This window comes from Clarias gariepinus, chromosome 13 (assembly GCF_024256425.1).
Source record: "Clarias gariepinus isolate MV-2021 ecotype Netherlands chromosome 13, CGAR_prim_01v2, whole genome shotgun sequence".
NCBI lineage: Eukaryota > Metazoa > Chordata > Actinopteri > Siluriformes > Clariidae > Clarias > Clarias gariepinus.
Genome location: NC_071112.1, coordinates 17,680,343 through 17,752,431, shown reverse-complemented (window position 1 = coordinate 17,752,431; position 72,089 = coordinate 17,680,343). Strand labels below are relative to the sequence as shown.

The 72,089-nt window shown below is 35.8% G+C and overlaps 2 protein-coding genes across 6 annotated transcripts; one reads left to right on the top strand and one right to left on the bottom strand.

The window, feature by feature from the left end:
- Positions 1-11,834: 11,834 nt before the first annotated feature.
- nkx2.4a (NK2 homeobox 4a) lies at positions 11,835-13,835 on the top strand. Its single transcript, XM_053509964.1, has 2 exons — positions 11,835-12,233; positions 12,599-13,835. The coding sequence occupies exons 1-2, from the start codon at positions 11,864-11,866 to the stop codon at positions 13,273-13,275; spliced, it is 1,047 nt and encodes a 348-aa protein (XP_053365939.1). The 5' UTR covers positions 11,835-11,863; the 3' UTR covers positions 13,276-13,835.
- Positions 13,836-35,768: 21,933 nt separating this feature from the next.
- Positions 35,769-66,751, bottom strand: kiz (kizuna centrosomal protein). 5 transcript variants are annotated; one of them, XM_053510598.1, is made up of 15 exons: positions 66,598-66,751; positions 65,944-66,006; positions 64,085-64,247; positions 61,737-61,817; positions 59,170-59,689; positions 58,505-58,724; positions 55,991-56,110; positions 55,379-55,546; positions 54,749-54,899; positions 51,395-51,551; positions 47,629-47,691; positions 44,794-44,892; positions 44,155-44,209; positions 37,970-38,019; positions 35,769-36,017 (listed from the first exon to the last, which is right to left on the bottom strand). In XM_053510598.1, exons 1-15 carry the CDS (start codon positions 66,660-66,662, stop codon positions 35,941-35,943), a joined length of 2,052 nt encoding a protein of 683 aa, XP_053366573.1. In that variant the 5' UTR covers positions 66,663-66,751; the 3' UTR covers positions 35,769-35,940. The 5 variants fall into 5 exon arrangements, with proteins under 5 accessions (XP_053366573.1, XP_053366571.1, XP_053366572.1 ...); XM_053510596.1 differs by lacking the exon at positions 35,769-36,017 and adding an exon at positions 36,216-36,426; XM_053510597.1 differs by lacking the exon at positions 35,769-36,017 and adding an exon at positions 36,216-36,426 and having other exon boundaries at positions 61,737-61,814.
- Positions 66,752-72,089: the final 5,338 nt, after the last annotated feature.

The following is a 72,089-nucleotide window of genomic DNA, read 5'->3' as shown; positions in this document are numbered from 1 at the left end:
TGGGCAAATATTCTGTATACTGATAAGACAAAACTTTTTGGAAGGTGTTATATCTAGCATAAAACTAACCAAGCGTTTCATAAAAAGACTACCATACCTCTGTCAGGGTCTACTTTGCAGCTTCAAGACCTGGACAATTTGCCATAATTGATGGAACTATGTGTTCTGTGCTCTACAATAAAATCTTGAAGTAAAATGTCTGGCCATCAATTCGCGATTTTCAAAACCACACCAGTAAGTCCACCGCTAAAAGTCTTGAAATAAATTAGGTTTTGGAGTGGCCTAGTCAATGTCTGGCATTAAATCTTATTGAGCTGCTATGGTACAACCATAAACAAACAGGTTAAACCCTCCAATGTAGCTTTTTTATGGCACTGTATATAGGTATAGTAGCTATATATACACCATCTACACCAATCAACCATATCATTATGGCCCTTGGAAATGACCGGTTTGGCCCTTGACGATGTTGTTTGCCCACCTTTTTTTTGCTTCTAACACATTGACTGCAGGAAAAAAGATTCACTTGCTGCCTTATAATGTTGTAAAAGTCCAAAAAACTTTACACATCTTCATTGTAAAGGGTTTAAACAATGTTTTCCATGCATGTTCAATTAACCATAATCAATTAATTACCATGCACCTGTGGAATGGTCGTTAAGACCTTGACAGCTTACAGAAAGTAGGCATTTAAGGTCACAGTTCTAAAAACGCAGAACACTAAAGAGACTTGTCTACCGACTGTGAAAAACACCCAAAGAAAGATGCCCAGGGCCCCTGCTCATCTGCGTGAACGTGCATTAGGCATGCTGCAGGGAGGCATGAGGACTGCTGATGTGGCTAGGGCAATAAATTGCCATGTCCGCACTGTGAGACTCCTAAGACTACAGCGCTACAGGGAGACAGGAAGGACAGCTGATCATCCTCGCAGTGGAAGACCACGTGTAACAACACCTGCACAGGATCGGTACATCCGAATATCACATCTGCGTGACAGGTACAGGATGGCCACAACAACTGCCCGAGTCACACCAGAAACACACAATCCCTCCGTCAGTGCTCAGACTGTCCGCAATAGGCAGTCCATGAGGAGGAAGTGCACTGCAGTACTTCAAGCAGCTGGTGGCCACACCAGATACTGACTGGTACTTTTGATTTTGAGCCTCCCTTCATTCAGGGACACATTGAGAAACATTTTTAGTTTATGTCTTATGTGTTGACTCTTTTCGTGTTCATACGAATATTTACACATTAAGTTTACTGAAAGTAAAAACAGTTGAAAGTCAGAGGACGTTTCTTTTTTTGCTGAGTATATATCCCAAACTATACATAAACATATACATATGTTGTTTGTGTCATATTGTAGTTGCTTAATACTAAGACCTGCCATGATTAGATTGTTTTTATTAAGTTTTTACAAAAAAAAAAAAAAAAAACAGAATTAAAAGTGAGTGTGTGTGTGTGTGTGTGTGTGTGTGTGTGTGTGTGTGTGTGTGTGTGTGTGTGTGTGTGTGTGTGTGATGGATTGGCACCTTGTCCAGTGCGTACCCCACCTTGTGCAAAAAGGTCTCCTGGGATAGGCTGCAGGCCCCCGTGACCCTGTACAGGATAAGTAACATAGAAGATAAATAAATATATATATAATACTAAGTACCACCATAATTCAAAAGCTTGTAGATCCATCCTTCAGCAGCAATAACTTGCAGTATTTTGTATGACTATCATTTCTGCTCTTTTTCTTTTACAAGATTTCTTCAGTTCATTGACAGCCCTGTTAAGGTTTTACCACCATTTCAGTTAGGGTAAGGCTTGGGCTAGGCCATTCCAAAACCATGATTGTTTAATTTTTCAGACATTCTGATGTAGATTTACTGGTGTGCTTTGGGTCATTGTTCTGTTTCATGACCTAATTTTGATTAAGTTTTAGCTGTTGGACAAATGTCCTCACATTTGTCTCTGGTATACTCTGGTATACAGAGGTGTTCATAGTTGACTCAAAGACTCCAAGGTGCCCAGGTCCTACCTGAATGCTCCAGACCACCAAACTGCAAAAACTGTGGCTTTTATAGTGGTCTGCACACCTGCTGATGATCAATTAATCAAGGGCTGATTATTAGCAGCACCTGACTGTAACTTATCATCTTTAATCCGGTATAGGCAGTAAGGCATACTTAATATTGCTTGCATGTTTGTTTGTTTTTTGCTTAGTTTTTGTTAAATAATTAATGAAAATGAAAAAAGTTATATGTTGTTTTGCATATGAGGTTATTTTTGTCTAATATTAAGAGCTGGTTTGATCACTCATCATTTATACTACTTTATGCTTTATGCACGGTCGGTATCAATCGCAGGACAAACACACATTAATTTACACACTACACATACTGAGTAGTTTGGGAATGATAGCCTAATCAGGAAGTTTTTGGACTGTTGGAGGAAACCATAGTATCGGGCGGAAGCCCCACGTAGCATGGGGAGCTCATGTAGACTAATTGCACAAAAAGCCAAGGCAGGAATCGGACCCGGACCGTGGAGGTGAAAGGCGAAAGTGCTAACCTCCAAACCACCATGCCACTCTGCTACGACCAGATGATTTTTATTATGTTTTACACACACAAAAAAAAATAGAATTAAAAGTTGGGGCTTTATCTTTTACACGTTTACATGACGTTATGAGGTGTTGTGGCCTCATAGTTTAAGGGTACAAGATTTGTCCTGTCTGTTTACATTCCTCAAGGTTTTTTGGTTTTCTACCACCCCGCAAAATTGGTTCAGAAATGTGTGTGCATGGCAAACTGCGTGCATTATTGCCTCTTGCCAGTGTTCCTGGGATGGACATCAAATCTACAGTGCACATCAAATCTACAGTGACCATGGGCTAAACTGGTCACTAAAGGAAATTAGCTATTTGATTATAAACTTAATTTATTGCATAATGTAATTTATGTTTATTTTATATTATGTTTGCTCATTTGTAGAAATTGTGCAGTTCTTCATGATTCCTATAAATTAAGTGCATAACTATGAACTTTCATAAAACAACAGTAATAAAACATATCCACCAAGAAAGGAATCCAATTAGTTTTCCTCTTTTTTATTCAGATTTATTGTACCATTACAATAACATTACAACATATGGTAAAAAAAAATTTAATCATGACCTAGACACGCTCTCTCTCTCTCTCTCCTACACACACTACAACAACAGCATACATAAATATAAAAGTTATGAAACAAATATGTTTCATAAGTACATATTACAGCTTTTAATATATATTCAATTTAATTGAATTTTATTTATATAGGACTTTTAAAATTGTCACATTGATTTTGCTTTACAAAATCAAAGCAGCTTCTTTGAGGGAAATATTTAAATATTTCCCCCATAATATATGATAAGGTAATATTACATAAATGAAAGGAACAAAGTAAATGCAAAGAAATAAAATACATTTATTAAGTTTTATGTAACAGTATTAAAATATTTACCTGTATGTAAACATTACATTTTATGTAAACAGTACACAGACAAGTACATTTTTTAATGCCTAGAATAGAGGTTTCGATAAGCAGTTTAAAATGTTACTTATAGCTCTTGGTCACTAAATGCTTGGTAGTTATTTCTTTGTGAGAATTTGGCCCATGAAATTTCTGTGAAACTGACTAAAATATGCATTACAAAACCATGAAATTAGCTATTTGGGTTTGGCGGCAAAATAATATAGAGTATCAAACCTAACTTACAGTTGTAAAATAAATGCAAATTATATTATTTTTAATTAAAAGTTCTCCTTCAGATTAAATACACAGAGGATTCAGTAATGGTTAACATAAAAAAGTTAACATAACTTTTGTTATTAAATTGCATAGTGACAAGTTACATTTCTACTGTATGTATTATAATTGATAGAGCAGCAGGTGAGCATCACTTTATTATATAAAAATCTTACTGATATTTTTCTGTCCTCTTCCATCACCTTCACACATACCACCTTACAACCTAGAAGATACCATTATGTACTATGTCTCAATTATATTATATTATTAAGTATTAATTCTAGAAAAATGCTCTCTAATATATGGAATGTTTTTTTTTTCATGATTCACTTATTTATAAAATGTTAAAATAAAAATGAAATAATTCAAACATTTTCACTAAATTTGCATTATATTTGATTACTTTGTGGGGACTAAATATTTGTTACACTAAATAAAATGCCTTCATTAATCCCTTTCAAGTTGCAGTTTATTAAGTTATTCATGTTAAAGCATATTTTTTTCAGTTACTTCTGTAAATTCTTTTGTTCACTTCAGTAAATCTTGGGGAAAAGATGTTGTTTGGAGAGTGAAGAATGTCAGTCTACTCAAGAGTCCCGGAAGTTTAAGGAGCTGACAGCATTATCCATGACTTGTTTGCATTACCTGGCATTTGTAATGCATGTAATATTGGTTGTTATTATTAATATGGTCCTGCAAATACCTCTAATTACTACCGACAACTATTAATTCTACTTATATATCACTTACAGATTTGGGGAAATTTATACAATCACCATTGCTAATATAGCTTCTACTTTTTTTTTTATATTATTATATAATATTAATATAACATATATGGCTTATACAGTGGTAGCGCTTATGCATTCTCTGGACTGATATAAAGGGAAATGTCCATTATCTCAAAAATATATCCTAAACCATAACATTGTTAAACCTAAAGTAAAACTTTAATGCTTTTTACTCTTTTTATTTACTTATTTATTTATTTTTCAATCTGACTGTGTTCAAATCACATTTTATAACTATATCTATTATTAAGCAAATAATAATAATGCATTGAGTAATGCATTAGTTTGGGGAATGCCACCCGCATTTTAAACAGTAACATTACAATTGCAACAACTAACTTTTATATCCAATGCTGGGGAAGATAGGGTAATTTTGCAGGAGTTATTCACAAGTTCTTGTCTTGTAAAAAACAAACAACGACTTCCATTAGTTTTGCATTCATATTTAACACAAAATATTATATAGAGAACCATAAAATGATCAAACAATTGAAGAAAATTACAGGGTCAATAGAGCTGATTTCAGAGCTCATTTCTTTTGAACATCATCAGTTATTAGGAAGAACCTGTATTAAATGTAAAAGAGGCCAAATGGAATGAGTTTGACTATAAAGCACTGAAAAGGGTGGTGTAGAATGAATGGCCAGAATAATAACATTTTGTCAAATGGCTTGGTTATATTGCTCTTTTCATCTCCATTATTCTCTTTATGTCAATACAAGTGCACATAATCATATTCTTCCACAACCTTCAAGTTTATATATATATATATATATTTATATATATATATATATATATATATATATATATATATATATATATATATATATATATATATACACACACACACACACACACACACACACACACACACACCTTATAGAATCTATTATGTGGAGTCAATGTTTTGATATCTATTAGATCTATTATCTATTTGATATCGTCTAGTGTCTTTTGTTATGATGACGATATCATATGCTTATATGCTTACGTGTATAAGATTGGCATAAATAATTGTTAAATTGACAGTATAATTTTTATATAGTTTCAATTTTTGGTAACATATCCTATACCCTATAGGACTTAATATATTGTGTTTTATATGATGCATAAAGGTTAAATGTGTCACATTTGGCGCCCAAAGTGAAAATTTTACTTTAACTTCCATATATTGAAGGTTACATTTTACTTGTCACAGTATAATAAAATAGTCATGCTCATATTAGGTTAAAATATTAATATATTTTATTATATATTTTTTTAATCTAGCATGAACAAACAAAACTTATTTTAGATACATTGAAAATTGTGTAATTGCTTTTTGGCCCTACTTTTAATGCTAATGTAAGTCAAATCCTGATCCTCGCATTTTCTTTGGTTTCTGAAGGAGAAACCTCTGTCCAGCAGAGGCAGCAGGCTAGCCATAGCAACTGATCATTTTCTTGTTTGGTTGCCCAAAAGGTCCAACTTGATCATCTTACTGAGTGAATTAAGCAATGTTTTTTTTTGTTTTGTTTTGTTTTGTTTTCATCAGACACAATACCCAACAATTCTATTTTGGGCCAAACATCATTTGTTAGTTTGTTTTTACTTTACTTTTCTATATTTCTTGAAAATAGTGAATGTAGGACAATAATACTAAAATGTTTCTGAGTTTCTTTTAAGAAACTAATACATTTAACACATTTAGCTTTTATCAAACTGATGTAAACATGATAATGAACAAGAAAGACATGAAGTAAGAAAGTCAGACATACACACGAAAAGAAAGAAAGCTATGCACTGTGATAATGTGTTAAAATATAGCAATTACACTGTAATAAAAGTTATTAACAAGATTAAATGAGTTTAAGATAAATTAGTAAGTTATTATAAAGAATTTGTCTTTAACTCTCTTTACAATTATAGTCTGCTTTCAGATAATAAGGATAAATAGTAACAAACTGATTTGTTCTGATTGTTGAATTATTTCAGTGGAGAGTTTTGTATACAGTCCCATTATGTTTAATTTGCTTGTCATATTTTTTAATACATGGTGGATTATTTATAATAATAAAAATTATAATTTATATTTTAAAATAAATATATTATATTATAAAATAATAATAATAATAATAATAATAATAATAATAATAATAATAATATCAACATCAACAACAACAATAAAGAGCTCTCTGTGGTTTTACTGAACCAGGCTAAAGAAATACATTATTAGATATCGTTCAAAAATATATCATTCAAATACCATATGTTAAATATCATTAAAGATTTATACTACTAATGTAGTATGTTTCCTAATTAACATACACACCTCAAATAAATGACATATACGCTGAGATATAGCTGTGCTTTGATGAAAGATATCTAATATTATCAGATTAGCATATAGTTATGCCTGCTGTGTTTCCCCCTTGTTATAGCCTGTTTGGATGTTTTTATGCCTGTAAATTATTTTTTTTTGCATTCACATACCTGCACAACAACCGAGTAAAAAGTCATACAAATTCCTCTCAAATTTGAAACCGGGATACGCTTTCCTCATCGCAAAAAGGTCCCAGATTCTTTTGCTTAACATTTCACCAAAAGCTATCATACATTAAGATGTATAAAACAGATAAAATTTGGATGCTTCTCGAGATGCTCCTGCCCAGATCACTGTGGTTTTTGCTTCCTATTAGCATCATTTCGTCTATCGAGTTCCATTAATTGCATGTGAATGAAAACTTGGGCTGAAGAATACGGTTTTGGAGAGGCCTGTCAGATACTTAGTGCTCTTGGGAGGACCTTTAACCTTCTTCACAGCGGGGAGGTATTGCTTAAGGGGCTGCGACAAGCACCTGCAGACTCTGGCCCAAAATGGGTCACAAATAATCCGTGAACATTGCTTCATATAAAATATTCTCTGACGACAGGTCAGTTTAAAACATTTTTAAACGTCAAAAAAGGGAAATATTTTTAATACCAGAGAGTCTAATCCAATGAATTTAGCCTTAGGGGCAATTAGAAATCCTTTCAGTGCATGGAACACTCATCATTTTGATTTTAAATATGTGTTACAAACGTGAAGTAAAAATGATGGGCGATAAGAAATGCGAGTTGTAGGAAGAAAAAAATAACTACTAAACCATAATGACTCTGACCAGTACAGAACTCTAAGCATACCAGAAAGCTAAATGTAATTGCGCTACACTAAGTCACTATAAAACATGTAAATGCATATAAAAATGAATGTTCATCTATATATAAATCCTGTTTAGGCATAATATATCATGTTGCGCTTAATTTTTGGTATGGTATTTGGTTTTTGGTATGTCACTAACCCATTTATTTAGCTAAAAAAACATATACAACTAACAGTCTGCTTTCAAAACAGATTTCAATTTAATGCGTATTATTTGGAATTTGCGTATTTGTTGCTATAAGAAATTTAATAAAATGAATATATTTAAAAACAAAAACAACCTGCAAACACCAAAATGTATATTATCTATTATTTTAAACAACAACAAAAAAACTATATTAAGATGTACTGTACGCAAATGTTTTGTGTTTTGTTATAATGCTTTACCAGGAAAGTTAAACATTTAGCGTAAATGGCCACGTTGTTAAACAATATGCATTTACGAGCAAAATACTATATAATTTTAATGTCGTGTTTACAGTTTTTATCAACAGAGAAGCATTTGAACGTGAACGTTAAACGTGAATGTCTCCAAAGCTTTCAGCTACATTGCACCATTTAACCTGATCTGTGAGCAAATTTTGCTCGAGCTATTTACATTAAGGCGCTTAATAAGATAAATGCGTTTTTTTCCTCCCCAAGTAGGCAACTTTAGCCTTCCACCCAACGGGACCTGGCGTCCTACGGCTTTCTTGCAATTACAAAGGTAACAGATTTCATATGATGATCTTAATTTATGTAAATTGTCCTCTAAATTAACAGAACAAAGAGGCCGTGTGTTGGCCGTGGATCTTTGGTTCCGCGTCCTCGTTGCGCTTGGCACAAATTGCAGGCTACCCCTTGAACGTGCGCCTTAGTGGTTCAGTACACAGGTTGTGTAATTAAAATCGAAGAAGTAGGTCTTGAAAAGTTATTGTATGTCGTGGGTGTTCTGTTTAAGCGAGAAGGAAGAATTAATCATCACTTTTAGAGTTAAGGATTACGCACTATTAAGCGACCCGTTGTGCGCCTTGGAGAGATCAAGCTTTTTAAAAGTTTCATTTTTCCGCACGTTCTTTACAATGAAACAGACATCACACCGCAGTTGCATCTATTCCTTGCCACCCGTTCTGTGCCATCTGTTTGCTCACCGATCTTTACACAATATATGCGACTATGGTTGATGCTGCTCTGGCAGTAACCCGTTTCCCTGTATCCGGCCACTTTGTTCCGCTGTGTGAGATGATGGCTGGGGAGCTGCATTCTCACTCAGGTACCTCTCAGTGCTTCATCCGCCTGTTAAAGCCACATCAGTCACTCCAGAACACGCGCGATTATGCCCTTTCTCTCTGCCGACTTTTCTTAAAATAAGACTTTTTTTTTAAACGTGAATGTATTACATCTTGATCTTTCAGACATCAGCTATCAAAGACTAAGAGCCCTCTGAGAAATAAAATAGTATGCTTGACGAGTAAAACACCAACAACTATTTTGTGATTGACCAATGGCGCTTAACATTTCTGTCGCCTTTGTGAGCCATGGAAGGGTAGGGAGCTTGGGTAGATCAAACAATATCTCGATAACATCGTCAAGGTCAAGCCAAACAGCTCTCTCAGAAAATATACAGATATCTTTTTATAGCGCCTCTATAGTAAACATGATGTTAATAGTCTTTTGGCTAGCGTTTATTTACTAGCTTTAACTTATGGCCAGATTAATAAAGTCAGACTTAACGGTTTTACACAGTCACCCAGTCCTGCCAGATGAGGCACTGAAATAGTTATGTACACATAACTTCAATTTAACTGCATATGACTACCAAGGTATAAGCTTTAGGTAAAGAAGCAGGCCTATTACGTGGATTATTAATCATGTACTACTGTCACCCAGGACTATCCCTATTTAATTTTCACCAAACCACCATACATCTTACAATACCAAAGTCAGGTTCCGCGCACTATAATCAATTTTACTGCATAAAGTTGCAGTCCTTCGTTAAATACTAATATATGGAGGTTTCTGTTCTGGGTTTGTGTTTCAACTACAACTATCTTTACGCATCCATGCTAGCACGCTCGCACACACCCCCACACACATACACCCACACATAGGCAAGGTCATACAGAGGAATCCATGAGCCAAGAAGAAACCTGTGCTTGAATAAAAAATAGTTTATTTCCTACAGATTAGTTATCGTTCATTTCTTTCCTAAAAATTATCCATTATAGTCTACCGAAGAACAGGGACAATATGACAAAACAATTCGGTTGAATACCTCCAAAAACGTGGTCCTCTACATTCCAGTCCTTTTTGCATTTCTTTATTTGGGCGATCTGGTCCTGAATAAAGTAGGAACTTTTTCCTAAGCAAAGTCGAAATCCTGATCGGTCACAAGTGTCGTGTTTCTGGTGAGCTGCAGTGAGGCGCGCGCTTGGCCCGCGGTCGCGCTCTCTGTCTTAATATTGCACAAGGTTGAGTGGCCGGCCTCATTTACCTAATGGCGGAGGCGCACACATGCCAGCCAAGTTTCTGCGAGCGACTACGCAACATCAATGTAGTCTAACAAGACTAGTTGGTGTCTTAAATTACGACCCAACAAAACGCATAGGATATTCGGCAAATTTATTTATTTATTTTTCCAAAATGTCTTTGAAAGCTGTGACATTATGAATCCTAGGTGCTTAAAGTTTCACAAGTCGAATATATAAGTATGAAGCACTGATGTTAAATTATTTCAGTGGAACCATATGTTAGGATTAAGCTTTAGATTTTTCGTTCTTTCGATTTTCTTTTGCACAGCGTGTGTCAAAATTTTTAGTTTTTACCAAAACATGCGTGTCCGTACGTTCAGCGCGTTGCATTGTTAAGGTATCCATCTCGAGTCTTAATATTGTAATCAAATTGCGCAGCTATTGTGCATGCACTACTTATCCCTTTTAAATCTTTGCTCTATTTTATCCCAAATTTTTAACTTTAAAAATCTATTATAATTATTTGGTTTAAATACTTGTTTGAGAACATTTTCTGGCTTTCACAAACATTAGCGTCTTGATTAAAAGACTGGTTTTGTATATAAAAAAACCCCACAATCCCTATTAAACATCGAGCTTGTTTTACTTTTTATATAAATTGTCTTTCGGTTCATCTGCAAAACAGATAGATTAATATAGATTTTAAAAGAACAGTGGAATTAACATAGATCCATAAAATAGCGCGAAATGTTCTAAACAGTGGCAGCTGTTTTTCACTCAAAGTTGAATGCGACAACAGACAACATAAATAAAACAATATAGTCATTATACTTACCATGCAAAGTAACTGAAAAAGAAATACAGTTTCCTAAAGCAGCCACATATTGCACTGAAGAACATAACATTAACTTATGAACCTAGAAAAATCTAAAGTCAACGTTCAGAGTGCTTAGCTAGTATGTATATGGGAAGTAGTGGTACATATAATTTTAAAGTGTCACTTTTTGTGGTCAGCTTTTTTTTTTTTTTTTTTTTACCTTGAGCTAATTTGGAAGAGCCCCTCTCTGGTGGTGCAAAATGATGCTCAAGGCGCATAAATTAGGTCATACAATGGAGAGGCCTTCATTGTGCCTCTTTGCTAGTGCTCGGTGGCGCTTATGTCTCGTCAAAGTGCTCTCAAACTTGGGGGAAAAGTATGGAATTCCCTATTGACGCCGAGCAACAGAGCGTCGGGGAAAAATGGTTCTGATTCGCCCGGTGGAATGAAAACAGAGGCTCAGAAAAGGGAACACTCGTTTAAATGATGTTACCGCTACGGTATGGCCAAAAAATAGGAATTGTGGGAAGGGGAGACATTGTAACCAACGCAGGAGGCTTAACTTAATATGAAACTAAAAGCATTTTTTTCCTTCAATTATCTAGCCGAGATGTCAATGACTATTGTTTGCTGGTGCGGGCCATCGCTCCGCCCCTCGTGTTTGTCGTAAACCTGGCGCCTGGCTACAATAAACCCAAGATGAGAGTGGCCAGGGCTCGCCTCCTCCTCGAAGGCGATCAATCGGATCTCAGGCAACTACTGCGAGCGCTCTCTTACGTCGACGCGCGCGAGAACGACGCGGCCGAGCGGCTCCACCACGCGCATCCCCGCCTCGCTTTTCTGAACCATGTCGCTGAGCCCAAAACACACGACACCTTTCTCAGTGACAGACATTCTCAGCCCCATAGAAGAGACCTACAAGAAGTTTAGTGGCATGGAGGGCTCCGGGAACCTGGCGTCTCCGTTGGGAGCCTACCGTCAGCCTCAGGTGTCCCAGACGGGCATGCAGCAACATTCAATGGGCCACAACGCCACGGTGGCCAGTACCTACCACATGCCCCATACCGTCTCCCAGTTCTCCCACAGCGCTATGAGCGGCTACTGCAACGGAAGCATTGCCAACATGGGCGATCTGCCCTCTTACCAAGAAACTATGAGAAGCAGTGCGGCGGCAACGGGGTGGTACGGAGCCAACCCCGATCCAAGATATTCAACAAGTAAGTAGCACTGTTTTAAAGTTCTTTCCTTGAGAAATCCGTTATTAAACTAAACGTTATGAACAACGCACACGTTGAACAATGCAGCGCATTTGGACTAGTAATGAGTTTTACGCAATACCGTAATTTAGTTTTATGTTGTGATATATAGTCCAACTGACAGTTATTTAAGATATTACACGCTATTTCTATATTTGCATGTATTGCACATGTTTGGGTACTTATTAAATATAAATGTCCACTTCTTTATTTACTCTGTGTTTATATTGCATTTGTAACAGCGATATGCAGCGATTTCTAAAATGACATTTAGCCTGCTTGCATTAGTTACTGAACAGAAATACATGTTTATGTATATTTTTAAGTTTCTAGATTCATGGGACCTTCCACAGGTATGAACATGGGCGGAATGGGAACTTTGGGCGGCATGGCCGACGCTACTAAAGCCATGACCCCGCTGCACGCAGCACCCAGGCGAAAGCGACGTGTCCTCTTCTCCCAAGCCCAGGTTTTCGAGCTCGAGCGAAGGTTTAAGCAGCAGAAGTACCTATCAGCACCCGAACGGGAGCACCTGGCCAGTATGATCCACCTGACTCCCACTCAAGTGAAGATCTGGTTTCAAAACCACCGGTACAAGATGAAGCGACAGGCCAAGGACAAGGCAGCGCAGCAGATGCAGCAGGAGAGCAACCTGTGCCAGCAGCAGCAATCGCCCAGGCGGGTGGCTGTGCCCGTGCTGGTCAAGGATGGCAAGCCGTGCCAGAACGGCTCCAACACTCCGACACCCAGTCAACAGCAAATACAGCAGCAACATCAGCAACAAAACAGCTCTGGAGTCGTGCTTCCAGCCACGAGTAACTCTATAAATCAACACCAGAGCCAGCAGGTGGGAGCCCTGGTACAGGCCCAAGACCTGGAGGAAATGTCACCCAGTCCTCCATCTCTCCACTCCTCACTAAACAACATGGGACAGATAGACACGTCTGTAGATTACACTAGCAACATGGTCACATCAAACCTGCTTTATGGCAGGACGTGGTAGGACAGATTCATCATTTTAAACTTTTTTTTAAAAATACAAACTTTAACTTTGAAATGAAAAGGAGGCCATAATTAGACAACGGTGTGAGAATAAGGAGTGTGTACGGATAAAACAAGGCGCTGGGTCAAGCCACATTTTCTTTTACCCAGGGCATGATTTTTTTCTACTTTAAACACTTCTACCAATGAAGGACAAGATGTCAATTCTAGCCCTATTCTGTGTGTTTGGACTCCCCTTTATTGTGGTAGTAGAAGGGTATCCGTTGTTGAACAAGGTCGCCGCTCTCAGCAGTGGTATACATGCAGAACACGGGATGCTAGGGCGTCAGGTACGAACTTAAGATCCACAGAAGTTTCGCGACTGACCTGATCTTACAACAAACCTCACGCGATGAACAAGTGAATTTATTCTGATATGATTATTGTAAGCTAATGTATCCTTTTAGATTAATAAAAAGTAGGGACTGTATATTTGGCTAACGATTAATTTTCTGTTTTACATGTAATATAAATGACATTTTTGGTTGTTTCTTTTCTTTTCTTTTTGTAAGTTAAGACAAACACATACACTATGGCTGCTGTATATGTTTCAAACCAATTGAACGTTGACAATAAATCGATTGAAGTAAAAGTCATTTGCCGGGAATTAATTTGGAGTGAGTTTTCATTAGGCTCGTGTTAAAACTAAGGATCAGGAAAATAGGAATGTTAAATCGAAGAATGTAAAGTTAACTGTGTCAAATGAATGACAATAATAATATTTTATGGTAAAAGCTAGGCTGCAAAATACCCTCTAAGCATTTTAATTTTAAACACGATAAGTCATAATGTACATCGAAGTATTGTTTTTACAAACCAGTTGGAAATTAAACCGTTTCTAAAATTCTTCATTTAAAAAATAAATTTGTAAAAAATAGAAAAATTAATAAGTTGTAAAGTTATTCATACATTTATGCGTCCTACATTTTTTAAGTTCAAATCTTACTATTGCTTAGGCTGTTGAATTATCTTTAAATATGTCACACACACACACACACACACACACATATATATATATATATATATATATATATATATATATATATATATATATATACACACACACACACACACACAGGGAAAGAGAGAGAGAGAGAGAGAGAGAGAAAGAGATGGTTGCCGTTTTTTTTTTTTTTTTTTTGGAAACAAATGAATTCTCAGGAACCACAATCGGGACAATCATTTTACTTTTTTGGCTAGCATAAACACACAATATGGTAGACTCATTAGATTTTTGTTAATAACAAAAATATTCTACAGCATTTTTTCCTTTTACCTACGAAAAGATAGTTCATGCTGTTCATTTTTTTAAACTGTGATGTTATAGAGCTTTATGAACAGAATTGAGAAAAAATACTTTGCTTAGTCTATTTTTATGTTTTATCTCACCATCTCAGCTACTTCATCTTTCCTATTTTCATTATCTGTTCTCGTTAATTATAAAATGATTTTGTCATATAGAGCGAAGCAAGAGCTAATTTACAGTTACTGATGAATTAATATATAAGGCTGTTTGCACGCAGGCAATGCTATAACGGTTTTTTTAAGAGTAGCAAACTGTCTTTAATTTAGACTATCGAACTTGCATGGTCACTACTATAACTGCTGAACAGATATTGTAAACGAATAGTATAAATAAGTCGAAGGGCCCACACTATATATAAAAAAAGACAGGTATTATTTACAATAATAGTGTTCCTGTCCAGTTGGATTTGTATAAACACTGTAGGAGTTAATTTCAGCAGTTCAAGTGTTTATTCAACTCAGCACCTTTACTGTATTGTAATGTTTTAAACCTTTTACAGCTACTCTATCGGGACTCACTTATTATGAATTAAAATGGAACATAATTATAAATATTATTAATAGAGAAGTCAAACAACACTTCTGTTCATTATTATTATTATTGTTATTATTATTATTATTATTATTATTACTACTACTACTTGTTTTTTTTTTTAAATAATGTTAAAAAATTATGAACAGTTCTAGTAGGTCACCTTTCAGGTTTTTTTTTACTTCTGAAGCCTCTCACCAGAGTGATAAAGAAATCCAACAAAAAATGGACAGAAATCTAATGACTTTTAAGGTGTATTATGAAGAGAAAGCTTCACTGAAGCTCAGTTGTTGTTGAGAATGCTTTTGTAGAATGATTATCACCCATTAGGAAATTGTTATAGGACATCCATCTTTATCTGGATAAAAAACTATTGCTGTCACAAGGTTATGTAGTCATTATCAGTAACAGGTTAGCAAAGGTTATATGGGCAGTGTTAGATGGCTACTTTGTGATAATGGTTCTGTTGTCCAGCATATCTGAAAAGCATGCTTTAACCTGTTGCCACCTGATTATGATATTGCTTTAAGTGGGCTTTGGAAGATTGAATGCATGTGCAAATTACATACAAATAATATGGTGCTTAGGACAGTGGCTGGATTTAAATGACCGATTATGACCTTGTTTTGGCCTCATTATTCTGAATCTTTAGTGGTATACTATAAGGACTCTCAAAAATCTCTAAATAGTGACAAACCTTTCAACATCAACATATAACACTACTGTTGTGATATTTGTAACAAAACACTGATTTCTCTGGCCCATTTTCATAGCATTGTCATTTTTGTTTTACAAATCACACTATTGTGATTGCTACTGGGAAATTATGGCAAGGATAATAACATAATTATAAGAAATAAAGTTTTATTTCTGTTAAAATTATTTCTGAATTTGCAACTATGTAATACAGTCTTTTGCTACTTATATTCTATATAAATACATATAAATAAATCCTATTCATGATAAACATTAATTCTATTTAATTAAGTTTAGTATTACAATATATTGTGCATTCTGAGTTAACAGTAACAGCTTACGGCCTTGTTTATAACCTGCAGAATTGCTTAGACACCTTATAGAAGGAGTGTAAAAATTACATACCTCAGTTTTACTATTACACAGTGAAGATGCATACTTAATTATTGCTAGTTTTTCAACTATTTATTCAACACTTGCACAATACAAATAATATAAAGGTTCAAAGAGAGAATTTCTACTCTCTATTTCTACTCTGGCCTAGATTTTTTTGCAGCACCATTCTTTGCTGCTAATTGCAAGACCCAAACGAATTCTTAACAGCAAGTAATTTGAATCCAGCCTGGAGGCCTTGTCTGTATTTTTTCCTGCCATTATTCTACTTAATATGTCAGAAGGTCTGATCGCAGAGAAACCTTTTCAAGTTCTATTGATGTGTCTTTCAATTGACCATGGTGACCTAGCAACCTGGCCAGCACTAATTGGAGTAGACTGCCTGATGTCAGCATTACAGTTTTTGTGGGAACAAATGCAGAGTTCATAAAATAATTTTCAAAATTATAGAAACAATGACTCCAGATTCTTTATAGGCACAACAACAGAATGATCTAAAGAATAAAGCTGGATCTGTATCCATCTATTAAATATAGTTTGTGGATAATTAATGCTGTAGGTGTCTTTGGAGCATGAACTATAATATGTCTCATATATAAACTATAATATATTCTGATAAAAACGTAAAAAAAAATGAGTGGCAGAAATGGGTATTAATTTTACAAAATTATTTATTATGTTTTCAAATGGGTAATGTCCTTTTTTCTGTTAGAAGTGAATTAATCAAACTAAAGTACTGAATAATTTCTTAGCAGGTGTTTTATATAATTAAATACATCTGAGCCATTTTGTTGACATGTCCACAATTACTTTTTTATAAAATTACTGACTGGAATCCTTTGTCATAATTGGAATTTTTTCTAAGCAAGAATGAGCGAGCATAAAGCTCCCCACCCCCACCAACTCATTGAGGCAGGCTGGAGGCTGTACATCACCAACATAAGAGCCACTTCTGTTACCACCAATTGAGAATGTCTGAAGATATTTATAGCTAAATAATATTAAAATTCTCATCATAAAATTCTCACATCAGCATAGGCAACATTTAAACTATAATATATAATAATGCTTTTATAATTTATAAATATCTATTAATATTGTTACAATGTTAATTGTTTTGGAAGTTGCTTTAAAGTAAAATTTGTTTACATTTTTAACCAAAAGAGATCCTATTGTCATCTTATTACTTCAGATCCTTTGACAAGAGTAATTGTACTAAAATGCCATCGCCTCCACAGATTTTTTAAACGGCGCAGCCAAAATTGTCTCAGCAAGGTATAAAAAATTAGGCAATTTAATGCTAAACCATGTAAGCCATGTAAAATATTTTTGGTCTTTTGGCTTTGTTTCTGAAAATTGTATGTAAAGCCATTTTTTTGGTGGTTATGAGAAGCCATCAGATGATATTGTGTGTAAAACACAAACTTTCCTAATTCTAGTTATTTAAAAGAGGCAAAATAGGCAGTAAATAATCATCCTCCAGCAGAATGAAAACATTTGAAAAATGTCAGAGGACTCAAAAAACAATCTACACTCTTTCCATGAGTAGATAAATAAAAACATGTCACTGCAGAACACTATAGTTATCCACATACATTCAAGCAAACACATTTCTGGAACTCTACCTATATAATTCTGCAATATTGTAAAGGCCGTTCAAACCTCCTTAGTTTGCACTCTTTCACATCTACAATGTGTGTATGTATGTGTGTGTTTGGTGTGCGTGTGAGTGTGTGAGAGAAAGAGAGAGAGAGAGGCATCCCTTATTACCGAACCATGTCACATTCTTCTCAGTGCTTGCCTGCACTGCACTGACCAGCCTGTAATCCCCCCTCCAAGTTCCCCATGCATCTTATTCAGGCATCCAGTAAGTAGTTAAAGAAACTGTTTTCAGTCGCCACTAATAACTACTGACCTAGAGTGACACAGGCACACAATGGCTTTGCAGGGTCTGAGTTGCTGAACCAAAGAAGCTGATTAGTACTTGAAGAGGTCTGAATCAAGAATCAATGGCTGGTCTGTCCCTACCTGCTGAGTTTTGGCTAGCTGTAATTATGGCTGTACACTATTACTTATGCCTCATTGAGTTTAGCAAACATCCTTTAAGAGAATTTTGTTTATGTTTAAACAAATAATAAAGTCTATATTAGGGGCCATATTGGACCTTCTCCAAAGAGGCACAGTTGATGTATAGCTTAGTAACAACTTTGAATGTTTTGTGAAGTGCTATGCTGAAATTAAACGTTTCTTTGGTCTGTTTATTACTATACTACAACAGTTTGTGTGGTTTGCCATCATGTTTGCACAGCATCCTTTCCCTCTTCTTTCTTTTCCTGCTTGTGTGGTAATGAAGGAAAACATCTTGCATTAATAAATAAACAATTGAAATACAACCAACATTAGCTGCAAACCCACCATGGGTTTAGTTAAATTATTATTTTCATCACATATTAGAAACATTTCAGGCAATGAAAATGATAAACAAATAGTGTGCAGAACATTTTTTTTTTACAAATCATATTAAAAAATGAAAACAAAATCAATTTAAAGTGATTTTAAGTAAAAAAAAAAGACTTTAACAATTGAAGCTATTTTTAATTCCTTGTCATTTAAAAAAATAAAAAGTATAGCCCAAAATATATAATGTAATTTTCAAAAGTAGGACTAAACTAAATAAAGTGATGTCCAAAATCATCACTACCTGCTCACTTTTCTAAAGGAAGATATAACATTAAGTAGTGGCTACAGCTGGATTTTTAAAGATGGTGAGAAAATCCAATTAGAAATTGAATAAACATTTTTCTGGCTTAATGCAGTGATTGGTTATATTCATAATAATAATAGGCTTCATGTAAGCAGAGTTAAACGATGGCAATAAACATTCAATTATTTTCTACTTGGTTTTCAACTAAAGAGTAAAACATTTTATTTGTCATTTACCTTTGATATCTATGCACAGGGTTTGCATTAAGTTTTCATAAAACGACCAGGAACATTTGTCCACCTTGACAAAATGCTCCAGATAACAATAGCATTCTCAAGAGACACAAGTGTCTAAGTTGTATTCACTCCCCAAAATTGAAATCGGCCTTGAATGGGCTGCATTGTAAAGTGCTCAAGTATTTCAGGTCTCTGCTATGCCTTCACAATGCTACACTTTCTAACTAGTCTACAGCTTCATCCCAATCCCATGTTGCCAAGGCAATGGCCAGCTGCAAGGCTGGGCCTTGTTTGTTTATAGGAGCCAGGCTGGATGGTGGTTCAAATGGATCTGGCCAATAGCACGGATTGTTTGTGTGTGACCACTTCAGACATGTGAGAGGAGTGAATGAAGTTGCATATGTTCAGGTTCTGCTTCATTATTTGCACCTATTATATGTCCACACTTAGGTGCTTACAGGAACATGCTCACAGATGTATGCTTTCACATGCACAAACACACATACATATATGCACACATGAATAATTATAAATCATTTTATTAACAATGCCATGAATGCCATGTGTATTTAAACACAAATAATTGATACAGAAGCCTTTACAAAAATAAGAAATAACTGCATTGACATTAATACCATAATGAAGGAATACGGAGAGGATAGCAAATAAAATTATCAGTTTTCCCCGCTAATTATATCACTTTGGTTTGTGAACATACATATAATAGCCTAGACATAAACAGGTTAACATAAGTTGTTAACACCACAGTAATGTCCTTACATTTACCCAAGGGCTCAGCCCACTAATATGTTTAATCAGCCTAATTAAGCCTGAAGAAATTAAGTGACAAACAGTTGCTTCATTTAGGGCAGATGAACCTAAGCATTGCATTTGTGTTTGTCATTGTGATATTCCTGTATACAAACTGGACAGAGCAAACCTAATACACAAACTACACAAACCCAAAGAACATAGACAGACCACCCACTTTCTTTCCAATTATCATCTTGTGGCAACCTGTCTCCTCTTCAACATTCATCAATAGACATGGCACTTCAAGCAAGGCATTTACAATTAGATGCCTGTTGTTCATCTTAATAAATTTCTAGACTGTTGCTTAGAATCAATAGCCTGCAGTCCATGTCCCCCCGAAGACAAACAGGATTACACCCAAAATCCCACGTTCCTGCTCCTGCTCCCCCTCCTGTGTTACCAGGGGGTGAGACACTCAGAGCTAGTATGTGTGCAATAGACATGAAGTGTGATCTATGGTACATTCTGTCTTACTATTTATCTATTTTTGCTTGTAGAATTGTCTGTCTCTTTGTGTGTCAAGACACACAATCTGTGCATTTATTATGGACAGTATACACAGTTTTAAGTTTCTGACTTTCCATGTTTGCCTGAATCTCAAGTCTGGGCACTTGATCCCTCATATCATATTTTGTGCCTGTTCCCCAAAGCATTACACATAGCCTGATTAAAATGTTGCATGTGCATTATGCAAATGTAACCAATTAGGCCAGGAAGCACATGGGACAAAGGTGTGTTACAGCTGGCTGGCCTCTTGGTCACAGCAGACGCTGGAGTGTTTGTTTGGCCTGATTTAAGCAGCTGGTCACAGAGGTTACTTCTGGCAAGAGGGAGAAAAAAACATATTCATTCTGCCCCACGGGGGGTACTGATACACTGAAAGAGAAAGTTAACTTAGTTTTAGTTCCCTGTTCATAACATGCCTCCTGGAACCTTTTGTAGTGTCAGTGGAAAATACAGAGAAACAGGGACAAGATACATTGCAACCAGTTCCTCATGCTTTCCCAAAAGTCCTCAGTCCAGCCACACTTCATGATTAATTAGTATCCTTTAGGCAGCAGCATAATCACAACAGCACATTAAAGCTGCCCTAATCAGCCAGGCCTAATCCTGGATCTGCTCTCTTGCTCACTCGCCCTTACTTCCACTAGCCGCACAGTCCCTAACAGTATTGATTAGAATCAATCAGCAGCAGCTGTTGGGAATTCTATAACAAGCATCAATATGTTACCTAATCAAATGGTGTTCAGAGTATCATTATTAGTTACCATTTTAGTTGTTCTTGAGGAGATACTTTATGTGATTTTATTTGAAAATTAGCATAACTGTTATATTTAAGAAAACCATTGCCTGAATGAATTTTAAGCAGATCCCAGTCTTTTTTAACAATCATTTGTTATTATTTTAAGTTTAGGTCCTGTTAGCAATTCGCTTTTATTTCCTTTTTTGACATTGTTTATGGAATGGCTATTCTGCTTTGTGTATTAAATCTACTTTTAAGAAATGTATTAAAACTTACCTAATGTATACTGCATGTACTGTATGTATGTCAAACAAATGCTGCAGTTGGCTGTGTTATATTTTACGTAACTAATAACTAGACCATTAAAAAGACCATTAATATTAATATTTTGTGTTTTTTATAATCCCATGAAGATATTTTAAATGCATCCTTACTGCAGCCTCTTCCTCCTAAGTTTTTTTCTAGCTAATCGGAGCTGCAGAATACACATAAGGTAATTACTGTACTTTTCAAGACTATAAGGCCATAAATTAAAATCTCCAGCAACTTCTCAAGTGACAACTCATCTAATCACAAGGACAATCACAGAGACACTATGCTGTTTACTGATTGCACTAATCAAAAATGGCTTCTTCAAACAGCTCTAATTGTTAAGTTTATCCACAGAATCACATGGCAGATATATGGAGGACACTGTAGTGATTCTCCTAACCCAAAAATCCCATTTGCATTGAGTGCCACCAGAATGCTCTTGACTCCCACAAGTTATCAGCAAACCAGACAATTATTCATCAGGCACAAATTGGCACATCAAAGTCAAATCAGGGAATTATGGAGAGAAACACCCAGTGTCGGCGCTGAGAGATGTAAGGTAGCCTTTGATTGACCGCATTGCCCTTCCAGAGCCATCGCCCACATTACCATGCTTAATTCCCCGCTGAGCCTGATCTGACCTCTGGACAAGTGTTAAACTCATATAATGGCCATTTAGGTAGATAAATAGAATTTGTTTTTTTTCAACTGGTTTCATGAAATTAAGCATAATGGAACAGTGAGGATTTGGACATCTCAATGAATTTATAACCCATGAAAATAGTTTATTATTTCTTTTCCTGGGGTGTACAATTGTTACTTCTGTATTCAATGTAAAATCATGTAAAAACAATAGTTTATAAGCAGTAACATTAAATAGACACAAAAACATGCTTGGTACTTACAGTATGTAGATTCCATAGTATTCTATTTAAGAGGTTATGTAGTGCATGACTTTTACATTTCACAAGAAGACAAAATGTGATTTCAGGTTGGTCAGACTGCTGCACTTGGAACAGTAAAAGTATTGTGTCAATTAACCACAGATTGGGAATGTGGAAGATTTAGTTCACAATTTTCATTAAAAAGAAATTGTGGCTTTACCTTTAGAGAACTTGGGAGACCAGGGCAGAATTTCATTGATTACACCCCCCCCACACGCACACACCCCGCTTCTCTCTTATAGGTTGTTTCCTCAGTTAAAGCATCTAAGGTAATACGAGAGTCTCTGTTAACACTGATTAAGCTCATCAAGGGTGGAAGGGAAAATGTATTTTGCTAAGTTTAAAACAAAGTGTAAGGGCAGCGGGTTAGAATTTCACAAAAAAAAGATAAAAGAAAGGATAAAGAAAATATTAATTTTTTTACCCCCAACACACACATTCACACACAACACTGAAAGGGATAAATCCTATAATATGTAGAGATTTGAACAGCAGGTTGTCAGAGCAGCAACTAAATGAATGTGGTTTGGCCTTCCTTTGCTTCAACACTGCTTGATGGTCTTTTGAATCAGCTGAATAGCACATATTGCTGCACTTGTAAATGTGTCCTACATTAATAAAAGGTGGAGATTCTTGCATGAACAGACAGACATTCACACTCGAGGACCAAGCTATTCCCAATTTTTTTTCTCACTGCCAAGTAAAACAAACCATACAAGTCCCTATTCAGCACCGGTCATAAAGGAAACGCTTCAAAACACTGCACTCTAGGACACCCAGCATAATATATACATGCATCACAGATCAGAATGAGTGGCCTTGAAGCAGTTTTATGTAGATGGCGTTTAAGATGAAGATGAAGCAATTTGTCTCAAATTAAAGTGATTTTTGGTCTTTTTCCTCTCTTTTTCCACTTTTTCCTCACAGTCACCTGCAGCACTGATGAAATTAACTGAATATTAAATTCATATTTTACAATAATACAATTTGGTGAGATAAAAAAATACTTAATTATATGATTTTCCTAAATTTGAATTTAAAGAAAGATTTGACTAATCTTAACAACACTCAAAGCTAACAGAATATGCCTTCCATCTTACTTTGTGTCCTTGATCTTTTTTATTTTTATCAAATGCAACTAGATTTGTATCTCCACTACTACTGCATGTTCATCATTGCACAACAGTGTCTCAAGAGTAAACAACAGCGTTACATTTATCTTATTACACATATGAGCAGGTGAGGGTAAAGGGCCTTCCTCAAGGGCCTAACAGGAGCAGCTTGCTTCTGTACCTGGAACTTTCTGATTAATACTTCAATGTCTTAATCATTAACTTATTAAAACAAAACCATAGGCTTGGGTTTTGTTTTGATTTTTGAAAAATTAGTTCTCTCAAGTGGTCCGATATCAAATGAGTCTTTTTTTACCAGGTAAGCATTGATCAACAACCACTGCAATATCTTATAGGAAAAGTACAATCACTAGGCTTTTTTAGCCCAAAATTAATTGTTTTACTTTATGAATAAAACATCTTTGGTTCATGTCATTTTAACTAGCACAGATTAGTTGACTAATTAAAAAATTTTATTACTAATATCTGTTAATTTTATACAGAATCAGATTCATGTTTCTGTTGTCCACATGGACACATGTATAAAAATGCACATGGAAGCAAAATGTAACAGGACAAAACATTTGCATACAGTAAATGTAAGCACATGGCATATTGAGCATGTTCTCTGGGTAGAAATAGATTAACAAATCAAAGGTGTCTCATACATATGCATGCATAAGCGTGAAGATGTGATTGGCTAGCTTCACATGTCTTGGAGGAAGCATACCCCATGGTTGGCAGATGCTGTATAAGGCAAGACCTGTTGCAAGTCTATTTCCATGGTTGAAACAGGTTATAAATGAAACTTTCATAAATAATTTGTAACTTTTATAGCATAAATTCTGTGACTTTTCAACATCATACAAAATTCACTAGTGTACAACAACATCGTTGTTTACATACTTACATACTATTCTGCTTTTAAGTAAGGAGCTAAACAAGAAAAACAAAGGCTTTATTTTTAGCCCACATTAGGAGAAAAAATGATATTGTATAAACATTCTGTATGTGATAAGGAGCTTTTTGTAAAAATGAGAATGATAGTAACATATCAGATTATGACCAATCAATCAATCAATCAATAAATAAAGTCTGTTAGTTTTTTCTAGCTCCTTCTCTTTTTCTATCCTTGTACATGCTGCTACACTTTTCTTCTTGTCCTTAGTACACAGTGGGACATGTAGATATCATTTCCTTAAGAGAGGCAATAAGACTCCTCTAGAGAAAATTGATGGCTTTTCCATCGTATGTGAAATTGACAAAACAGTAATTATCTGAACAGTTTATGTACCATACATTCAGACTGCTATAAAACTTGAGAGCACTTGGTCCTCTTTTTGAAAGTACAATACAGCAAACCAGCATGGCAGGCTCTGGAGTGGTCACATGCTCTTCACACACCTTTATGAGTGAGTTTTCCCCTTTTGATGAACAAAGTCTCTAAGTCAACAGGGAGCAGGGTCAATGACTACATTGCTTTATAATGCAACACAAGAGGTGGGATAGGAGAGTAGCTCTTAAAGAACAACAACAAAACCTCCATAACCTGAGTGATATGGCTTAGTAGCTATGGTTGTCATGATGTCTGGCTAGATATATGCTCTCTAACATTTAAAGCAGTAAAGCAATTATTAACAGTATACAATATTAACATCAAATAGACATCAAAAATATAAGATAAAGGGCTAATAAATATTATATGCTATTAAATAATAATGAATTCCTGTTTTTTAAGATTTTGATAATTTGATGCAATTTTGTTTCCTGAAAAGTCAATAACTAATTAAAAAAATTGAGAGGCAAAAATAAATGTAGAAACTTATTTATAACAAATAATGTTTTTTATAACTTTTTTTCAATAAATGAAAGGAATTGTGTTTTCTAAGAATTTAATATTAGATAAAGTACATTTATAAAATGCATTTATTCTAACAACTCTATACAACCACACTATCACCTATTAGCAAATAAAATTTGCGCAATATATCTGACATTCGTAAGTTTATTTATTTTTTTGTCCTGTCAGAGTTAATAAATTAATTAGTTAATTTGAAAATAGTTCAGTGATATTAAGGGTCACACTGTAATGCGTTTACTTCTTGTGCTAGGCTCTACCCACCTAACCTTGACCCCTGCATCCCCCATATCCAAATGCTTCATTGTGTGAATGGTAATCTCAAAACTGCTGTTTTTGACAAATGAATGCTTTTTGCCAACATTTAAAGAGAACCTTTTTCCCACATGCATCATGAATAAACCACAGTAAAATCACAACTATGTTTAGTTGTTTAGTATGTCTAGTTAAATTAAGATCATTTCTACACAAACACAGTGAAAAAAAAACACTGGATTGGGACTAAACAGCTGTCAGGCTAATCAGCAAAAAGACTTTTGTTTGCTAGAGAGGATAAAAATTGGCCCTTAGAGCAATGGAAAAGGTCATGTGCCTAATGAGTCTAGATTTACCATACTCCAGTGTGATGGATGGTGGAAAAGGAGAAGAAAGAAAAAACATGAGGTGATGCACTGCTCAAGCATCATGCCCACTGTACAAGCATCTAGGGGTAGTGTTATGGTCTGAGGTGACTTCAGTTAATCAGGTCTAGGCTAGGTATTGCAACATTATGTTGCAATAAAAGGATATAAGCTGACAATCTAAACCTTGCACTGAATGCCAAGAATATCCTTGTAAATTTTGAAAAAGCGGTTCTGTGAGCATGAGGAATCATTTTCACATGAATCATATTGAAACTATAATCATAAGTAAAGACGATGGCCATGTCTTATTTTTTTCATCTGTTCATCACATAATCAATCAATAAATCAATTCTGAAGACATATATACACCTCCATCTATCTTTTTATGTTTATATATTATTATAAGTTATATAAATGTATAGTTCTGCATTTTGCATTTTTTGTAAGGTTATAATATAATAATAATAATAATAATTATTATTATTATTATTATCATACCGAGTACTGCAAAATCCTCACCAATAATTAACATTAACCCTTTGCTCTATTTAACATTTAAAGTGCCACTATTATACTTTTTCAAATTTTTTTTTTCATGCAGTGCCATGTAGCTGTATGTGAACATAAACTATCTGCACTGTCTGTGACGCTGACAGTGCACGATAAATTAAGTTTTTGTCTATTAAAAAAAAGAATTGTCTTACATTCACCCAAACGAGTCATTAGCAAATCTATTTGTACTCTTTTATGGATCCACGTCACTCCGTAACATATTTGCATAATGTCCGCCCACGTTCTACGTCGCGAACAACGTGCCCGCCTACGTTCTACGTCACGAACAACTTGCCCGCTATCTTACAATTAACTTTACCACACTCTTGTTAATGTAACCAAGCATTTATGCCAGGTTCGCTTAAACACTTTGTAATTTAAAAAAACAATAAAAATGAGAGCACACAAAATCCTTTTTAACTGTTTATTCTCCACCATTCACCAAAACTGAACTCTAACACTCGTGAAGTGCAAGGGCACGGAGCATGCGAACTTCGCATACACACGAAGAGTAAGGGAACATATATATATGTTTGTATCTTTGTTTGGTTGTGGTGCACCTATTTCGTTTACTTTATTTAGTTTTTTTAGATAAAAGACCTCTCGATTTTTGTAGCCACAGTTAATATTAAATTAGCTGGTCGTTACACGGTAAAACCGACGCCATCTTTTCTATGTATTGACGGGTCTCCAGAGCCGTCGTTCAGTTATGGACATGGGCGTTTTTTTTTTTTCGACACACGCTGTAGCGGTAGACCAGTCATAAATCTCTGCGCCATCTGACCAATCACAGCAGTGAGGGCTCACGGAAAGGAGGGGTTTAGACAGACTGAATCTTCGAACTGCTTCACACCAGTCGTTTACAAATCATTTAGAAAGGGGGTAAAATTTAATCTATTTTTGGAGAAAAAGTGTTTTTTGACCTTGCATACATGTAACCCTGTTTTAAGAGACTCATTAAGCAATATTAGCAACCTTTAAAATGGCATAATTGGGGCACTTGAACAAACTCTATTTTTTTTTCTCCTAAAATGTGGTAAGTATAAAAAATCCTCTTTTTTTTTTAGTAATAAAGCATAAAGTGTTATTCATTTCATATACAAACATGTGAGTTTGAATTCTAGTATTGTCAATGTAACACTGTTGGGCCCTGTAAGGTAAGTGAGTAAGGCCCACTTCCGTTCAGTTAAATTTTAAGTTGCTTTGGATAAAAGTGCCTGCCAAAGTTAATACATATAAATGAATGCATGTACAGTATTCATTATTTGATCTTGCATTGATGCTGGGCTGCAAATGAACCTTATTGTAGTGTTGCTAAATTCCCATGATTGAATCAACAAAAAAACTTGACTAAAGGTTTTAGAGCTCGATAATTAAATACAGCATTTTTAAGTCACCAAAATATAATCTGCCACTTTAAATATCATTCTTGTTTACATACTATTTTTGATTTGACTTGGAATGTCTTTCCTTGCCTCATCAGTATCTAAACAGGACTGCTGTTGGGGAGCAGGTGTCTGAGGCTCTGCATTAGCATTTCCCATTCATGCTAATGGCTGAACCCTGTTCCCCCATGAGGAGCTCTGTGCCTGCTCTCCTCTTCAGAGCATAGTGCATGCTAATAAGAACACACTCTACAATTCCCACACTGTGTGTCTTGACTAATCTTGTTTTATCACCTTTGTTAACATCTTCATGAACAACACATTTAATCCAGGCAGAGATTACCGTAATGTGACTTCTGCTGAGCCTACAGCCAACAGTCTATAAACATTTGTATTCCCTGAGGTAAGAGAGACAAAGTGGAATGAAGTGAAATGTTATAGCAGTAACAGCAGGTTATCAACTGGGTTTGACTATGTGAACATGTAGATTAGGAAGACAGATACTGTAGACACACGGGCACTGGCAGGAATAAGAAGATCGAAAAACATAGGCAGCGGCAGGAAAGAGTTTGTGCTTCACCTCCTGGTTGAGAAATCTGAACTCTTCAGATCGTTTTAGTGCTGTTTAAGCAGCGAGTCAGTGTATCTGTGGTGGATAGAGATAAACAAGACAGATGATTTTGCCTCTATCCGCAGGATGAGATGATGAATAATTCTGTCCATCCCCCGAGATTGCCTTCAATCATAGAGCATAAGGTGCCAGTGCTGTTGCCCTGCGTGCAGTGAGTTGTGAATTAGTTTCTGACAGATTGTTGAACAGCCTTTAATAAGAGACTGCACTGGCTTAATTATTTGATGACAAGTCAGAACTCATGATCTGGGGCTGAGTTTCTTAACAGGAGAGCAGTTAGGTCAAATTAAAAACAATGCCAGCAAAAGAAGAATTAGAAAAGTTGCAGAAATGTAAGTCTCCCTATGGTCTCTCTTCAACTGACTTACTTTCTTATATATAATTATTCAACTTGTTAAAGCCACATCTATATGCTGAAATTACACCACACTGCATGATTAGCTACAGGTGAAGCTATAATTCGAAATGGCACAGATAACTAAAGTAGTTAGGCATTTTTTGTTCATTTTCATATTTTCTCAGTGCATTGCATACTTAGCATAATAAGTGGAAGGGTACAACTAGCCATGTAAAAGAAAACAAGCAATTTGAACATTTAATGTATGTGAATTATATACAGGTGCATGAATAATTCAGACTATAAAAAATATGGAATTTAAAAGCTACACATTTCACACACATCTAAATGGAAAGTGCGCACTAGTGTACATTAAAACATAACATGTATGCTCTAGTTTCACATAGATAAGGTAAAGATCATCTTTAGAAAAACACAGTTATATTTTAGTACATTTGGCACTCAGTTAGTAAACAAAAGTTTTTGTAAACTATTGCATTTTGTATTTGCAATATTATATAATTACATGCTTTCCATGCATATCCAGATAAGGATATAGTATATTTAAGCTACTGTTTATTACACAAGAAGCATAGTGTATATTTTAAATGATATAGAAACTTTACTACAGGTAATTCACGCCTAAATCTGCCTTTCATTTTCCCTTGATATCTGTGGGGTTAAAGAATCACACTATTGTTCCATTTAGCATATCACAGAAATTGATTTGCTGCCCAAGGAATGTTTTTCCCTTCCTATGTTCATGCTGCTTAGTGGCATTCTGCTCACATAATCAAGGATGAACGCTGTCTGTCTACCCAATCTAGCCCACAGTCCCAGTGGGAGAGGAGACTTGTAGCAGGAAAACCTGCATGAATACTAATTCAGCCTCTTGGCCTTAACAGCTTTAGCAAACCCATCTCATAGGAATTTGCTGAGCATGATGCCTCCCCATATTAATTACTCCATGGGCATGAGGGGGAAAACATGGAGAGATCACAGGAAAACCTATAAGGAGGGACTTGCTGCTCCAACTTAAATGTGGTTAATTATAATTTGATTTTGTGCATTAGGCACTGGGGCCCGGAGGTGTCGTGAGGAGCTGCCTTACATGCTCTATGCAATGTGAAGTGAAGAATCATGAAGTTTGTTTGGACCCACAATTTATCTTACTTACTGCAAATAAGAACATGTACAACAGTGAAAGCTCTTATTCAGACATATTTTTTGGGGGTGATATTATATAATGACAATCTCACAAATATTATATTACTGTCAATCTTCAGTGTCCATTTTTGGTCAACCTGTGTCCATTGCAACTCATGCCAGATTCCTATTTTTGGCTGATAGGAATGGAACCAAATGCCCTTTGGTTCAAGATTTGGTTTGTTGTGCATTCTGAGATGGTTTATGTTCACCACGGTTGTACAGAGTTGTAACCATATAGACTTCCTGTTGACCTGTGTCATTTTCTTCTTAAGTCCCCATTAACAAAAATCTTCTGCCTGAAGAACTGCGTCTCATTATATTTTTTGTCCATTTTTAGCACTGATGTGTAACTGTTGTGTTTAAAAATGCCAGGGTAGCAGCAGGTTCTGGAAATTATTTTAGACTTCTCCATGTGGTATCAACAATAATGCTACAGTCTAAGTCACTGATATTACATTTTTCTATTATTCTGTTTGATGTGAACATTAAATCCTTTTAACCTTTATCTGTATGATCATGCATTATGCAACTGACTGACTGGCTGATTTGATACCCAAATCAGTAATAAAGTGAACTGCATACCTGTTACAATTTATGAAACAATAAATTAACCTATATGCTAAACATGATTACATTAGAATATAGAACTACAGGTGGTTGTGTATTTCTCTAGGTCAGAAAGTCCCAATCATGTCTATATTCAGCATGTGTATTTAATCTATGCTCACAACATGTCCTTTGAGTCTCATCTGGACACAGTACAGAGTAGACTGCGTTGCTCACAGAGAACATGGAACATGTGTCCTTCCTCCACCCTCACTACGCTTTTACATAACACATTCATGTGCAAATGCGCCTATTGTCTGAGGAAGAATCTGAACAAACCAGCAATCAAGGAATATTCCTCAATATTTTACTGGATTATTTGGCTGGACCTAAGATGGTGACTATTTGGATAGATCTGAGATGGTGCACAACTTACACTGGCTAAAATATTTTCCAAAATATTCTCATTATTTTGCTTCACCCTTTCACTCTTCCATCTTTATGCACCAGTTTCACCCTAGTGCTACTTCTTTAAAGCCAGAGTTTTAACAATACAGGTATATAATTACACAACATGTAGTTCATGAATTATTTGAGTATGTTTCCTTGTAAACATTATTTAAAAAAAAAAAAAAAAAAACTTTGAGCATTAAGGATACAAAATACCTGGGTAACCAAAATCATTCATTCCTTCACCATATCAAATAATCAGATGTATCAAACTTTTTTAGTCTGAAATATGTTTGCGAAGAGAACTATTTTACTGTCTATAGGTCTGAGTCTTCCAAAACCTCATAAGGACTTGAATAACAAAAAGCTGTGCTTTTGTGTCTTCACTACACTCCATCAGAAACACTGTCAGAGAAACCATAGCTGCATGAATGAATATTTAATTAAGGCCCATTGAAACAGAAGATCAAATGACCTTGTTTTAAATCATTATTCCTTAGTAAAAAATAAAAGTGGAGAGAGGAAGAATGGAAGGTACACACTTCAAACTTCAACTTGCCCAACAAGCGAGAATAAATTACATAAACATGCAATATGCAAATGGCACAATGCTGGCATATCATTGTTAATGAGAGTGTTTAACTTCCCTACTTGCTTTCATCTGGGTCTTCCTTTCTTTCATTGTACGAGTTGCTGCTGCTAAAGACTGAAATGCTTGGTTTTTATTGCAAGTGGGACACAAAGGAGTGCATGCAACAGAGATGCTATCGAATTTGAATTAAAATTTTGTCCCAGCTGAAGCTCATTGGCCTCAGTGTATATTTTGTCAAGTCTTTTACAAACATAAATGCTGGACTTAATATTTGATTATTTTGCAGAACTTGACCACATGCTTACATTCCACTATAGAGCCAAACAAAGTGGTGTTGTTTTTTTAAATGGAAAAATATCTATAAATAAAATTCTCAAAAATTGGGGTACATAACTGTATTTTTTGCATTTTAATGGAGCGTAACATGGAAAGTACATAGATTGGACTTTTCACTAATATATACTCTAACCAGAGTTTTTACCCTAAACCAGTGGTTCCCAACTATGGTCTTGAAGGAACCACCATCCATTTTTTTTTTTCAGCTCTCAGCAGAAATGGTCTAACTTATCAGATAATTAACAGCATTTCCGTAAAAATACTTACATGTGCAGGATAGGAAGTCCTCCAGGACCACTGTTGAGATCCATTGCTCTTAATTCTAATTAAAGGTACACGATACACCACATACATCTTTTACTTCCCAAGTAAAATACACATATTATAGATGCACGCTTAAATGTACTACTTCAGCCACAAGGAAAATAACAATCCAAGCTAAACAGTCTATATACTGTTAGAAAACTAGTTGTCCTTTGTTTAAACTCAAAAATGTTCTGCATGCAACACTATAAGGTATATCACTTTTCGTTAATGGAAATGGAAACCATTAATTATGCAATAAACCCTTGAAAAATTCTACAACCTTACCATATAAATGACACTGCCAATGCATGAGGTTCTGACAAATGTAATGAGGATTATCAGGTTTGAATTGAAAAAGAAATAAATAACATATCAAGTTAAGTTACCTAGACTACACACATGCCATACTGCATTCCATCTGTCCCAATCTTTAATTTATATTAAAAAATAAACAATGTTTCAATCGTACAACAGTGTCAGTGAAACATTAGAGATAGAGACAGTTGACATTGGGTAAGCTGCATTTATGATACAATTAATCAACATTTTACAAGCAAGAGTGCAGTTATGCTGAGTATGGGCAGGGCTGTGATGTGCCAATGCTAATTTTCAGGATATTAATGACAAGTGCATTATTGCTTTTATTCAACAGATCTTTAAACCGAATTTAGATCTCGTGACTGTGGAGGTCATTTGACTACAGTGAACTCATTCTTCATTCTCATGTTAAAGAAACCAGTCTGAGATGTTTTAGCTCATTGTACGTTATCCTGTGGTTGTAAAAGGATGGACGTGGTCAACAACAGGGTTGCACGTGGTTTGATACAAAATGTACAATGTGATTATTGACACATTGCATATTAAACTATTAAACTAAGTTTTCACACTTATTTACATACACAGCAAAGTAAATCATGGTACTAAAAGTAGCTGCATGAAGGCAACTTTCCAGCCTCATTTTAATTAGTTTCTGAATTGCACGGGTCCTTATTGTGATTTTGATTTCTATGCAATTATTTGTGCAGCACTAGTCAACAATAATACTCAGGTAGGCTGTGGAATCGAAATGTTCAACTGATAATAAATTGCCCAAAGTGCCAAACAAATATCCTCCACACCATTGCACTACCACCAGATACCTGAACTACTGATACAATGTTTGTTTCCTCAAATTCTGAACCTAGCATCCAAAAATCAAAGCAGAAATCAAAAATCAGACCAGGTGATGTTTTTCCAAACTTCTATTGTGCAGATTTGGTGAGCCAATGCGAATGCAATGCAAAGCCAATGCAATCCACAGTCTCCTGTTCTTAGCTTCTAGGAGTGGCAGATGGTGTGTCTTCTGCTGCTATAGTTTGTCTGCTTCAAGGTTTGACGTGTTGTGTTTTTAGAGACGTTCTCGGTTGTACCCCAATGTTGAGTTACTGTTGCCTTTCAAGCAGTTCAAACCTGAACTCTGGGACCAACAAGGAATTTTAACCAAGGACACTGCTTACTGGACCTTTCTAATTCAAAGGTTGCGGGTTCGAGTCCTGCCAGAGTCGCTAGCTTGTTAAAGCATTTCACTGCATATTGTACTGTGTATGACTGTGTATGTGACAAATAAAATTTGAATTATATATTTTATATTTTATCCTTTTCAGACCATGGTCTATAAACCCCAGAGATGGTTGTTGAGGATCAGAAGCTTTAGAAATACTTGCACGAGCCTGTCTGGTACCAAAAACCATGCCATGTTCAAAGTCACCCATCATCTCCATTATGATGTTCGGTTTGAACAACACCCGGTTGTCTACATGCATTGGGTTGCTGCCATGTAATTTGGTGATTAAATATTTGAGTTACACAGTTAAACAGGTATACCTTATAAAGTTGCTGATAAGTCCTGAAAAAAGCATGTTCTAGCATGCCATTTAACATTCCTGTTAAAGATGCTTACAATAAATGGATGTCCTCTTTTCTCTTAATCTTCAGTGCTCATGTCCCCAAAATATGTGAAGAAGCGGGTAGGAATTAAATTTTTTGTTATTATTAAACAAAACAAATCTAGTACCTTGTTTCACAAACATGCATTAGGAAATAGCTGCATACTAGTGCACCCTAGTTTTTAAAGCTAGTTTTTAAAGTACCTTGTTTCACAGACATGAATTAGAAAATAGGTGCATACTAGTGCACCCTAGTTTTTAAGATCTTTAAGGCCTTAAAATATACAGTTGTGCATCTATGATAATAAAAGTGATTTGATTTAATTGGCGCAACCATAATTCACTATTGTGTCTCTGGCTATTCAGTTAAGGAAGGTTATAGCAAATGAAGACAAAACTGCTTGGAGGGAAAGGTCCATTAAAAAGTGCTGATTGTGTTTTTAGAGATCAGCACAATGTTGCTCTCACCCAGTGCTATCTTTCAGCACACAAGTGTCTGTTGACATGATCCTTAACTCAGATATTATGTGACGGAAGCTTTTTGTCAAACTCCAAATGATGCATGCAGGTTTTGGTATGTGCAGCACTCAAGGGTCAAGGCTACCTACAGCCATTACTGCTAATGAGTGTGGAGTCCTACTTTAGCAGGTTCAGCATCATAAGGTCATCTAAAAACTGACTAATGGAATCCTACTGATGGACTGAATGCCGGTGCTTTTATATTATTACAGGATTCTAAGCCTTTGTGTATGCTAATTATATTAACACAAGACCAAATTAACTTGGAGGCAGAAACGTATTGCAATGCAGGCAACATAGTCCTATTCATGCAGATGCAAGTCACAGGTGACGAGGAATATTGATGGTAGGGAAAACAGTTCCGGATATCAATATGTGGCAATTTCAGCGTGTACTATTATTTTAGGTCCATTAAAATGGCTGCAGTTATTATCACTGATTATCTGGCTGAAAATAAAAACACCTATTATACAAATATGACACTGCTGTGTTGAATTAGCCGTTAACATTTCTAGTGTATTTTAAATGTATATTTCTAAATCCGATTAGTTACAGGTACACCACTTAAAAAAGAGGGACATCCACAAATGAAGAAAGCTCAAGAAATATGTAACAGTTTAGAAATCATCACACACAGCATATACATTTTAGTTACTGTGAAGCCCAAATAAACAATATATGATATAACTGAATATATATTGAAAAAAATATATTCTTTAGTTCACTATTTTTTTTTTACAATTATTAAGGCTGGCTTTCAACCCTGCAGAGAGAATCATGAATAGATTATGAACTGAATCGTTAAATCATGTAAAATATTATTTGTAAAGCTTTCAAAACATATGCAAGTTCATCTTCAGTTCAAGGTAAAGTATTCAGTGCAGACAGGAATACCACGTCATATTAAGCCATCCGATTTTGTTCTTGTGGCAGTGCAAATATAGAGAGCATTTGTTACTATATTCAGATGAGTGCAGCACATTTTGTCCTTCTAAATGGGCCATAGGTACTTGAGTGAGTTCAAAGGTATTTCAGCAGCATCCAGAGAGGCCATTGTGTACCAGCTTTTCACAGGAGTTGACTCACAACATTCCACTCCAGATCTGATGCTAAAATTTGTTGAGATGCTTGCAACATGTTGAGATCTGAAATGCATAATATTCACCACTGAGCAAAGGAATCACTTTAAAAACTAAGTTTAATGTATTTTAACCAGACCCAAGTGTTGTTCAGTTAAAGAGACTCAAGCAGGGTTAATACCAGTCTGTTTTGAACACTCTCCACATTCTTTGCCCGCAATAAAGTGGGTCTCCCTTCCTTGTTTTCATGAACTGCTAATGCTCCACACTGAAAGACTCATTTTTATTTAGAAAAAAAAAAGGCAGTTACAGCATAGTGTCTGGTGAAAACAAACTAATGTGATGGAATGGTTTTTGGGTACAAATAAAGTCTAGTCATAAAAGTCATCAAAATCAGTGTTATTAGTGTTGTTGGAACGAGGACGCAAGGCCATTTCAATGTCAGAGTTGGTGTCATCTGAATCGCCCCAAAAAGCTGGAAAAAAAAAGTGTAATAATTTTATCATGTAATCATTTCCGTATTTGCTCAAAATGTTACAGCATGCTCATGCAGGGTTAACACAAAACTTATATAAGTGTCTAGTGCCATAGAATAAATTAGTATGTATAAAAAAATATAATGAGTGAAATAAGAATTTTATATCGTATATACTAGTGACTGTGGTAATGATGGTAGAGTCTGGTTTAGGTTTCGAAAAAACATTTTTTTATATACAAATAACATATAGAGTGTGCGGTTTTGAGCCACTGCTACCATTTTTTTTATTTTGCTTCCTAAGAGCCAGACATTCTTTTATTTTTATGGGCTCTAGAGGAATAGTTCTCAAGGCTTCCTGAATGATTTTTGTTTCTCTCATTTTTGGCTCTTTTTTCAATTTAGTCCCTGCACCTGACAAGTTTCAGAGGAATGTTGTTTTTATTTTTTCCCCCATTAAGCCACATAGTGACCCATTAATCATTCAAGCATAAAAAAATCTAATAGAAGGCATGAACCAGTGAGCAACAGAAGATAATAAGAGATAACCAGGCCAGTGATTAATATATTGGTGACGCTGAATGCTGAGTGGTTAAAACAGATGAAAGGGGAAATAAGGTAGCTGCACAGGTTGTTACGAAAACAACCAATTTTTTAATTGTATCTTTATGTACTTTATAGTCTGTTGAATTAAAACATTTGTTCCCAAATCTTTAAGTGAATCTACCTAATTACATTAAATTTATATGAAAATTTTAGCAGTGCTCTATTTTTGCATAGCACTGTGTTCATTTAATATGTGCTTATAGAGTCTTATTGACTGAATTTCCTTTAGAGTTGCTAAACAAAACAGAAAATCTGACCAATCAGTGTGTATGCCTCCACACACTAATACAATATAAATTGTTTTCAATGTGCAGAAAAATGTAAGGAATCACCCTATATTAGAGAAAACCACATTTTGAATCAACTGTTATATTTAATTTTGTGGATCTTGTGTTATAACAACTATAAACAACTGTTAATTTTTAACAGTTTAGTTTACTTTATTTGTTTCTACATAATGACAAAGCACAAAATTCTCCATTCTGAAGACTCTACCATGGTGGGAAACATGCTGACTGACACAAACCACTGATACTAATACTCCTTTTGTAAATAGTTAGTATCTTTTATATAAAAATATTTTTCTCATTTCACATTTTAATAACATGGCTTTAATTTGTTTATTAGTAGTATGATTATATGACGTGCTGTTAAAGTCGCAGGGGAATAATGTTAATACAGAAAAAAAAATGGATTGTTGTAATGCATTAATAAAAGCCCAGCACCAATATCAAAGCCATGCTGCTATTTAAACTTAACACCATTTGACTAGTCAGATTTGTGAATTAAACAGAGTTGTGGAATAATAACTAATAAGGGGTGATACACTTGAATGATCATCTGCAAGAACACTTATGGTTTTTCCACAGTAACTGCATGATGCTGTAATTTAGATACTCCACCCCTTCACCGAGTAGCTTCTACATTTTGCTCTTACCTTTAGACTGAACAGCAGAGAAAGCTTGGGTTTTCTCCTTTGAATCAATCCTATAAACAATAAAAAAAAAAAAAAGTTAATAAAAGTTAATCCCAAACTAACAAAACAAAGAACTTTAATGATTTCAAAGCAAAGCATCCTGAGTACAAAATCCTGCCACTCACATCATGAAACAACAACAGAAACAACAGCAGAAAATAACACCTTAATAGCAGCAAAAATCCTGTTGTCATCAGTCATGCATCATAGCAATCGAGACTTTTTACATGTTCACAAGTGTCTAGCTGATATCATTTTAATTTATTACTTATCTGCCTTGGTTCTGTTTATCAGTAAACCACTAATTATCATAGGTACTGACAGCCCTTAAGCCTACAGAGATAGATTAGGCTTTAAAAAAAAAAAATGCTTAAATATATATATTTAAACACTGTACTGTAAATGCAATTATACACACTTGTGTATCAAGTCAAAAAGCCAATACTTGGGCCATATATTTGATTTTCATGACACATAAACATTATGTATGGACTACATCCTCAAAACCCCGTCAATAGTCATGGACCACTTGAATTACCACATAATCATTTAATATTCAATTTATGATGACCACCATAAACTAATGTTTGACAGCAGCCATAAAAAATGACTGATATATCTTTTAACTGTACGTCAGGAAAGGCATCCCAAGAAAGGCATCATATCCCAAGAACTACTAAAAAAACAACATGACTATTTTCTTTTATACAGGATATAAAAATATGGGGAAAAATTGTAAAAGTAGACATAATTCACCTTGGCAATGTTAGCAGGTGTCTGACAAAATGGGGATAAAACAACTCATCAGGTTTTTTTTTCAATCACACAAATGGACCAAAAAATACAGACCAAAACACAATAGAAATAAATTTTTCGATACAAAAAAATTAAATAATATGAATATTATTTTTGTAAACTAGACCAAATCCAGAGAGTTGCCATTTCCCTGCTAGGGCTGTTCTCAAACAAGCCGAGTGGCCAAATAAACTTCCTTGACTCCTTTTCTAATTGTGCTGAAGGACCCAGTCAAGGCCCTCTTTATTCATAAGTGTTCTGAGCAGAGGGTTGCTGGGTTCCCATAGCATCAGTGATATCTGTATGTAAATGACTGACCCCTGGCAAGCCTTTGATCTGTAGCAATGCATATGCAAGAGCCCGAGCTACTTTTTATACAGGCTTCCTCTTCAATTTCCATCAGCACAGGGTCTATTCAGGGCCTAACAATGTCTTCTTCGTCTTCATCTTTATCAGTGTCCTCAGCGTTATCATATACCCATATTGTTTACTCGTCTCCTTCCTTTTTTTGTTTCATAAGGAAAGAAGAAAAAAGAAACACTGGGTTATTCCCTGAACTATTCACGTCAATAGAGGTGTGATTTGCCTCCATCTGCATTCATGTTTCGGTCATATTATTTAAACACCTTTGATTATCTGCACTCATTCTTGCCAATGTTGGTCTTGTTTTTGTTGTTGTTTAAATGTCTATATTCAAACACTTTATAGTATCTGGTTACTATCACAAAAGTAATAAACCTGGTTTACTAAACAGCTTAAATCGCATATTTCTATGCAGCCATCCAACAATAAATTAACAGAACACAAACTAAATCCTTTATGCTTTTTTTCCACCACATGCTGCAATAAATTTCATAAATGAAGAACGACATAGATTCAATCAGAAATGTTCTGTATGGTGATTATGAACTAGTTAAGGTGTATCCTGCTTTATTATGTAATATATCCTGCTTTTACAATTTAGTAAACTCAAAAGAAATAGCCAACAAAAAGAAGAAAATTACTTTTTAAATGCAGATGCTCACAATGGTATACTGAATGTTCTCATTAATCATGTAATCATATAATAACTGCACTGATTTAACCTTATGACAGGCAGAAATAAGCAAATTAGAAATTGTGAACTATTGTTTCTTATAACCCTGAAAAAGACTGCTATGTTTTTGTTAAATAAAGTTTCACAGCATAAATATCTGTATGCAAGCCTATATAGAATAAAATAAAACAAATTAATTTACTCTTTTATCATATGTTATATACTGGTGTAGAACACTAACATGGAGGTGGGGGGACTGCAAGTATGATGCAAAATATGTAGCAGTATTTTGTTGTTTTTAACTGTTACAACATCAGCAACAGTGTTTTTGTTGTGAACTAGAACAAGCAAAAATATTACCTAAACGATTTAATTATATATATATATATATATATATATATATATATATATATAAAAAAAAATCAAGCTATTCTTCTTATATGGCTTGCATGGCATGGGAATGCTCCATCAAATGCTCCTCTTCAGACAGGGAAGGGGCTGATTTCAAGACATGATTACCATAGAGAGCTGTGGATGACACTGACCCCTCCAATCTAATATTCCATTTCCATAAACATTTATGCCAGTTCATCTTGTGCTGAGGTTCACTTAATTGAGGCAATGAATCTGAATATGTAAGACTGGACCGGCAACTGTTTGGCTGTGTCTCATACACGGAGGTGAATGTAATGTGTAAAATGATGCAAATTACCACTTTGACGGAAAACCTCTGTTTTACCTCTGCTACACTGCTTGTGTTTGTGCTTGTGTGTATGTGCGCGTTATATTTTTCATCCTCTCGGTTTCACATTGTTTTGGGCATTAGGACATATTTGCAATGTTGGATGCAGAGTGCCCCAGTTCATTTCCATGCAAGCATTTGATACATTAATATATGGGACATAATATATGTGTGGGTTGGTGTTATGAATTTGAACCGAGAATAAAAAGGCAGACAACTCGCAGAATTCACTGTGCTACATGTAAACAGACTGCTACTGTTCCATGCTTGGCATCTGGGCAGTCATTTTCATAATAACAGTGATCTCACGTCATTATAGTTGTGTGATTAAACATAATAAAAGGGTCTGAGAGACGAGCTCTGAATTTCTGCTCTGAAATTGTTTTTGAAAAGAAACAAACATGCGGTCAAAGTCCCTGAACTACTGTGTTTATTATTATCCATCGTTCATGTCGCTTAACAATCTCTCTCCTAAGAGATTAAGCAAAATGCATGAAGGAAGACATGCAGGTAGAAAAAAAAGAAAGATAGGAAAAGGAAAACAAATGGGGGAGATCTAATCAAATTAATTTCTTGAACTGAATAATTTGTGTAGTATTATATACATGTCAAGAATCATTCTAAACTGACATTTATTATGTACAGTAATCAGTCCCATGTGGTTAAGGAAAATTCCGCTTATTTACCTGTTTTAAAAAAAAAAAAAAATCTACCGCCCACACAGAAATGCTAATAGCACCTGCTCTCTGAAACAATGTTTGTGTAAGAGTGCAAAAATGAGGCAGAGCCGCCATTCTCACCTCCTCCTACACTCATCGCAGCAATGACCTGCAGCACGGCTGATTTAGGATTGATTAGACCTCTGCACTGCACTGCGGCCAGAGGAGGTGGGTGGGGGAATGGGGAGTGTCACAATGAGGTAATGACTCAGTAAAGAGCAGCAGGAGCGACCTCTACAGGCAACTGTCTATAAGAGACATGTTTATTCGATAAGGCTAAATGAGACTGCTCTCTATTGGCTAAGCAGGAGAACTGCATGACTTCATTTTTTTTAATGAATAAAAAACTGGGGCAGCCAATTTGCAAGTCCTTTTATTTGCTCACGGGATCACCTCGTGTTAGAAATGTGAAATTCACAAGTTATGCACTGATATATGTATAATGTCTTGATGTAATTAAATGAATAAAATGGTCAGGCAAGCGCGAACACAAAAATTAAAAAAGGAAATTGTTAAAATTAAATTAAAAAGGCACAATGAGCAGTAGGATAAAGAATAAAAAAAGGAAATAATGTATTTTAAAACAACATAAGATTAAGTGAACTAAAGTAAAGGCATGGATTTGACTTTTACTATGATTCAATTTAAGTCACAAAAAAGCAGGGTGACCCCCAGTGGCAGATAGAGTTAAATGCTGCAACAAATAGCTTGCTCGCCCTCTCGCTCACTCCATCACTCTTTTTCACTCACACACACACACGCCAGACAGACTATTGTAAGTGTTTGTAGGAATTACCTCCTGCTTTGTTGGCAACAGACAATGTATTATCGAGCAAGTGCATGTGTCCCATGCTTTTTAACAAGGAAAATTAACAACTTAGAAACTTCCAAGACATTACCTCTCTCTGCATTCACTGTTACACATTCATGTGGGGTTTGCTGCTAAATAATAACGTGGCTAAATAATCCATGATGTGGTTTACAGAGTCACAGCACATGCCTGCAGCAGAAGAGGACACAATAGTCGCAAGAGAAGAGGAAGCTGTGGCATGCACCCCTAAACAAAGGAAGGGAACAAGAGGTGTCTACATGGAGTACGACTACTTTACCATCCTGTATTTTGCGTTTCATCCTTGCTGGAGCGCAAAGCAATGCCAGCAAAAAATTTAGGATGGCTCATCTTTAATAAACGGTAGCTGATTTGTTTGCTTTCTATGTCATTAATATTAATATGGCACTGGTCATGTGTATAAAAGTATCTTGCAGCAAAGGTTGAGCGAGTGAGTGTGAGAGAGGGAGCATGTGTGCAGGGATAAATAAGAAAGACCCCAATTCTCTCCAGTGACATAATAGTGAAATGAGCAGATATAAATGTGTTAAGAGTATCTCTTGCATCTTGTATGGACTGCATGCATTTAATCTGGAAAGCTTATTAAGGCCGAGTCATTGCTATGCAAAGAAGCGCTCAACGCTTTTCTCTGCTCCTTTCAGCCGAGTGCAATGTTTGGCCAATAGGCCTGGCCCCCCGCCTCCCATTGGGCATTCATAACATGCAACATTTGCACAATGTATCTCTCAAAGGCTACTGAATAGGGGGCCTTAATACTCATGTAAACAACTGCAAACCAATTACTTAATGAATCGGCTCCACACATAATGAGGAGCAGCACAAAGGCCCATAAATGCATTTTTTGCACCAAAGCCCTGCTTTAAACTCCAATCCCTCAGCTGTAGCGTCGGCTTAACAGCCACATCGTAATTATGGTTAAGACAACAGAGAGGCAGGCATAATTTTTTTTTCAACTTTGGGCCCAGCCAGCATGTCTTTTGATGTTGCTCATCATCTCAGTAACAAAATAACAGCAATAAGTGTGTGTATGTTGGGGGGGGGGAGGGGGGTTGGGTGGAGTGAAAGAGAGAGAAAGGGAGAGAGAAAGATGAGCACATGTTTTGTAGTGTTCAAGTGTAGGGCACTTGTGGAAGCAATAAAGCGCAAGAAATTGCTATGGTGAGAGGCATTCTTAAACAGAAAAAAATATGAAAGCATTCACTGGAAAAGTACACAACACTGAAAATCTTCTACCTTTAAAGTGCAACTTCATATCGTATTGATTTACAACTAAGACCAAGCAAGCAAAAACACTATAACCTCATCACAGAAACAGCCGTCATGAGGTCTCTCTGTGTGTGTGTGTCTTGCCCAACAGATTCTGAGGGATGTGCTATAACTTGGAGCTGTAGAGGGGTATGTGGGATGAGGAAGAGGAGGGGTTATGATCTGAAAGCATCTCACCCTGGAGAAGACTCATGTTTATTAATGCAGCCATTCACTGGGCAGGCCATGGCATCCATCAGAGAGCTGTGATCGAGTGTGGCCATTATGCCCTTCCCCTGGCTAATAGTGTATGCTACCCAGGGAGGGAGAGAGAAAGAGAGATTCGAAGTGGAAAGAAAAAACTTAAAAAAAAAATAAAAAAAAAACAGTACCGAGGGAGAGCCCAGGCCAGTAGACTCCTGGCCCCTGTGTAAGCACAGCGCCCAGTGATTACATGGAATCAAAGACGAATATTCCTCATAATGTTAGCCCACCCATTACCTGCCGTAATATATCTACAGTGAGGAGGTGCATCAGCATGGAGAGCCTGCTCCTCAGCAATGTATAGCTGATTGTACTTAGATTTATTGATTTGTTAAAATATTCTACACTCAGCCTTTTCTGTAATTTAAAGCTCTGATTCGGATACATTATCAAATGAAATACTTGCTGTGTAAGGATGTATGATGCAAACAGTCACCCGATTTATAAAAATCCATACAATACCATGTAATTGTACAGCTGCCCACAGTTTCTTACCGCGTGTCTTGAATGAGCCGCTTGCTGCTCCTGTTTTTTTCATTATCTGATAAACCTTAAAATGAAAAAAAGAAAATGATGTGCGTTACAAGCAAACTTTAAACTATTAATGTTACAAAGAAGGTAGTCATAGCATAAAAAGTTAGATGTTTACATAAAAACATTTCTGTTTAAAATAAAATACTTAATACTACTTGAAAAAAAACTACAGATTATATTTTTGATTAAATATTTTTTTATAAAATGAATTCATTTTTTACATGACAACAGCTGCTTCCACTTAGTTTGTAATGACAAACAAAAACCATGAAAATGTAAATAAATAAATAAAAAGAATCGCAATAGCCACAAAAACAATATCTCAGAAAAGTCTCTTTTTTCTCCAGTCCTATTTGGTATGCAATCATACATAAAATAAATAATATACAAACAAATATTCTTAGCAGTGTTTCCCACATATTAGAAATATTCTTTTTAGGTTAGAAGGAAGAACTGGTAGGTTCTGGTTCTAGTTTTATAGTTTTGGGTGTCGTACTGTTTAGTTCTGCACCTGGGAAACCTACAAATCACCAAATGTGTGGGAAATCACTGCTTCGGACTGTGTAAATAATTTCTGTGGGCTTCTGCTAGATCAGTTACCCGATTGCTCCAAGTCAGAACCATCCTCCTCCTTCTGTGCGTTCTGCCACTGATTCTCTTGTGTGACCGATTGTTTAAGCAGCTGATATGCCTTTGTCTCTACCAAAAATAAAAAAAGATAAACAAACACAAAACAGGCTGATCAAATATTTGCCCAAGACCCATGTTTCCAACTTTGCAGAGCCTCTGTGTTTGATGAACCAACAGGAGCCTTTGAGAGCTCTGATGAGGAAAGAGTGGAGGTGGAAGAACAGAAGACGAAGACTAAACTATTGATTTAGTTCAGACACACAGGCAGCCGGCTGTCACCATGCAACAAGAAGCGCACCATCCTTTTGTGTTATCACTTATCTAACAGACCTCAGTTCAGTCAAACCTTACTTTAGTCTCTATACCATTTGAATGTAATAATTCTATTACTACTACAGATTTACCTTGGTATTCTTTCAATTAGAACTTAGATTGGTGGAATTATATAGCATGCCCATCTTGTTTACAGTAATGTTGAGTTAATTATACAGAATTACACACAAGTTAGTTCCAACTAAGTAAACTGATTAGACGAGTGGCATTCCACAAATGATTTTAACAGAGAACAATGCCACTGGGATGTTTAACTATATGTATCACTCTGCTTTACAGGTGTTCTAACAAGCATTCATTACACTAACTGTCGGTTGCCAGCAAAGGGGAAAGGAGGTTGGTACAGTCCACAATAACGAAAAGAGGGCAAATCAGCTGCTTTCCAAAACCCGCATGTAAAACCAGTCAGGAAGCACTCCAGCAAGAAGATACATCTGCTAATGTTGTCATCTTGAAATTGTTCTCCTTTGTAAAGTTGTCCTGAAATGCCTCTGAACTGTCCATACTGTTATGTTCATGGCCAACGCGAATTACAAAGCTAACTAACTAACCTCTAACACAAGGCTGAACCCCAAATCCCTGTCTGCCCCTCTAAACAACAGCATAACTTGGTTTGTGAAAAAAAGGGATTGTACACCCTAGAGCACTCGCTTCCCATTTAATTCTATTTGGTATTTAACCTCAGGAACCTGGAAGTTAGCTGATATTTTAAAGCAGAATAAATGGAAAAATGAAGAGAAACTTGCAAGACTTACGGCCCTGTCCACCTCCATAATTTACTTCCCTCACCATTGGTCTACATGCTGGTAAGATTTTAAAACTACTTTAACCACTAGACTACTTTGACTACTACTTTGAACAGACAAACAAATCCCTTGGTTATAATTGCTGTTTGTAGAACTGTTTTACAAAAGCAATATCATAGGTCGTGCTGTCGTATTAAATATCAGCACGACTATGATATCTTCTGCACTTGGGCTGCACCCTTGTGCCTGTGAGCCATGCTAATATTCAGTAAAACATCACAAAAAACAGCGATATTGCCTAATTAAGTTTATGTCCTACTGTTACTTTAAAATAAATAAATAAATAAATAAATAAATATTGGCACCTACAGAAAGTTATTTTACTAATTGGCTACAGTACTTCTGTTCACTCATTTACCAGTGATACTTATTTAATGTCTTTAATGGTTTATAATAAGCACAGCACAGCTCAAGTGTTACATGAAACTATGAGCAATACTAAAGCTGTGCCTGTTCAAAGTTTTTTTTCTTCTTCTCTCACTTTCCTCCTTCTCACTACTACTATACTACTACTACAACTAATAATAATAATAATAATAATAGGGATAATGTGATGGGGAAATAATAATAACATTTTATTCAAACAAAAACGTTCATGGACTTGACTAAAATCCAAAGTTTATTTCTGATCTGACCCAGCGACCCACAATTGGTCACTAAAGGAGAACAAATATTTTTTTTTAAATCATTATAAATTAGTCACTAATTGTAAATGCCAAAATGATTTCCATTGACGGACTCATAACATGACTCTAAAACTTACAAAATGAAACTAATACTCTGCATTGCCTCATTATCTTACTGATTTTTCCAGAGTTGTTGACATGCAACAGATGAAAAGTGTCTTTTCCTCATTTCACTGACTAAAAAAGATAAACATGTACGAAAAAAATCTAAAGGATTTTTTTGTGTGTTCTGCAAAGTCAACAAAACATTGTTGTGCACATGTGAAATAAATGCACATTTAAAAAAAAGATTTATTCAGATAATTTTGATGTTTACTGTGATGACTGCAAAAGAAAGAACCTACTGTCCGCCTGTAAATGTCCCTGAAACAGGCAGGGATAACAGAGGTGTGTGTGTGTGCGTACGTGTGTGTGTGTGTGTGTGTGTGTGTGTGTGTGTGTGTGTGCATGTGTGTGTGTGTGTTTTGTTCTGCCGTGCCTTTGATTAGTGGCAGTAAGATGCTGGACTTCTTTCTTTAGGAAAGCAAGCAGATAAAAGGCACAGTATGAAATCAGATAGCCAAGTGGAATAATGGACAGTTTTACATTTCTAAGCCTGGTGCTGGTGGTTTGCTACTCTGAACTCTTAGACATGCCTTCATATCCAATCTTTTCAAGTCTGCCTCTAGCTGTAAAAGATAATGAGAACCAATGCCAGATCTTGTATAGCACCCCCCAGCCAGCCAGAGGACAATTAACCGGCTATATTATTTTGCCAGAGAATCTCAGTTTCATGTGTAGCAATGACAGAAGAAGGTGGAGATGAGCTTGTTTTCTCTTGTGATAATTAGAGGACCTGCTCTTCTCTTCAGCTGGAACATTCACCTTGTTCATCATTCTACAACTGCCTTTTTATGAGTGGGGGGAGGGGGGAGGGGTCCATTATTCACTGACCAAGAGAAAGAACTTCCAATTGGGGCGGGATTTCTGGGACTTTTTACCTCTAATAGGAATACTTTCCACATGGCTTTGATTGGTACTGTCCTCTTCATCACTTTGTTCTCCTAGAAAAAAAAATGAGAGAAAGAAAAACATGGTCAGAGAGGAGAGCAAAAAAGAGAGAGGAAGATGGAGGGGGGTTGGTTGTGCAGTCTTTGAGTATCTGAACATCAGGACTAATGGGGACTGGGACTGGGATGGGTGTAAATAGGAAAATTAAGATCCACAAGGAATTACCAGGGTAAAGGAATGGCACTGTGACATAGGTTCTGTCACAAGGTCCAAAAGGCCCCAGCACTTTCTACCGAAAAGTAAAAACAGTCAAAATCAAAAGTGTTTTTGATCTTTATATCAAAATAGACTCACTGCATTGAGACGTTCCATCATAAAGCATCATACAGCCTATAAGCATGCATGTAGCTACTTCTGAAAAACCTGCAGATTTCATCTTTAACCTGTATTGGCAGTAAGTGAAGTAAAAAAGATGCTTTTTAACATTACACAATCTCAACAGAGCTGAAAGGTCTTAAATAAATATTAATGTAATTGTTTAAATTTTATTTATAAAAGCATTTCCTGTTCTATACAAAATTAAAACAGGATTTTCTAAATAAAGTTGACTGTACTGATACATAGAATCAAGAAGGTTATCATATAACAATGCAATTTAACAGGTCCTAATAGACTATAGGACCTATAGACTATATTATATACTTAAATGAAAAAATGTACATATTTTCCAGTCTCTCTGGGTTGTGAGGTATACCACCCTTTAACGTACTTGTTTAATTCATATTAACATACCCATCAGTTTTTTGGCATAATGTTTTTTTTTTTGGCATGTCTTTAAAAGAGCACTTCAGAGCCACCTACTGGTATTGTGTAGCTTGTTTTGTGCCTTTGACGCCTGTTTGCTTAGTTATGGTTACAGTCCCTTTTTAGTCACTGCCTGTCATATAGAAACACAAAATATATATTTATTTCTTAAATCTATTCAACTTTCATTTTTTTTTTTTTTTTTTTTTTAAAAAGGAGTTCAGTAAGTGGCAAGAGAAAAATATATATACTATTACACATATACATGGTAGCTCTAGCTTAACATACAGTCATACTGTATAATCCATGAACTGATGTCTATATTACACTGTATATTTTAGTTTTTTTTTTGTATATGTAAATTTCTAAAAGGAAGATATAAATAGAAACCGTAAATTTTGCTCACTTGCACTGTTAGCATATCTAAAAGCTGTATGGGGCTCTAAGAATAAATTTAATATGATCAAAGTTTTATTTTTAGAGGTAGGTCCGAGATAAATTAATAGTTTGCGGGCAGGCAACACACAATGAAATAGCTAGTGCACATCAACAGTAGGGCTGCAACTAACGATTATTTAAATAACCGATTAATCGGTCCAACCCTTTTCAAAAACAGAACTAAAATCTTTAGAAAGTGCACAAACATGTTGCTCCTTGAGCTGTTATAAAAATAAAATAAATAAAAAAATAACACAAAAACACACATGCATGTTTTACATCTGCCAAATATATACAGTGAAACCTTGGATTACGAGCATAATTCTATCAAGAAGCAGGCTCGTATTCCAAAACACTTGTAAACCAAATTTTCCCATAAGAAATAATAGAAACTAAAATTATTCATTCCACAGACCAAAAAAATAAATCCATAAAAATAAATTCTTTTGTGCGCGCAGCCGCTGTGTGTGTGTGTGTGTGTGTGTGTGTGTGTGTGTGTGTGTGAGTGAGTGAATCGTCTTACACAATAACCCTTCCTCCACTCTTTTCACACAGATGCGCGCACGCACATAACGAAAACATTGTTTTATCGAAAAAAATTAAAAAGGGATCTCTCTAATGACACTCGATTGAGCCACACACTGGGAAAATCACTGCCATAAAGTAAAAAAAATTATAAAATTTAACCTGCACTTTACCTTTGAAAAGAATCGCAACAGAGCAGTGTTTCTGTGTGGAACACAGAGAAAGAGTGTGTGTGTTTGTGTGTGTGTGTGTGTGTGTGTGTGTGTCTGTGAAGGTGAAAGTAGGAGGGGACTGTGCGCACACACACACACACAGCAGGCAAAAAGCAGTCTAAGCCTTGAGCAGAGAGAGAAAAATGGATTTTTAACGTCTCTAATGAGACTTGCTTTTGCTTTACACGCACGCTGTACACACACGCATACAGATACAAAATAAAATGTGTTTTACGTGTACAAACGTGGTCACATTGTTATAGTAAACACACTAAGAACCAGCAGGGGAGACGGTTACCCGATTACAAATTTCTCTGCCTCAATAGGCCATATATACCTCTACCTCCGCTGTTTTTTTTTTTGCTCCGCCCTGTCTATGAGGCCGAGTGTGTTCACCCTGATCAACGCTTAACTAAAGTTTTTTTTTAAATAATGAAATGTCTCTGCGTCACCCAAGACAACAAATCGATTATGAAATTTGTTGCCGACTCTTAGTAATCGATTTTTATCGATTTAATCGATTTGTTGTTGCAGCCCTAATCTACAGTATTATATATTTAAATATACAAGCCATTGTCCATGAAAATACATTCATTTGTTATAAATGAACTGTAGAATATAGCAATCATACCTTACACTGCTCTTTACTGAGGGTTATAAGTTTAGTGAAAAATCAAATCAGAGCATCATCATAGCAAAACTTCCCCTGTACACACATTTAGCTGTAGTTTTACCCAGGTGAAAAGGAAGTGTAACCTTGTGGCATTATTTGGTATTAATTGTTCAAATAGTTTTCATTTATGCAGAAGGAAATAGAATTTATTAGTGCACATCTATGCTTCATAATAAAGGTTCTGTGTAGGCAAATTCCCATAAAAGCTTTAAGAGGAGTTGCAGATCGAGTAAAAGTGTGACCCAGACGGATAGTGATCCCTACTGTGTGGCCTATCCTTTTCAGGCAGGTGACAAAAATAATAGTTACAAAATTCTAATTGTGGGAAGGAAGAATGAGTTGGAAGAAAGCCCATAGTGTACTAGTTAGATGATGATGTATGAACAGGAGAGATTTTTAAAAAACAATTTAAAATTTAGGGTTTTTTTTGATAGACTAGCCAGTTATTAAAGAAACTGACTGACAAATGACAACAAACTTGTCCTCCAGACATCCTTCTATTTAAGAAAACAAACAAGAGTCTGAAAGCCCTGAATGAATCGCGATTGTATGGCAATTCACTAATCGCTCCAAAATCGATTTTTAAAAACACTTTTACATTTATAATAGAAAAGAACCAGTCGATTGGCCAATGACCAGAATTGGTTGGTTTCCAGTTTATTTGGACATGATTGGCCGATCAGCCTCAGATATAAGTGATTGTGGGTCTACATCCCTAAATGCAGTTAGATTTTGCTCTCCATTTGCATCACTGAACCCTGGGCACCTTATAACCCGGTCACTGGTAGGTAAAAGTGCCAGTGCAACCAGCTACACACAAAACCCATAAGATCTGTTATTTTGGAGATGCTCTGACCCAATTTTCTGCACATCATTTTTTTTATGATTTTTTAAATTTGTATTAACTCTAACATTTAGACTTTTAACATAAACGTTTAATTCAGATGAATTTGCAACAGACTGTTTTAGTTAGAAGTCAGTATTCAGTATTTCACAGCGTTAGAAGTGTAACTACATTTTCTATATAACCTTTTGGAAGAGAAAATGGCAGTGAATGGCTAGCAAAAGTGTGAGTAGCTGTGGGCGTGCACTGCCCGCACGTACTAGTGGAGACGATGGATTTCTTGGAGGGTCTGGCCAGTTTGATCTCCGCGCTGTCATTTAAAAGCGAGGGTAAGCTGCAGGATGAGGAGTCCTCACTCTCTGCTGAGTGATGAGTCTCAGCCGCATGGGTCAAAAGCCTCTTCAGCAGCACTTCGGCCTGTATCCCAACCACACACACACACACACACACACACACACACACACACACACATAAACACACACACACACCACTAAATATACTCCTCTACTCATTTCAGCATTCCTTACAGATAGAGATCACCCAGAGGGACATAAATGAAAGTAAATTAACTATTGTCTCCAATCGTGTAACTGATAACACATTCAAATAATTGGAATGTTATCAGCTGATGATATCATGCCTTCATCACCCTACGACATCTCTTCACAGAAAAAATTAAGCAGAGAAGTTACAAAAAAAACAGTAGAATGACATGATGGTGACTTTGAATACATCTACAAATGAATCTTATCATCTTATCTTATCTAAAAAAGAAGTCTCTCTTCAAATCCCATTCTCTTAAATCAAGTGTGCCTTTTGTAAAGTTTAAAAAGCATTAAGCAAAAATTTCTTTAAAACAAAGATAAATAAATAAAAACTCGGACACATGCATCTGGGTTTATTTTATAGCTCTGAAGCTTTATCAACATAAAGCTATATATTATTTTATTGCAGCAGGCCAATAAAGATTTCAGGCAATTGGCGCACTTTAAATTTAGTCATGTAACCTGACATGCATGCAAAACATTTTCTGTTCTCTGAGAGCAAATAAGGCAGAAAGAAGGAAAAGCACTTATCTCCACGCTACTCTTGGCCATGAGGATGGGAGAGCTGTTGGATCACACTCTTGAGAGCTCTAGTCTTTCTCTTTCTTGTGTTGGCACATTCCCTTCACGTTTACAAAAGCTAGTACAATAATAATTCCCCTTAACATTCTACTATAAAAATATGATCATAAACAATTCATACATATGTAAAAATGAGAAGGTTGGAAATATTCTTAGATAAATGGACATGATTCATTTTTACTAGAATTATGGAGCCAATATGGCAAAATCAATACAAATTTTCCACATAATATTTTATGTGTGGCCTAGACTTGTGTGATGTGGATAATATCTGTGCAGTCAGGAACTAATAAGTGCTTAATAACTTTATCAATCATATTAATTAACACAAAACATTCCCCATTAAAGAATGAGAATACAAGTCCTTCTCAAAAAATTAGCATATTGTGATAAAGTTCATTATTTTCTGTAATGTACTGATAAACATTAGACTTTCATATATTTTAGATTCATTACACACAACTGAAGTAGTTCAAGCCTTTTATTGTTTTAATATTGATGATTTTGGCATACAGCTCATGAAAATCCAAAATTCCTATCTAAAAAAATTAGCAAATCATGAAAAGGTTCTCTAAACAAGCTATTAATCTAATCGTCTGAATCAATTAATTAACTCTAAACACCTGCAAAAGATTCCTAAAGCTTTTAAAAACTCCCAGCCTGGTTCATTACTCAAAACCGCAATCATGGGTAAGACTGCCGACCTGACTTTCAGACCTTGGAGGACCTGCGGAAGCAGTGGACTGAGTCTGGAGTAGAAACATCCAGAGCCACCGTGTACAGGCGTGTGCAGGAAATGGGCTACAGGTGCCGCATTCCCCAGGTCAAGCCACTTTTGAACCAGAAACAGCGGCAGAAGCGCCTGACCTGGGCTACAGAGAAGCAGTACTGGACTGTTGCTCAGTGGTCTAAAGTACTTTTTTCGGATAAAAGCAAATTTTTTATGTCATTCGGAAATCAAGGTGCCAGAGTCTGGAGGAAGACTGGGGAAAGGGAAATGCCAAAATGCCTGAAGTCCAGTGTCAAGTACCCACAGTCAGTGATGGTCTGGGGTGCCATGTCAGCTGCTGGTGTTGGTCCACTGTGTTTTATCAAGGGCAGGGTCACTGCAGCTAGCTATCAGAAGATTCTGGAGCACTTCATGCTTCCATCTGCTGAAAAGCTTTATGGAGATGAAGATTTCATTTTTCAGCACGACCTGGCACCTGCTCACAGTGCCAAAACCACTGGTAAATGGTTTACTGACCATGGTATTACTGTGCTCAATTGGCCTGCCAACTCTCCTGACCTGAACCCCATAGAGAATCTGTGGGATATTGTGAAGAGAAAGTTGAGAGACGCAAGACCCAACACTCTGGGTGAGCTTAAGGCCGCTATTGAAGCATCCTGAGCCTCCATAACACCTCAGCAGTGCCACAGGCTGATTGCCTCCATGCCACGCCGAATTGAAGCAGTCATTTCTGCAAAAGGATTCCCGACCAAGTATTGAGTGCATAACTGAACATAATTACTTGAAGGTTGACTTTTTTTGTATTAAAAACAGTTTTCTTTTATTGGTCAGATGAAATATGCTAATTCTTTGAGATAGGAATTTTGGGTTTTTATGAGCTGTATGCCAAAATCATCAATAGTAAAACAATAAAAGGCTTGAACTACTACAGTTGTGTGTAATGAATCTAAAATATACGAAAGTCTAATGTTTATCAATACATTACAGAAAATAATGAACCCTATCACAATATGCTAATTTTTTGAGAAGGACCTGTATATAAGAAATGATACCTTGTCTCAGGATCGCCACATCAGATCATTCGATCAGCAAAATTTTTACCTGGGTTTTACCTTTGATGCCCTTTTTGCTACAAACCCACCGACTTTATTGAATGTTTTATATGGCTTAAGGACCTGGCCCTTGGGCCCAAAAACCCAGCAACCACCTAGGCCATCACTGCCACTATTATTGCCTATATTATGATTAATATTAGTAGTGGGAGTAGTAGTATTTACTAGCAAAAGATTGCAATTTTTTATGGGTAAAATACATATAGTCTGGAATTTAGGTAGAATTTGTCAATAATGTAACGTTTTGCTTTTTTTGTTTGTTTTTTTAATGTGTATATATTAATGAACTCCATTATACTATTATTTGGTGTAAGCCTAAATAAATGTGTCTAAATACAAAATGGTACATTTAACAATTAAATATCGCAATATGTGTAAAAATAATCTGAATGTGATTTTTTTTCTCTCAAATCATGTAGCCATAATAATAAAAATAGTAATAAAAAACTAATAATTAATAACAATAATAATAATAGTAAAATCACTCAGCCTTAGAGGTGCCAGGCAAATCTCTAGCTGCACTAAAAACTGGTATTTTAGTGCAACACTGGTATTGCGCTTTATTGTGAATAACAAAAGACACAACACCATTCAAAAAGAACGTGAGTCTACACCTATTTAAGGTTGAGTGGATAGAAGCGCTACCTGTTCTGCGTAGGAGGCACTGTAGTGCACTAGGAGCGGAGTGAAGAGCTGCACGATGCTGTTGAGGGAAAGAACCTCCTGCTGCAGCAGCTGAAGGGCGTGTGTGAACCAGCGCTCCCACAGAACAACACTATCGCCAGACAGACACGACCTGAACGCACACGTACGCACAAACACACACCCCACATCATTATCACATGCATAACCGACCACCATTTGACATCAAGCCGTTGTGATAAAATTACAGATAATTTCAAGGTGATACTTTATCACATAAAAGATATAACATACGTAAACATTCATCATTGGTTTCACAAAGGAAAGCAGAAGGAACAATAAAAAAAGGGATGCTATTACTCATTACATGTATAACTACTCATATTTTCATGTGAATATTTAGTGGGCCAAGAAAAATGAATGTTTATTCCATGAATTAATATGCGGATCGTAAATTATTTTCTACATTTATATGTTCACTATGACTCAATCTTTCTGATTAAAAAAGAAAACATACATAACATACATAACATAACATAACATACATAACATACATAACATACATAACATAACATAACATAACATAACATAACATACATTACATATTCATTTATGCTGCAGGGTGTAAACTACCTGATGTGTGCTGGATCTTCTGCAGTGGACCAGTGTGTGTTGACCAGGTCACCGTGTAGCAGGCAGCCATGTGGGGAGTTCCATAATAACCAAGGCAGCTGCCGCAGTACCACAGCTCCACACATATTTAGCTCCTCTCCGTTCAACTCTCCACGCTGACTACACAGGCTGCAGAACACACATGGTTATAACGTGCCTACATACACAGAGTTGAAACACACAGACACACCTGTATATGTGATGTGTGTGTTACTAATGAAACTGCAAGCAATTTATAATTATTTATTACTCATAACATTACAAATCTAAGAAATCTGCAAGCAAAGCAAAACAAAAAATGATTTTATGATGCCATGCATGCCGTTTGCTGACGCATATCCTAATTATCAATCCCTAACGCAACAGCATGAATGGAGTTACTATGACAATTCTCGGAGATCTGAAACCCTTTAGAAGCCAGGATTTATTGATAGAATGTTGCTGGTTCCAAGTAATGGCACTTAATTTAAAGTGAGTGCTCTTAAAGACAGGATAATGCAATTTCAACTTGAGGAATAACACTACACAGCAAATGACAAAAAAAAAAGACTCGAGCAAAGTAGCAAATCGTACCTAATAATCTCCCTGAGCTTCTGTTCGCTGACTGCAGAGCTGCTGTACACCTCGGTGTCTCTCGCAGGGAGTCGCTCCTCAATGCTGTCCAGTAGATAAAAAAAATCCTCTATCGAAAGCCTAAAAGTAAAAACAAAATGTCAATGATTAACAAACCACACACTTTATGCGCATGTGCTCATTTCACTTTACCAAAAAAAAAAAACCTTTTTTAAAAAATAATTACATTTTACAAGAATTGACAACAAATCTTTAAATCCTGAGCACTTTCCAGATAAAATGCTCAAAAAGAATTTATGACAGTCTATAAGTGGTTTAGAGGTCAGAAGCCACCAAAGAAATCTACTGCCTCTTTTTTACAATTGTTTCTATATAACATTCATAGTAAGCCAGCTAGGTGTATAATATCCAAGTTACTATATAGAGCAGAAGCCATCTGGCCAAGCCCACTTCAGAGAGGGATGCTGTAGCATGCGAGGAGAATCTGTTTTTACACACTATTTCCTTCGGTGATGGACAGGGCATTCATGTTTCTGTGTTTTATCTGCCGGAACAATTCAGATGTGACCTTTCCTTACAAAATTTCTGTGAAGATTTGATTACGTACCAGCTTAGCCTTGCAGTTGGCTTTTGTGCACCATGCTGCAGTTCATATTTATTTCAAACAAATTTCTTAATCTGTCATAAAGATAATTTTTTTAATCTTATATTTACTAGATTAGTGGATGCATTTGCATTACCTCTTCAATTAACTTACAAAGAAAGAACTAGCAAAACAAAAAGAGAACATGCAGACTGCTGTAAAGGCCAGGATATGCTCAGATTCACACATATGGCTTGCATTCATGACACTAGTAAAAGAAAATAAGTAGAGGAAAAAAACACTCATCTCATGACAAGGCCATGTATTTATACTTGCACATTAGTTACTTTAGCAAAAAATAAAGCTGTCGCTTGATTAGAACTGATTTATTACAAGGTGTAATAAAGTGCATGCAAAGAAAACAAGATGAAAATTTGAAAAAAAAAAAAATCATGTGCAAATTGTAGCAGTTAGAACTAGGTGTAAGAACCTAGTTCCTAGTTTACAAGTCATTAGTGAAAAAACTATATACAAAATTATCCAATATGATGGTGCCTTTTATGATAACTCTTCCATAAAAAAAATCTGCATATTCTGAATATGAACATTAGGTTTACATTTTCAATAATCGAAAAAACACATGAATGTAGCAAAATTACATTTGGCCAAACAATCGCTGTCATGGTTCTGGGTGGTGTGTCTGAAGCATAGGGCTTTTTCCATACTGCTGTTAGCTATTTGGGCTGTCAGAGTCACACAGTTCTCTGCAGCACCAGATTTGTTTTCAATCCTACATTTTCCACTACCAAATATAACTTTCCAATAGAAACAGTGATTTCTTTAGCCTGGACTGAATCAGCAAGGAAATGCTATGATACGAGGTGCTGTAGCATTCCACCCTTACTACAACATTTTTAACTGCAGAAAATCAGAAAAAATAGTTAATTCAATATAAATACACTAAGCAAGAAGCTAAGTAGATTTACTGTACCTGCTTTAATTGTTATTATGATTAAGCACACCAACTCTAAACTTTCCTCCATTCATGTTGCAATTACAGCAGCATTACAGTTTTACAGTTATTTTTATTTCTGTTAGTCACCTGCATTATACTTCATCAACTATGCCAGGCAACAGTTCAGATAAAACAAAATTTTATTAATCAATCATTACATTTTCTGTGAAAATTCCCCTAACAATAAAAGCTGCCCATGCCCATAATGAGCATAAAGCAGCTCAGCAAGTAATATACTTTTTTTTTTTTTTTTTTTAAGTATCAACCTGGAATCAAATATACTACCAAGCAATTCTCTGCACTCACGCTATTTAAACTGGTGGACATCATCTCATGGGCTCTCTTCCTAAAGTGCTGCCCACACTCCCATACCTCTGAACACTCAGAGAGTGTCAAGAAATTGTCGACTCTACTGGAGCAACTCTTCCGAGCAGAAAATTGGGCCGTTATAGCATTATCAGGGATTAGGGCAATAATGTTGGATTCGGGGTCTAAGCCTTCCCTACATGATGTCCTGAAGCTGCCACTGAGTCGCAATAAGTGAAGCCCTATGAAGCATGACCTGAGTTCATCAAATTCCCACAGACAGACATACAGAGGAGTGTACACAAACCTGAATTCACGCTTATAAAGACTTAAAACTAAAACAGGAAAAGGTACTGGCAATTGTTGTGCTTTGCCTAGTGCTTTAAAAAAAAACTCTACTGTAGACTCCTCGGTCACTGATAATAAACACGCTAGCCCCAAACTCTGCTGCACCGGACGCTCCTACTGCATAAAAATATATAATTTAAGGCTCTGAAATGTTTCCCATAAGCTATTATTTGGAAAAAGATTAGAACAAAAGGATACTGCATAGGATATCTGTCATACAAACTTACAAAAGGCTGTACAGCATTTTCTGAGAAAGTACTACCTATGTTCTGGCTTTGGGAAAAGAAGTTCTCCAGTCACTATTCCAATTTTGGACTTTTCTCTCTCATGACTGGGTGTGCCACTCTTCATAGTGTTATGCCGCCCATGGAAGCCATCATTATGTGAAACGAACCCATCTCTGCTGGAGTTTAGTAAAATTTGTGAAAGTTCAGGACTGTCTTCTGCACTACCAGTACTGAAGCTTCTGCTTTTATTCTGATCTGAAAACACACAAACATAACGAACATTTAAACATTAAACAACGAACTAGAAATCACACAACTGGTAAAAACAGTTGGATAACCTCACAAAAAATTGTCACCTCTAGTTACTATCTACTGTCTGAATGTACCTCATCTTACAAAACATACAAATCATGGAAAACAAATGAAAAAAAAAAAAAGAATGTAAAATTTTTTTTTTACTTAAGGCAAATAACTGTTTGAACTGAATAATGATCGAATTACTGTATACGTAAACTAGAAGGCATATATTCTAATTTGGGTCCCATAAACCTTATAAACATTTCTACAAGTGTGTGAAGTACATAATTGGTCTAAACCTAAGTTTACTCTGTTTGGGACTTAATGGTTTGCAATAACAATGGAACCTTGACCTTCTAAACACATTAAACCAGGAAAGCATGAAGAAGCAAAAATGTCTAACCTGCAATGGGTGTGTGATGATGTTGTGCAGACTCAGGTTCTGCCTGCTCTCTAGAGATCCTGCTTGTTGGATAAGTGGTGTCTGGGGAAGTACTTTGGATAGAATGGTGCTGTATTGACATACTGCTCGCCGGCCTGCTCACAATTCTGTGATGAGAGCACACTCCAGATGCCTTAAAGGTCACGTGAGAAGAAGCCAGCTGTTCTGACCCACACAGCTCTACTTCTTTCTCAAATGAGTTACAATCAAACACTGGCTTCCTTTCAGGGACATCACTGGAGTTTAGAATGTCATCAGATAAAGATTTGGTGCCTCTGGCTTTTGAAACTGGCGCGGTCATCAAAGGGCTGTTATGTAGCAAGGAAAACGCAGGGTGATTAGGTTTTGAATCGATCAGAGAATGTGCGCTCATACTGCCATCCTCCAACAAAGTGTCTTTGAGGGGTTGCCAACCTATTAAGGAGATAGCAGGTTGAGACGACGTTTGTCCATCACTGACAGGAAAAGACCTGCTTTGTTCCTGTTAATTAATTGGAGAAAGAAAAAAAAAATAATATATATATATATATATATATATATATATATATATATATGCTTAAATGCTTAAACCTCATTCATAATCCCAGAAAGAAATTCTCTCAAAAATGTTTAGGACAAATTACTTACATGCCTAATTAATATTTACATTACTTGCAGAGACAAGTGTGATCAATTTTCAAAGCAGTCATTTGCATTAAAAAAAAAATACAAAATCATTTATTAATGAAACAGCAGTATGTTAACAGCAATCTATACTTTATATCCATATTCTTAAGATATCACTTATTGCACGGGGTATTCATCAATTTCAAAGGATCTTGAAATTATTCTGGCATTGTCTGAAGGTCTGGAAGAAATAAACATGTATAAACACTACCTACTATAGGATACTGCCGAATTTTATGCATGCACTGCCCACTACTAAAATTTGTTGTTAATTTTTAATGTAATGAGTGTTAATAGCCTCCTTAAAGATGACGTGATGTAGTCTAAAGAGTGTGGTTTCCGACATCACGACTTAATTTCTTTTCTAAAATTTACTAACCCAAGCCAAATAGCTTTGCTTCCCCAACATTCATTAAAATTATTGCAGGTTATTTTGGCTCCTTTCCCAACAAACTCAAAACCAAGGGGGTTTCACTCATTTCAAAAGTCATCTTTAAGACATTCAATTTGGGTAAAGGTTAGATTTATTCTCCAATCATTCTTTCAGCTGAGTGTAGTGGGATCTCTGTCTTAACTTTTAATCTTTGGAAATGTTTTACTCCCACGCTCTGATTTATGACTGCAATGGTACTATGGCACTATGGAGAAAAATCAGCCACACAAAATAACAAAAACACGTGGGCTTCTGTGTCTTTTCTGATAAGGGTCTTAAATACCAAACAGTTAGCTGCTTAATAACATCCACTGTAAACCGCAAGGCCTGCCTGGCAGATCCAGTGGTATAAAACAGGGAGAGTGAGAGAGAAAGGAAAAGTTAATTTCTTGGCTGAGTGATTTCATCGCTAGCTGCAGGGCAAAGTAGAAAGTGTTTTGCTAAAGTAGCAATTGATTCTTCTATCAATCTGTGGCACGCGCCTGCTCTTCCAAGGAAAGTATTAAATATGAAAATCATATCCCGTTATCATGGCTTCCCAGCTTTCAGGCTGGTAAGCTCCCCTAATGAATACTGCTGCCTCGGGGACATGCGCGCAGCCAGCAGTGGCGTCTATGCATAATGGAGTGATTCCTCCCATCTCTGCTCATTGTAATATTGCCAGGCTCGTGGGGGGAGGGAGGACACACAGTCACAAGTGACTGCTTGAGACAACATGCTCCAAGTCATTATGAGCCGTCTTCCACATTTCATCTGAAAGCGCTCAAATCGCTTGAAGTGATGGAAAGAAGCAGCCGCAGGATTCAACTACATTTACAGCCCAAGCAGAGCATGCTGGATTAGACACCTGTGCTACCACTGATATGGTGACAAAACCGTAGAGTCTACATAACAGCGATTCTGTTTTTTCAGGACTACAGACTGAAGCGTGCTTTAATTGGTCGTAATCACAGATGGCTAATATAACTGTTTACTGCTAAGCAATAAGCAGCAAAATACTGAGGTTAAAAAAAGGCAGCAGCAGCCAGTCAATGCTCTTAGCATAAAAGGTAGTCAGTACTTTATTCAAGAGCTCCATAAAAATGTGTGACATTTCAGTTTAAAACCTGCAATACTGCTTTATAAAATAAAAAGAATCATTTCAGCTCAAAGAACCTCACAGTAATTATCTCAAGCACTTTTCAAATACCTTTTGGTCGTAAATTAATTGGAGCCTTTGAACACCAATATGCTGCACAAAATGTAAAAATAAAAGTGGCTACTGAAGAAGAACTGCAGAGTAATGGATATACTAGCTCTTATTATTTTCTCTCACGCTTTCTTTTCTTTTAGCTAAAAAATGAAATGGTGATATCTCTCATCAAATAAAAAGATAGCTTTGTAAACTTCCAAAAACTTGAAATGCCAAATAATGGTTTAAAGCTCTTACCGTTTTTGCTTCAAGTCTTCTTCCACATTCCAACGTCTTCCCTGCCTTCAGAAGTCTTGCAGTATGATTATTATATTCCTGCTGTATAAAATTTCATCTATTTAGAAATTAACCAAGATGTTTTAACTCATCCAAATCAGTAATAATATTAATAATTAAAAATAATAATAATACTTAATTTGATGCATGTTTTAACACCGTGATTTTTATCAATGCACTAGCAACCTTTAACACGAAGACCTACAGTACACAGATCTATTAGAACTCATGTACATTATTGATAAGCATAACTTAACTATAGTGGAGCACTTCAACACATACTTAAAACCTTACAGCATAAACATAAAAAAAGGGGGAGAAAAACAGAGAATTGGGTTTATCTCTGAAAGTGTAGTCATTTGGTGTGAATATTCCCCTCTGAGTGCCCTTAACATTGCCTGCCAGGGCTCTTCATCAATCCCGTAGTTAGTCAGAATGACTGTCTTAATCCAAATTTCAATTAAAAAGCCTAATGGCAGTAGTGAGGACACTGGGATTACCTCCAGCCTGCCACTTCATTTGCCTAAGACAATAGTAGCTCCACAAAAGGAAAGTGAGTACAATTCACAAAATTTTTGCAATAACTTCGTAAATAATTAGTCTCACAAATAAATAACAGCATATAGCAGCACTACAGACATACGAATGTGAAAGTGGGTGAATAAAACAGAGACAGAGGAAGACAGGACAGCAATAGTGCTATACAACATACAATCACTCTATTCATTTCAATTTAACAAATAGTCAAAGCTGTGTTTAACCAGGTGTGTGTAGCTACAGGATTTGTGCATTTAACTATCATATCACTAACGTTAAACAACCTTTTTGATATCCAATGTTCTCTTGAATAAAAAATCCACAAATATAATCTAGACACATTAAAAACAAGGACTGTAATTTTTTTAGAGAAAGGGATTTCCAGAGGTACTTTAGCATCGAAATAGTGGCCAATTAATTTGGGGTGGTGTAATTAAACAAATTGGCAAATTTGCTATTAAGCTGTTCAGTTTTAAGTGATAATCGTCCACAGTTATTGTTTTCTTTTTCTCATTTTCCTTTATGCGATAAATGGTGGTTTTGGAGTGTTTATCATTCTTAAAATGTACAGAGTTTATGAATTAGGCAAATGCAACTGAGAATCAGACTGTAATACTGGATTATAGGCATCATTCATTGATGCTGAGAAATATTATTGCTCATGTTGCAAAAACTGTTTGCATGTAGAGTTGTTACATAGTGTGATCAGTAGAGATGGAGGAAATATCAATTTAGTTACATAGTTTGATTCCTTTGTGTGGCGATTCATGTAACTGAATTTTTTTTTTCTTTTTTAGTTTCTATACTGTATATTTAAATTTGAGGCAAAAGTTGCTGTTTCTCCCTACAGTCTAAACTATTCACACAGCACATGCTCTTGTGTGCTAGAAGCAAATTATTATTATTGCCAAGTTTGTTTAAATTTTTTTTTAATATTTGTAAAAAAAATCATATTGAATCGAGAAATCTATAAAATCGAGATAATTACAAAATTTAATACAAATAAAATTGGAACATAGGTATTGTGATAATTGTATCAGGTGGCCACTGGGAACACCCATTTCTAATGATCAGACAATGTGAATTTTTCACTTGATCCACCTCTTTTTTTATTCTATTTTTCTAATCCTACAAACAAATTAACAAACAAACAAATAAATAAATCCTTAATTGTTTTTTAGATGCCAATTAAGACTGCAATATTACTATATTAAGAAAACTTTCCATGAACATTTCAAAACCACAACACTGATATTAAAAATGCGGTATTTAACATCACATCAAGATTAACAAGATCTATGGCTACACAACTTTTAATTAATTGCAATTTAAACTGTGATATTTTACTATTAAATATATCATTTTGTATTCAAACCTATTTATCCAGGCTAACACAAAATAATGGCATAAATGGTCTCATTAAGAGGATGTTTGCCAATATTTATTCATCAACTCAAAAGTCTTTAAAAAACAAACAAAAGCTTAAAATTGTTGACCCTACATTAATACTGTAATATATATGAATTACCTGTAATAAATTGCAGCTTTTTTAAATTAAATAATTGCACAGGTATATATTTTGATCTCGGAGGTGGGCGGGTGTCCATCTGAAAATCCTTGGGTCACATAATGACCCTTCAGTTTGCAGGTAGATTCTTATCTTAATTAAATGAGAAATTCCAAACGCACAACAATAAATACAATAGAGACAAACCAGCTCTTTTATGCCAATTCATAATCAGCATACTGCAGAATAGTTGTCAAAAAAATACCTTCAAGTGGTGCAGTACAGTGTAGTCTACAGATAATTCCTTTGCTTTTAATACCAGGCTCTCAGCCGTTCTTAGAAGCTCAAGGTTACGAGTCTTTGCTTGCTGCTCTCTCTTACACAGCTCCTTATGATAGTGCCGTATCTTAGTGCATTTCAGCCTGGCCCTGTGGAGAAAAAAAAAAGATTCTAACCATCTTTAACAGGGGTGACAATAATTCTAAAGCTGATTTATTTAAGAAGTTGGTTTGCATAGGTCATTACCTTGTATCAGTTAGATAGTATGTATGTGAGATTTTTATATATTAAAGATGTACACACAGTATATACAAAAGTTTGGACGCAAGTTCTTAAGCTTGGATTTATTTTCTACATTCTAGAACAATATTGATTTTTTTTTTCCAAACTATGAACTATACATATTCAGTAAAAAAGTACCAACAAATTGCAACATTTGCAAAACCCATCAAATACTATGAAGAAACTGGCTCTTACGAAGACCAAGGGTTAGCAAGACAAAAACTTACCTTGGCTGCAGAGGAGAAGTTTATTTAGTTACTTAGAGTCACCAGCCTCAAAAATCACCAATTAACAGCACTTTAGATTAAAGTCGTTATGAAGGTTTTATAGAGCATACATAGCAGACATCAACTGTTCAAATAAGATTATTGCACATTTTGGATGCCTTCAGCATTGATATATAATGTAAAAAGAAATTTAAATCAGGAAAGACCATGCAAAATGTTTGTCCAAACATCTGATATAAAAGCCAAACAAAAAAATTGCATACTCTCTTCTGACGATCACAGAATAACAACAAAGATGGGGCGACTACTGACATCTTTGAAGGAAACAGAAAACTACACATTGCTTCCATAATTCAATTTGAGGTTTAAAAATGAACATAGATAGATCATCATAATAATATGATAATTGATAACTGTTGAAGTGGGTATAAATATTTTGGTTGACTCTCTATATACAGTATATTATATATACACATAAACAGCTTCTGTTAAACAGCACAATAGTGATATTGAACTAAAACACTCAAGTTAACTAACGACTAACTACAAATTACTGCTAATGGCTTTGGACATTTAAATGCTACTTAATGTAAAAAAATGCTTTTTGCTTTAAAAAGGGAGGGGGGGGGTCAAAAAGAAAGAATTATGGAAAAACTTGTATTTTGATCACGAAGGCTGATTCACTAACCTCTTGTATCAATCCCAAACACTATTACTAAAATGTTTGTTTGCTTCCATGAATTTAGTGGAGACACACAAAAACAAACAGGTCTTCAGCACTTGTGTTAAGGGCCATCGTATTATACATATGTAAGAAGAGGCTAGTTATCTACTTGTCCTAAAACTAAAGTTTTTCTGTGAAGTCCAATTCATACAACTCAACATACAGGTCATTAACAATATGAGAAACATCGGATTTAAGCGTCTATGAAACTCTTCACCACAGTAAGAAAAAAAAAATCATGTGTTACCAGATAGTGATGTTGAAGCATTCATTTATTGGGGAATTTAGCTCTCTTCACAATGTTTTAAATAAACTAAACTATTTTTGTTGTAGAACAAACAGGAGTGTGTAAAAAGGGGTCACAAATATGTTCATTCCACTATTTCTCATGTTTGTGAGAACTTTCCCATGGGGAAAAAAAAAATACACTCATATGCCTATACCTAAATTTAACCTTATCCACGGGAACAAAATGAAAACATTTAAATGGTAGTGTATTTACTTATTTATTCATGCGTTTGTTTTACATAAAATCTTCATGATTTTTAATTAAAAAAAAGTCAATAAAGTGTCAAAAAAAACCTCTCTACTGTGTAAAACAAAGACACTTACAGTCTTTCTTCCGATCTTGAGTAGGTGAACAACGCTTCCTCCAACTCATGCCTTCTTTTTTCCCTAAAGTGTAAAAAAAAATTATTTAATTACGTTAAAACTTTAATAGCCGTTTTTCTGTCGTGTCTGTTGATATTCAGATGTCTGGAGCTGAAAGCAGTAAGTCTGTAAGCTGCAGCAAAGCTGTCACAGATTGCCATACAGAGACTATAAACAAACATCCCCGTCTTTTAATACGCGGTCTATAACGTTTAAACCACAGCGTTTAAACGACTACATGTCGTTTCTACCTTCTCGTTTACAGGTCTGCCTGATCAAGTCGGCAAACTCCACGTCAAACTTGAACTGCAGCTGTAAATTCTCTAGGATGCTAGTGAGCTAGCAGCCTAGCAAAGACACTTTCCCAGACTAACGTTAGCTCGCTAATAGCGCGGATGCTCAATGCTAAGCAACGGCAGTAAATCGTTTATCAAGGCAATGTGATGAAATAGCTGTGTGTGTGTCTGTGTGTTTTTAAATGTTAGTTAGCAGGAGCCAGCTAGTTTCATTCAATAAGCCCAAGATACCGGGGTATCATACACGCACCTCTAAAACAGGTCTCGGCACTTCTTAAACAACTTTTAGTCAGATAAAATAATGTATGAACCTTCTTACCTTTCGTGTATACTCTTCTGAATAGAACCAACAGTCTCGAAGTATTCAGAAGTGCAAAAAGCCATTACAGCTTAGCCGAAACCTTCGTAAGAGAACTAGCACGTTAGTGTTAGCTATGTCCCAAACCACCGCTAAACAGTGGATCACAGCTTGTGTTAGCAGCGGTTGCCATGCGTATTATCAGTCACGTGTGTCTCTCTCTCTCTCACACACACACACACACACACGTTCTGTCCCATGGAATGTCAATGCCATTGGATACGAGGGTTTACGGTAACAACCAGCCGCTTCAACAAAATATATTTTTCCTAAAAATTGCCAAATTAGTTATATAAACTAGTTACATAGTACTGCAATTAGTACTAATTTAGCTTTTTAATTACCCTCCAAAAATTATTCATTTTTTACTGTCAAAGTATATTTGAATATTATTCAATTTATATTTAAGTAAAAAGACAGTAAAGTGACTAAAGTCAAAAACAAAACAGTGAAGCAAGTATACACAGTGTGCTGTGCGTGTGCACGCGCCGTTCGTGTGAACGTGGTTTTCCAAACAACGTTTTTTTAAAAAATAAATAAAAGCTTTCAATATTAGCTCTAAAACAAATTACAAAATAGGGAGTTATATTTTGAGTGAGATTTTCAAGTGTAAGCAGCACTAGGTAGCAGTATCCTGTATTTTGTTAACGAGCACTTAGCTAGCTAAAGATTCTAGAATAAGACTTATTCATTATCCATACCACGTAATGGGTCGTTTACGAACGATTCGTTTTGTGTGTTTTTTTAAACGAGTCTTTACCGTGACCCAGAAGAACGAGTACTCTTCGTTAGTGATTCGTTCATTTTCTACTGGGTGTGCATAAGCAAAGTATCGCAAAACTTCCGTCGGTTAATATGCACAGGAAACAGAAATGAGTCTTTTACAAAGAATCGTTAAGTCTTTTAGTCCTAGTTCTTTTGTCACGTGACTCCCATAGACGCTGTGCAGTGCTAAATTGAGCGGTTCTTCTAATGTGTCTTCTAGTCCGAGTCGTTCGTTCTTTTGTCACGTGACTCCCATAGACGCTTTGCAGTGCAATAGATTCAGAAGAACCAATTTGGCCAATTAACCTAATCTACATGTCTTTTAACTATGGCAGGAGACCGGAGTATCCCGCAGGTGCACCTGTAGAAGACGGATTAAGGGCCTTGCTCTAAGGCCTAACAACGGCAACCTGCTAGAGCTGGAAAATAATTTCCTTGGTAAATGTCAAATTCTTACTCTACAGATACATTCTTTTAACATTTTATAATAAAATTAGATGTGCTTTTTGTTACCCAAGGGTTACACAAAAAAATTTAATTATCCTCAAATAGCTAAAAAGAAAAACCATACTTTTGTAATGTGTTAATGAGCATGTAAGTGTGTGTGCCCTACAATGGATTGGCACCCCGTCCAGGGTGTACCTCACCTTGTATTATTATTATTATTATTATTATTATAAAAAAGAAGCCTTTATTTGCCATGCATACATTACAGTACAGAAACATTTTTGTATAATCTTACTTGTTAGGAAGTAGGGTCCGGTAAAGTTAGGGGTCTTTCTCAAAGGTCCAACAGTGGTCACTTAACAGTCCAGTGGATTAAACCACCAAGTATTATTGGAGTATTGTTAGTATTAGTATTGGAAGAAGTATTAGTATATTGGGAGTAGGGCTGGGTGATAAAACGATAACGATATTTATCGCGATAGACACGTGATCGATATCAATAAAAATGTGTTCGATAAAACATTCTATCATTTTTATTCTTTGTTGGAAGACAACAGAGGTGGGCACTCGCTCCACGACCGGCACTAGGACCCTGAAGTAGTACGGTTGCGATTCAGGAAGCATAAAAGGAGACAAGATGGCGCTTCACATCGCTCAGTCATTGAGTCTGCCCATGCCGTTTCCGGCGCTTCGCCGGATCTTATGTGAGTACTCACCATTTTGGGACCAATTCCTGATTGAGTGTGTGTTGCTAGAACGCGGGTTTAATTGTGTAAACTCTTGCTCTCGATGTGAGAGAGTTCTTACAATAACTCGCGTGTTTATCCTGCCTGTTCGCGCTATTTCCACGTCCGTTTGTTTACCGTCCACGCTACAAGGGCTAACTGCTAGTCTTCTGGTCCGCCTCCGGTTGCCCGTGACAGTTGCATTAACAAAGGCACTCGCTCTCTGGTAACCTAGCAATGTAGGGAGTGATACACTAACGTCAATCATGTAACAGTATCATGTTTGGTTGCGCCATGTTTTAATTCCATATGTGTTATTTCATGACTCAGGCTGGTCTGCTGGATTCCTCTTCATAAGCAGAAAATGCACTTTGCACTATTTTATTACACTTTATTAAGCATTTCTTACTTTTTTTTTATTTTGCACCTTAAATGTTAAGAGATAATTGTTAAGTGTTCATTGTGACTTTAGACTTATGTTTACATTTTAATTATTTGAGTTTTCCATGGTTATTGACATTTCTGTCTTAATAACTGAGGGGACTATGATCAGAGAAAGGTTAAGTTTAAAATAAAAATGTTTAAATGTAATATATTTTTCTCCTGGTCCTTATTTTAAATGGGTCATAAAAAATATTAATAATTATCGATATCGACCGATATGAAACACTCATATCGTGATACAGTTTTCTGCCATATCGCCCAGCCCTAATTAGGAGTATAACATACAGTCACCTTTATCATCTACAGTGGTCAACATTGATTTGCCCTGGCAGACTTTTATCCTTTTCTTACTTGTTCTAGACTGGAGCTGTACAGGAAGGTATAGTATGTCAGCTAGTGATGTATAAAGTTCTACTTCCTGTTCCCATTTCACTGTATTCTTTTCAGTCATGTACCCTGGAAGCCACTCTAAAAGTCCATCTACACTTGCACCTTTGTGGACCTGTGTCCATGCAGTGAAAAAAAATACCAGTTTCCCTAATGTCATTATACAGAGAAATAACTAACTGAAAAGTGTACTGACTGTTATTAATAAATGTAATGTTGCAATGTTTTCTCACATATATATAGTGTAGAGGAAGCATGTCTACCAGATCATGTCTATCAGGGGTACATGTCTACCAGAGCAGGGACAAGCAACTGGGCGGTATGAAAGTAAGTGTCTCTCAAGTCAATAGAAGTGATTGAGGAGCACTGATAGGAAGGTGACTCTATGGACTCCATGTCATGATTCAGTTTATATAGTAATCATCTGGACTTTTCAGTTTCACCTAAACGAGATAGGGAGATATTTGAACCCACTTACTATAAATTGCTCTGCTATTCTGGCATCTAATAACATATGGCTGTGGCTTTTTCCATTTCTCATTTAGGATGTGTTACTGCAATAGATTTCTCATCAGAAAAGCTACACTAAAACCACTTGGGTTATGGTTGCATGCTACTTGAGTGTAGTAGTCATGGTGGTAGAATTGTAAGAAAAGCGTGGCACAAAATTGTTAAAACATATTGTTCTCCTATATAAAAGAACTCTGTTTAACGTGTGTATAACAAGTTTGATGATGATTGTTATTGCAGAAAATTATTACAGAGCCAACTTGTACCTTATAATGTCAATCCTAAAACAGAAAACAGTGAAGGTAGCATTAACACAGTGGTGGAGTAACCACATTTAATAAATTATATTTTAGATTGAGATGCATGTTTGCAGAGTTTTCCCTAATTAAGGAGCATATTTCTGACCAGGGTCTATAGGATGTCCTCTAAAATATGCGCAAAAAGATAAAAAAAAAACAAATATAATTGACTACAATTATTTTAGATAAATTAGTCATTTAATTTAATGTGATTTATTTTCTCAAACAGTTATTTGAATAGGCAAGCTATTCTTGTCTCCTTCCAATGTGGGCTCCACCCAAGCAGTTTCTATGATTCCCACCCCATCTAATTGCTCTTTAGAGGTTTGTTGTGCTTTTTACATGCTAATCTGTCCTATTCATGGTCACTCTGAGCATAATAAATCCTCTTGTTTACTTCCTGCATGTATAATTGATATCATTGCATGGCTCTTTGTTTGCACAAGGAAAGGCTGAAAGGCGTTATTTTGGAGATGACAGCCATGAGATTTGAGAGCTGCTCCTTCTCTGAGGGCAAGCACAGCTTCAAGTGAGATCAAAAAACAACCAATCATTGACAAATGTATTGTTCCCTAAGGAAGGAAGCTCTTTTGAGTGATAGACATTTATTTTTTGCTTATAGAATGAGACAATAAAACAAAGTTTACCATAAGAGCTGAGTAAGGTAAGTAAAAGGTAAACTACTGATAATTAATATATATTTTTTTAACCTCATGCAGTTGTAAGCTACTGTAACTGTGATGCTTATATGTACATTGTACCAGAGATGAGAAAGTTAGGGCATTTGTGGCTCAGTGGTAGGTTTCTCGCCTGCCATGCTGAAGGCGCAGGTTTGATTCCCAGCCAGTGACCAAACACCAGCTGCTGGATGAAGTGCTGGTCCCAAGTCCGGATAAAATGGGAGGGTCTTGTTTTTGCATCCTGTGTAAAACATGTGCCAAGTTGTTGTGGGGTTCAGCTGGTCTGCTGTGGCGACCCTTTAATGGGAGCAGCCGAAAGACTAACAACAGATGTAGTTTTAAGATAAAGTCTTTTTATTTTATACTTTTTATTCTGATATAAATTGTACATTAATTAAATAGTAAACAATAATATCCTGTATTTCATTGCAATTTGTCTACAGTACTTTTTATATTCCTTATTACTTTTTTCATTTACACTTTTTTTCTGATTACTGAATATAATAGGAACTGAGTTCAAGTTCCAGGCACCTAACAAATTATTCCTTGACACCTTAGTTTTTTCAGGAATGAAGGCATCAGTCTGTTAATGTACAATCAGACTTCTATATTTGAAGCTCAGTTGAATACCTTAGCCTCATCTGAATATTCACTATTATTCCATGTTTCATCTGAATATCCAGTGTTATTCCATGCTGATTCAGCCTTGGTCACTTTTCACACAACTATCACCGTCCCTGAAGAAGTCCAGGGCTGAATGCAAACTAAATTTCATTAAAAAAAATTGTATATGAGGAAAAAAATTCCCATGTTCTATTGTTAAACAATACAAAATGGGTCCATACAGTTTATTAATGGCCTTTAAAATGAAATATTCTTTGCAGTAGAAATATTTCATCACTGATAAACAGCCCATATTGCATATAAATGGGTGTACTTCCATGTGTGCTACAACACCATTTTTTTGTAAGCACACAATGAAGATTTCTCTTTCATTTTGTCTCTGAGTAAATTGTCTCCATGAGGCTCAAGAGAGTCCCAGAGCAATTGCAAATAAGGTGAATTAATTTTTGCTCTGAATATATTCTACATCCGAGTATAAAAGCTTTCAAGTTCTCTGTGTTAATTCAATGGTCACTTGTTTCATAATAGGTTTATGCCATCAGGAAAGTGAATTTGACCAAGCTTTTATCATT

Coding starts and splice junctions, on each gene's coding strand:
- nkx2.4a (XM_053509964.1), top strand. CDS start 11,864: ATGTCGCTGAGCCCAAAACACACGACACCTTTCTCAGTGACAGACATT. Junction 12,234..12,598: donor CGATCCAAGATATTCAACAA/GTAAGTAGCACT, acceptor TATATTTTTAAG/TTTCTAGATTCATGGGACCT.
- kiz (XM_053510596.1), bottom strand. CDS start 66,662: ATGGCTTTTTGCACTTCTGAATACTTCGAGACTGTTGGTTCTATTCAG. Junction 54,900..55,378: donor GAAGATCCAGCACACATCAG/GTAGTTTACACC, acceptor GTGTGCGTTCAG/GTCGTGTCTGTCTGGCGATA. Junction 47,692..51,394: donor GAAATCCATCGTCTCCACTA/GTACGTGCGGGC, acceptor TTTTTTTTCTAG/GAGAACAAAGTGATGAAGAG.